The sequence below is a fragment of the Triticum aestivum genome, chromosome 1A (genome assembly GCF_018294505.1).
Source record: "Triticum aestivum cultivar Chinese Spring chromosome 1A, IWGSC CS RefSeq v2.1, whole genome shotgun sequence".
NCBI lineage: Eukaryota > Viridiplantae > Streptophyta > Magnoliopsida > Poales > Poaceae > Triticum > Triticum aestivum.
Genome location: NC_057794.1, coordinates 385,947,435 through 386,019,523, shown reverse-complemented (window position 1 = coordinate 386,019,523; position 72,089 = coordinate 385,947,435). Strand labels below are relative to the sequence as shown.

The window sequence follows — 72,089 nt, the reverse complement described above, 5'->3', positions numbered from 1 at the left end:
CCACTCTTGCCGCCCTAGTTTCCGTCATATCGGTGTTATGTTCCCGGATTTTGCGTTCCTTACGCGGTTGGGTGATAATGGGAACCCCTTGACAGTTCGCCTTGAATAAAACTCCTCCAGCAATGCCCAACCTTGGTTTTACCATTTTCCACCTAGCCTCTTTTTCCCTTGGGTTTCCGGAGCCCGAGGGTCATCTTATTTAAACCCCCCTGGACCAGTGCTCCTCTGAGTGTTGGTCCGACTGAGCTGCCTGCGGGGCCACCTCGGGGAAACTTGAGGGTTGGTTTTACTCGTAGCTAGTCTCATCTGAGTGTGCCCTAAGAACGAGATATGTGCAGCTCCTATCGAGATTTGTCGGCACATTCGGGCGGTGTTGCTGGACTTATTTTACCATTGTCGAAGTTGTCTTGCAGAACCGGGATACCGAGTCTGATCGGAATGTCTCGGGAGAAGGTTTATCCTTCATTGACCGTGAGAGCTTGTGATGGGCTAAGTTGGGACTCCCCTGCAGGGATTTGAACTTTCGAAAGCCGTGCCCGCGGTTATGGGCAGATGGGAATTTGTTAATGTCCGATTGTAGATAACATGAACCTTAACTTAATTAAAATGAATCAATTGCATGTGTAACCGTGATGGTCTCTTCATGGCGGAGTCCGGGAAGTGAACACGGTGTTGGAGTAATGTTTGTCGTAGGTTGTTCTATAGTTCTTCGTTCGTGCTTTGTCTCCTCTTCTCGCTCTCTTTTGTGAACAGGATAGCCACCATATATGCTAGTCGCTTGCTGCAGCTCCACATATTACCTTGCCTTACCTATAAGCTTAAATAGTCTTGATCGCGAGGGTGCGAGATTGCTGAGTACCCGTGACTCACAGATTACTTCCAAACCAGATGCAGGGCCCGATGACTCCGTTCCAGATGATGCGCTTGAGCTCAAGTGGGAGTTCGATGAAGACTCACGCCGTTATTATGTGTCTTTCCCTGATGATCAGTAGTGGTGCCCAGTTGGGGCGATCGGGACCGTGTCGCATGTTGGGGTTGATCTTTTATTTTGGTACGGTAGTCGAACCATGAGTGTATTGGATGATTGTAATGTTATTTATGTACTTTGTGTGACGTGGCGAGTGTAATCCAACTATGTATCTTTTCCCCTTTTATCTATTTACATGGGTTGTTGTGAAGATTACCTTACTTGTGACATTGCTTTCAATGCGGTTATGCCTCTAAGTCGTGCTTCAACACGTAGGAGATATAGCCGCATCGAGGGCGTTACACCCTAAGGAGAAGTGGTTTAAATATCATCCTCCCATAGAAGTAAAAGTATTTGCACCTATTAAAGTTGAAGAAAAGACTGTCACTTATAATGATCCTATTGTTCCTACTTCTTATGTTGAGAAACCACCTTTCCCTGTTAGAATAAAGGATCATGCTAAAGCTTTAACTATTGTTTGTAAAAGCAATATTAGAACTTATACACCTCCTGAGCAAGTTAAAGTAGAACCTAATATTGCTATTGTTAAAGATCTCTTGTCTGATAATATTGATGGGCATGTTATTCAGTTCGAAGGTGAAACTGCTAGAATTGCTAAGCCTTGTGCTAAAGATAAACATAGACCTGTGGTAGGCGTGCCTGTTATTTCTGTTAAAATAGGAGATCATTGTTATCATGGCTTATGTGATATGGGTGCTAGTGCTAGTGTTATACCGCATACTTTATATGAAGAAATTAAGAATGAAATTGCACCTGCTGAGTTAGAAGATATTGATGTCACAATTAAACTTGACAATAGAGATACTATTTCAGCAATGGGAATTGTTAGAGATGTTGAAGTCTTGTGTGGGAAAACTAAATATCCTGTTGATTTTCTTGTTCTTGGTTCCCCACAAGATAGTTTTTGTCCCATTATATTTGGTAGACCCTTCTTAAATACTGTCAATGCTACCATAGATTGCACAAAGAATGTTGTTACTGTTGGCTTGGATGATATGGTTCATGAGTTTAATTTCTCTAAATTTAGTAAACAACATCATGAGGAAGAATTACCTAGTAAGGATGAGATTATTGGTATTGCTTCTATTGCCGTACCTCCTAGTGATCCTTTAGAACACTATTTGCTAGACCATGAAAATGATATGTTCATGAATGAAAGAAGGGAAATAGATGAAGTATTCTTTAAACAGGAACCTATTCTGCATCACAATTTGCCTGTTGAAATTTTAGGGGATCCTCCTCCACCCAAGGGTGATCCCGTGTTGGAGCTTAAACATTTGCCTGATAATCTTAAATATGCTTATCTTGATAAAAAGAAGATATATCCTGTTATTATTAGCGCTAACCTTTCAGAGCATGAAGAAGAAAGATTATTGAAAACTCTGAAGAAGCATCGTGCTGCTATTGGATATACTCTTGATGATCTTAAGGGCATTAGTCCCACTCTATGTCAACATAAAATAAATTTGGAAGCAGATGCCAAACCAGTTCGTGATCCTCAACGACGTCTGAATCCTAAAATGAAAGAAGTGGTAAGAAAAGAAATACTCAAGCTTCTGGAGGCAGGTATAATTTATCCCGTTGCTGATAGTGAGTGGGTAAGTCATGTCCATTGTGTCCCTAAGAAGGGAGGTATTACTGTTGTTCCTAATGATAAAGATGAATTGATTCCACAAAGAATTATCACAGGTTATAGGATGGTAATTGATTTCCGCAAATTAAATAAAGCTACTAAGAAAGATCATTACCCCTTACCTTTTATTGATCAAATGCTAGAAAGATTATGCAAACATACACACTATTGCTTTCTAGATGGTTATTCTGGTTTCTCTCAAATACCTGTGTCGGCTAAAGATCAATCAAAGACTACTTTTACATGCCCTTTTGGTACTTTTGCTTATAGACGTATGCCTTTTGGTTTATGTAATGCACCTGCTACCTTTCAAAGATGCATGACGGCTATATTCTCTGACTTTTGTGAAAAGATTTGTGAGGTTTTCATGGACGACTTTTCCGTCTATGGTTCTTCTTTTGACGATTGCTTGAGCAATCTTGATCGAGTTTTGCAGAGATGTGAAGAAACTAATCTTGTCTTGAATTGGGAAAAGTGCCACTTTATGGTTAATGAAGGTATTGTCTTGGGGCATAAAGTTTCTGAAAGAGGTATTGAAGTTGATAAAGCCAAGGTTGATGCTATTGAAAAGATGCCATGTCCCAAGGACATCAAAGGTATAAGAAGTGTCCTTGGTCATGCCGGATTTCACAGGAGGTTCATTAAGGACTTCTCAAAAATTTCTTGGCCTCTGACTAATTTATTGCAAAAAGATATACCATTTGTCTTTGATGATAATTGTGTAGAAGCATTTGAAATACTTAAGAAAGCATTAGTCTCTGCACCTATTGTTCAGCCACCTGATTGGAATTTACCCTTTGAAATTATGTGTGATACTAGTGATTATGTTGTAGGTGCTGTTCTAGGGCAAAGAGTTGATAAGAAACTAAATGTATTTCATTATGCTAGTAAGACTCTAGACAATGCTCAAAGAAATTATGCTACTACTGAAAAAGAGCTTTTAGCAGTTGTATTTGCTTGTGATAAGTTCAGATCTTATATTGTTGATTCTAAAGTAACTATTCATACTGATCATGCTGCTATTAAATATCTTATGGAAAAGAAAGATGCTAAACCTAGACTTATTAGATGGGTTCTCTTGCTACAAGAATTTGATTTGAATATTGTTGATAGAAAGGGAGCTAAGAACCCTGTTGCAGACAACTTATCTAGGTTAGAAAATATTCTTGATGACCCACTACCTATTAATGATGACTTTCCTGATGAACAATTAAATGTTATAAGTACTTCTGATAGTACTCCATGGTATGCTGATTATGCTAATTACATTGTTGCTAAGTTTATACCACCTAGTTTCACATACTAGCAAAAGAAAAAGTTTTTCTATGACTTGAGACATTACTTTTGGGATGACCCACATCTTTATAAAGAAGGAGTAGATGGTGTTATTAGGCGTTGTGTACCTGAGCATGAACAGGAATAGATCCTATGCAAGTGTCATTCCGAGTCTTATGGAGGACACCACGCTGGAGATAGAACTGCACATAAGGTATTGCAATCTGGTTTTTATTGGCCTACTCTCTTCAAGGATGCCCGTAAGTTTGTCTTGTCCTATGATGAATGTCAAAGAATTGGTAATATTAGTAGACGTCAAGAAATGCCTATGAATTATTCACTTGTTATTGAACCGTTTGATGTTTGGGGCTTTGATTATATGGGACCTTTTCCTACCTCTAATGGATACACACATATTCTAGTTGCTATTGATTACGTTACTAAGTGGGTAGAAGCTATTCCAACTAGTAGTGCTGATCATAAGACTTCTATTAAAATGCTTAAGGAAGTTATTTTTCCAAGGTTTGGAGTCCCTAGATATTTAATGACTGATGGTGGTTCACACTTTATTCATGGTGCCTTCCGTAAAATCTTGCTAAATATGATGTTAATCATAGAATTGATCTCCTTATCATCCACAGTCTAGTGTTCAAGTAGAATTGAGCAATAGAGAGCTCAAATTAATTTTGCAAAAGACTATTAATAGGTCCAGAAAGAATTGGTCTAAGAAACTTGATGATGCATTATGGGCTTATAGAACTGCATACAAAAATCCTATGGGTATGTCTCTGTACAAAATGGTCTATGGAAAAGCATGTCACTTACCTCTAGAACTAGAACACATGGCATGACAAAAGTATACAAAAGCGTGAGTTTAATATAGGTGATTATGTATTGCTATACAACTCTCGTTTAAGATTTTTGGCAGGAAAACTTCCCTCTAAATGGGAAGGCCCCTACGTCATCGAGGAGGTCTACCGTTCCGGTGCCATAAAAATCAACAACTTCGAGGGCACAAATCCGAAGGTGGTAAATGGTCAAAGAATTAAACATTATATCTCAGGTAATCCCATAAATGTTGAAACCAATATTATTGAAACCATAACCCTGGAGGAATACATAAGGGACACTTTCCGGAACGTTTCAGACTCCGAAAAGGAATAGGTATGTGGTACGGTAAGTAAACCGACTCCAAAACAATTTTTAAGGCAATAATTCTCCGTTTTAGAATATTTAGAAAAATAGAAAAATAAGTAGCAGTCCGGGAAGGACACGAGGGCCCCACGAGGGTGGTGGGCGCGCCCCCCTACCTCGTGAGCACCTCGTGTGCCCTCCGAACTCCGTTTTCTTGCATGTTACATATTTTGGTCGGTAAAAATTCATTATATATTCTCCCGAAGGTTTTGACTCCCGTATCACGCAATTATCCTCTGTTTTCGTTTCGAGTTGTCCCGTTGCAGATTAAATTAACATGTCTTCCCAGGATTCGGAAGGAGAAAGCTATGTGGGTGATTGCTTAGCAAATCCCAAGGTCTATGGGGATGTGGAATACGACGGATGGACCACGGAGGAAGAAGAGGACTATGAACCCAAGGGGAAGGAGGAGACGAGCTCGGATGAAGATGAAGCACCATTACCGCAACCGGGGGACATGCACGTGGAGTTCAAAAAGTCAAGTCTCCCTGATAGGGTAAAGAAACCCAAGTTCGAGTTTATCCCTTTTAGTCTCTTTCAGGAAAATAAGCAGGACCTATGCAAAAAGATATTAACCCTGGAGTGGGAGATTGATGATCTGAAGGATCAAAATGTCGTCCTCAAGCGCAAATTAAAGGAGAAGCCTAAGCCATCAACTAAGCCAACATCACCACCACCTTCTTCACCGACAAAGGAGATATAATCACATGGGTATGGGCACTCCCCTTGGAAACTTCCAAGCTTGGGGGAGGTGCCCCAGTATCATATCACAATCACAACTCTTATTTTACCATTTTTCTTAGTTTGATTTTATTAGTAGTATCTTGATCTAGTAGAATAAAGTTTATGGCATGATCTAGTTTTGAGTTTTTCTTTATGATCTCTCTATGTAATCGAGTCCGTGAGCTATATATAATAAAGATTAGTGTTGAGTCAAGGGCTTGATTATTTTGCCATGATCTTGGGTGAATAAAAGAAAAGAGAAAATGAATAAAAAGAAACAAAGAGTTCATATTGATCTTATTGAGAGTAATGACTTCACATAGAAAGAGTATGATGATTAAAAGTTGTTGGGAGTTGGCAGACATAGCTTTGGTCATTGTTGCAATTAATAGGAAGTAATAAGGAAAGAGAGGTTTTCACATATAGATATATTATCATTGACATATTTTATGATTGGGAGCACTCATTAAAATATGACATGCTAAAGAGTTGATGTTGGACAAGGAAGACAACGTAATGAGTTATGTTTTTCTTATATCTGAGATAAAGTATGTTGTCATGGTTCCTCTAACTTGTTGAGCTTGCCTTTCCCCCTCATGCTAGCCAAATTCTCAGCACCAAGTAGAAATACTACTTGTGCTTCCAAATATCCCTAAACCAGTTTTGCCATGAGAGTCCACCATATCTACCTATGGATTGAGTAAGATCCTTCAAGTAAGTTGTCATCAGTGCAAAGCAATAAAAAATTGCTCTAAATATATATGATTGATTGGTGTGGGAGAAATAAGCTTTATACGATCTTGTGATGTGGAAGTAATAAAAGCGACGGACTGCATAATAAAGGTTCATATCACAAGTGGCAATATAAAGTGACGTTCTTTCGCATTGAGATTTTATATATCCAACCATAAAAGCGCATGGCAACCTCTGCTTCCCTCTACGAAGGGCCTATCCTTTATTATTATCTTCTACCTTATGCAAGAGTCACGGTGATCTTCACCTTTCCTTTTTCATTTTATCCTTTGGCAAGCTCAGTATGTTGGAAAGAACATGATATATATATATATATATAATTGGATGTAGGGGAGCATGAACAATTATTGTTGACATTATCCTTGAGGTAAAAGGTTGTGGGGCAGAACTATAAGCCCCTATCTTTCTCTATGTCCGATTAAAACTCTGTAACCACAAGTATTGCGTGAGTGTTAGCAATTATGGAGGACTAAATGATAGTTGAGTATGTGGACTTGCTTTTTAGCTCTCACATAGACTCTTTCCAATGTTATGATAAATTGCAATTGCTTCAATGACTGAGATTATAGTTTGTTGGAGCCCAATAAAGTTTATGGTTTATACTCTTGCATTGTGAATAGATCATCACTTGAACATAAGTAATCATATGACAAAATCTATATATGTTGCTGTTATAAGAATAATCATGATGCCTTCATGTCCATATTTTATTTTTATCGATGCCTCTACCTCTAAACATGAGGACATATTTATTGTTATCGGCTTTTCGCTTGAGGACAAGCGAGGTCTAAGCTTGGGGGAGTTGATACGTCCATTTTGCATCATGCTTTTATATCAATATTTATTGCATTATGGACTGTTATTTCACTTTATGTCACAATACTTATGGCTATTCTCTCTTATTTTACAAGGTTTACATAAAGAGGGAGAATGCCGGCAGCTGGAATTCTGGTCTGGATAGGAGCAAATATTAGAGACCTATTCTGCGCAACTCCAAAAGTCCCAAAACTCCACGGAACGTCTTAAAAGAAACAAAGAAAATTCCACGCCAAAGATGAAGGCCAGGGGGCCCACACCCTGCTCACGAGGGGCGGGGCGCCCCCCCCCCCTAGGGCGCGCCCCCTACCTCATGGGCCCCCTGGTGGCTCTCCGATGCCCATCTTCTCCTATATGAGGTCTTTCGATGAGAAAAAAATAAGAAGGAACTTTTTGGGACGAGACTCCGCCGCCACAAGGCGGAACCTTGGCGGATCCAATCTAGAGCTCCGGCAGAGCTGTTCTGCCGGGGATACTTCCCTCCCGGAGGGGGAAATCATCGCCATCGTCATCACCAACGCTCCTCTCATCGGGAGAGGGCAATCTCCATCAACATCTTCACCAGCACCATCTCATCTCCAAACCCTAGTTCATCTCTTGTATCCAATTCTTGTCTCAAAGTCCGGGATTGGTGCTAGTAGGTTGCTAGTAGTGTTGATTACTCCTTGTAGTTGATGCTAGTTGGTTTAGTTGGTGGAAGATCATATGTTCAGATCCTATATGCATATTATTACCCCTCTGATTATGAACATGAATATGCTTTGTGAGTAATTACGTTCGTTCCTAAGGACAAGGGAGCAGTCTTGCTATGAGTAGTCATGTGAATTTGGTATTCGTTTGATATTTTGATAAGATGTATGTTGTCTAGCCTCTAGTGGTGTTATGTGAATGTCGACTACATGACACTTCACCATTATTTGGGCCTAGAGGAAGGCATTGGGAAGTAATAAGTAGATGATGGGTTGCTAGAGTGACAGAAGCTTAAACCCTAGTTTATGCGTTGCTTCGCAAGGGGCTGATTTGGATCCACATGTTTCATGCTATGGTTAGGTTTACCTTAATACTTTTGTTGTACTTGCGGATGCTTGCAATAGAGGTTAATCATAAGTGGGATGCTTGTTCAAGTAAGAACATCACCCAAACACCGGTCCACCCACATATCAAATTATCAAAGTATCGAACGCGAATCATATGAACGTGATGAAAACTAGCTTGACAATATTCCCATGTGTCCTCGGGAGCGCTTTTCCTATTATAAGAGTTTGTTCTGGCTTGTCCTTTGCTACAAAAGGGTTGAGCCACCTTGCTACACTTTATTTACTTTTGTTACTTGTTGCTCGTTACAATTTATCATATCACAAAACTATCTGTTACCACTTATTTCAGTACTTGCAGAGATTACCTTGCTGAAAACCGCTTATCATTTCCTTCTGCTCCTCGTTGGGTTCGACACTCTTACTTATCAAAAGGACTAAGATAGATCCCCTATACTTGTGGGTCATTAGTCTCCAATAAGTTCTACAGCTGCAAAATGGAGGAGAATAGTTCTGTTAGTGAACATATACTCAGAATGTCTGGGTACCACAACCACTTGACTCAGGTGGGAGTTAATCTTCCTGATGATAGTGTCATTAACAGAGTTCTTCAATCACTGCCACCAAGCTATAAGAGCTTCATGATGAACTATAATATGCAAGGGATGGATAAGACTATTCCCGAGCTCTTCGCAATGCTAAAGGCTGCGGAGGTGGAAATCAAGAAGGAGCATCAAGTGTTGATGGTCAACAAGACCACTAGTTTCAAGAAAAAGGGTAAAGGGAAGAAGGGGAACTTCAAGAAGAACAGCAAGCCAGTTGCTGCTCAAGTGAAGAAACCCAAGTCTGGACCTAAGCCTGAAACTGAGTGCTTCTACTGCAAAGGAACTGGTCATTGGAAGCGGAACTGCCCCAAGTATTTGGTGGAGAAGAAGGATGGTAAAGCAAAAGGTATATTTGATATACATGTTATTGATGTGTACCTTACTAATGCTCGCAGTAGTGCCTAGGTATTTGATACTGGTTCTGTTGCTAATATTTGCAACTCGAAACAGGGGCTACGAATTAAGCGAAGATTGGCTAAGGACAAGGTGATGATGCGTGTGGGAAATGGTTCCAAAGTCGATGTGGTCGCCGTCGGCACGCTACCTCTACATCTACCTTCGGGGTTAGTTTTAGACCTAAATAATTTTTATTTGGTGCCAGCGTTGAGCATGAACATTATATCTGGATCTTGTTTGATGCAAGACGGTTATTCATTTAAATCAGAGAATAATGGTTGTTCTATTTATATGAGTAATATCTTTTATGGTCATGCACCCTTGATGAGTGGTCTATTTTTAATAAATCTTGATAGTAGTGATACACATGTTCATAGTATTGAAGCCAAAAGATGCAAAGTTGATAATGATAGTGCAACTTATTTGTGGCACTACCGTTTGGGTCATATTGGTGTAAAGCGCATTAAGAAACTCTATTCTGATGGACTCCTGGAATCACTTGATTATGAATCACTTGGTACTTGCGAACCATTCCTCGTGGGCAAGATGACTAAAACTTTGTTCTCCGGAATAATGGAGCGAGCAACAGATTTGTTGGAAATCATACATACTGATGTATGTGGTCCAATGAACATTGAGGCTCGCGGCGGATATCATTATTTTCTTACCTTCACAGATGATTTGAGTAGATATGGGTATATCTACTTAATGAAACATAAGTCTAGAACATTTGAAAAGTTCAAAGAATTTCAGAGTGAAATGGAAAATCATCGTAACAAGATAATCAAGTTTCTACGATCTGATCGTGGAGGTGAATATTTGAGTTATGAGTTTGGACTTCATTTGAAACAATGCGGAATAGTTTCGCAACTCACGCCACCTGGAACACCACAACGTAATGGTGTGTCTGAATGTCGTAACCGCACTTTACTAGATATGGTGTGATCTATGATGTCTCTCACTGATTTACCGCTATCGTTTTGGGGTTATGCTTTAGAGACGGCTGCATTCACGATTAATAGGGCACCATCAAAATCCGTTGAGATGACACCTTATGAACTGTGGTTTGGCAAGAAACATAAGTTGGTGTTTCTTAAAGTTTGGGTCTGCGATGCTTATGTGCAAAATCTTTAACCTGATAGGCTTTAACCAAATAGGAGAAATGTGTCTTCATAGGATACCCAAAAGAGACTGTTTGGTAGACCTTCTTTCACAGATCCAAAGGCAAGATATTCGTTGCTGAGAATGGATCCTTTCTAGAGAAGGAGTTTCTCTTGAAAGAAGTGTGTGGGAGGAAAGTAGAACTTGACGAGGTAATTGTACCTTCTCCCTTATTGGAAAGTAGTTCATCACTGAAATCAGTTCCAGTGATTCCTACACCAGTAAGTGAGGAAGCTAATGATGATGATCATGAAACTTCTAATCAAGTTTCTACCTAACCTCGTAGGTCAACCAGAATAAGATCTGCACCAGAGTGGTATGGTAATCCTGTTCTGGAGGTCATGTTACTTGACCATGACGAACCTACGAACTGTGAGGAAGCGATGATTAGCCCAGATTCCGCAAAATGGCTTGAGGCCATGAAATCTGAGATGGGATCCATGTATGAGAACAAAGTGTGGACTTTAGTTGACTTGCCCGTTGATCGGCAAGCCATAGAGAATAAATGGATCTTCAAGAAGAAGACTGACGCTGACGGTAATGTTACTGTCTACAAAGCTCGACTTGTTGCAAAAGGTTTTCGACAAGTTCAAGGAGTTGACTACGATGAGACCTTCTCACCCATACCCATGCTTAAGTCCGGGCGAATCATGTTAGCAATTGCCGCGTTTTATGATTATGAAATTTGGCAAATGGATGTCAAAACTACATTCCTTAATGGATATCTTAAAGAAGAGTTGTATATGATGCAACCAAAAGGTTTTGTCGATCCAAAAGGTGCTAACAAAGTGTGCAAGCAACAACAATCCATTTATGGACTGGTGCAAGCCTCTCAGAGTTGGAATATATGCTTTGATAGTGTGATCAAAGCATATGGTTTTATACAGACTTTTGGAGAAGCCTGTATTTACAAGAAAGTGAGTGGGAGCTCTGTAGCATTTCTGATATTATATGTGGATGACATATTGTTGATCGGAAATGATACTGAATTTCTAAATAGCATAAAAGGATACTTGAATAAGAATTTTTCATGAAAGACCTCGATGAAGTTGCTTATATATTGGGCATCAAGATCTATAGAGATAGATCAAGACGCTTAATTGGACTTTCACAAAGCACATACCTTGATAAAGTTTTGAAGAAGTTCAAAATGGATCAAGCAAAGAAAGGGTTCTTACCTGTGTTACAAGGTGTGAAGTTGAGTCAGACTCAATGCCCGACCACTGCAGAAGATAGAGAGAAAATGAAAGTCATTCCCTATGCTTCAGCCATAGGTTCTATCATGTATGCAATGTTGTGTACCAGACCTGATGTGTGCCTTGCTATTAGTTTAGCAGGGAGGTACCAAAGTAATCCACGAGTGGATCACTGGACAGCGGTCAAGAACATCCTGAAATACCTGAAAAGGACTAAGGATATGTTTCTCGTTTATGGATGTGACGAAGAGCTCGTCGTAAATAGTTACGTCGATGCAAGCTTTGACACTGATCCATATGACTCTAAGTCACAAACCGGATACGTATTTTTATTAAATGGTGGAGCTGTCAGTTGGTGCAGTTCCAAGCAGAGCATCGTGGCGGGATCTATGTGTGAAGCTGAGTACATAGCTGCTTTGGAAGTTGTAAATGAAGGAGTTCATATCCGATCTAGGTTTCATACCTAGTGCATCGGGTCCAATGAAAATCTTTTGTGACAATACTGGTGCAATTGCCTTGGCAAAGGAATCCAGATTTCACAAGAGAACCAAGCACATCAAGAGACGCTTCAATTCCATCTGCAATCAAGTCAAGGAGGGAGACATAGAGATTTGCAAGATACATACGGATCTGAATGTTGCAGACCCATTGACTAAGCCTCTCTCACGAGGAAATCATGATCAACACCAAGACTCCATAGGTGTTAGAATCATTACAATGTAATGTAGATTATTGACTCTAGTGCAAGTGGGAGACTGAAGGAAATATGCCCTAGAGGCAATAATAAAGTTGTTATATATATTTCCTTATATCATGATAAATGTTTATTATTCATGCTAGAATTGTATTAACTGGAAACTTAGTACATGTGTGAATACATAGACAAACAGAGTGTCACTAGTATGCATCTACTTGACTAGCTCGTTGAATCAATGATGGTTATGTTTCCTGACCATAGACAAGAGTTGTCACTTGATTAACGGGATCACATCATTAGAGAATGATGTGATTGACTTGACCCATCCGTTAGCTTAGCACGATGATCGTTTAGTTTGTTGATATTGCTTTCTCCATAACTTATACATGTTCCTATGACTATGAGAGCATGCAACTCCCGAATACCGGAGGAACACTTAGTGTGCTATCAAACATCACAACATAACTGGGTGACTATAAATATGCTCTACAAGTGTCTCCGATGGTGTTTGTTGAGTTGGCATAGATCAAGATTAGGATTTTCTGACTCCGAGTATCGGAGATGTATCTCTGGGCCCTCTCGGTAATGCACATCACTATAAGCCTTGCAAGCAATGTAACTAATGAGTTAGTTGTGGGATGGTGCATTATGGAACGAGTAAAGAGACTTGCCGGTAACGAGATTGAACTAGGTATTGAGATACCGACGATCGAATCTCGGGCAAGTAACATACCGATGACAAAGGGAACAACGTATGTTGTCGTGCGGTTTGACCGATAAAGATCTTCGTAGAATATGTAGGAACCAATATGAGCATCCAGGTTCCGTTATTGGTTATTGACCGGAGATGAGTCTCGGTCATGTCTACATAGTTCTCGAACCCGTAGGGTCCGCACGCTTAACGTTTGGTGACGATCGATATTATGAGTTTATGTGTTTTGATGTACCGAAGGTAGTTTGGAGTCCTGGATTTGATCACGGACATGACGCGGAGTCTCGAAATGGTATAGACATAAAGATCGATATATTGGAAGCCTATGTTTGGACATTGGAATGGTTCCGAATGAGTTCGGGCATTTTCTGAAGTACCGGGAGGTTACCGGAACCATATGGGCCTTATTGGGCCTTAGTGGAATAGAGGAGAGGAAGGGAAAAGGTGGGAGGCGCGCCCCCTAGCCCAATCCGAATTGGGTGGGGGCCGGCCCCCCTTTCCTTCCTTCTCTCGTCCCCTTCCTTCTCTCCTACTCCTACTACTTGGAAGGGGGGAATCCTACTCCCGGTGGGAGTAGGACTCCCCTAGGGCGCGCCATAGAGGGCCAACCCTCCTCCCTCCTCCACTCCTTTATATACAGGGGAGGGGGGACCCCATAGACACACAAGTTGATCATTGTCTTAACTATGTGCGGTGCTCCCCTCCACCATAATCCACCTCGGTCATACTATCGTAGTGCTTAGGCGAAGCCCTGCGCCGATAGCTTCATCATCACCGTCATCACGCCGTCGTGCTGAGGAAGCTCTCCCTCAACACTCAGCGGGATCGAGAGTTCATGGTACGTCACCGAGCTGAATGTGTGCAGATCGAGGAGGTGCCATACTTGTGGTACTAGGATCGGTCGGATCGTGAAGACGTACGACCACATCAACCGCGTTGTGATAACGCTTCCGCTTACAGTCTACGAGGGTACGCGGACAACACTCTTCCCTCTCGTTGCTATGCATCACCATGATAGATCTTGCGTGTGCGTAGGATTTTTTTTAAATTACTGTGTTTCCCAACAGCTTTCATCATAGCATCAACAATATGTTTAGTAAAAGCTTTATTTCGTTCATAAGCATGGGATGAATTTATCATGGATTGAAACAAAAAAATACAATCAATCAAAGAGCAAATATCATAATTAAAGTCTTTGTAATCCAAAAGAGTGGGCACATTACTAGCTAGAGTTTTGACCTCTTCAAACCCACTTTTATCAATTTTCTCAACAAGATTTTCACCCTCCGAATTATCGGGACGCCTTCTAGCTAAAGTTGACTCTTCTTCAGTCCCTTTTTCATCAATCTTAATGCTACCTCTTGAGCATGCGTTGGTTTTCCTTGAAGAGGAAAGGGTGATGCAGCAATGCAGCATAAGTATTTCCCTCAGTTTTTGAGAACCAAGGTATCAATCCAGTAGGAGACCACGCGCGAGTCACCTCGTACCTACACAAATAAATAAGAACCTCGCAACCAACTCCATAAAGGGGTTGTCAATCCCTTCACGACCACTTGCAAGAATGAGATCTGATAGAGATAGTAATAATAATAAGATAAATATTTTTGGTATTTTTATGATATAGATTGAAAGTAAAGATTGCAAAATAAAATAGATTGGAAACTTGTATGATGGAAAATAGACCCGGGGGCCATAGGTTTCACTAGTGGCTTCTCTCAAGATAGCATAAGTATTACGGTGGGTGAACAAATTACTGGCGAGCAATTGATAGAAAAGCAAATAATTATGAGAATATCTAGGTATGATCATGTATATAGGCATCACGTCCGTGACAAGTAGACCGACTCCTGCCTGCATCTACTACTATTACTCCACACATCGACCGCTTTCCAGCATGCATCTAGAGTATTAAGTTCGTAAGAACAAAGTAACGCCTTAAGCAAGATGACATGATGTAGAGGGATAAACTCATGCAATATGGTATAAACCCCATCCTTTTATCCTCGATGGCAACAATACAATACATGTCGTTTCCCTTTTTGTCACTGGGATCGAGCACCGCAAGATTGAACCCAAAGCTAAGCACTTCTCCCATTGCAAGAAAGATCAATCTAGTAGGCCAGACCAATCTAATAATTCAAAGAGACTTGCAAAGATAACCAATCATACATAAAAGAATTCAGAGAAGATTCAAATATTGTTCATAGATAGACTTGATCATAAACCCATAATTCATCGGATCTCGACAAACACACCGCAAAATAAGATTACATCGAATAGATCTCCAAGAGAATCGAGGAGAACTTTGTATTTGTATTGAGATCCAAAGAGATAGAAGAAGCCATCTAGCTAATAACTATGGACCCGAAGGTCTAAGGTAAACTACTCACACATCATCGAAGGGGCCATGGAGTTGATGTAGAGGCCCTCCGTGATCAATGCCCCCTCCGACGGAGCTCCGGAAAAGGCCCCAAGATGGGATCTCTTGGGTACAGAAGGTTGCAGTGGTGGAAATAGGGTTTTGTGGTGCTCGTGGATGTTTTCGGGGTATGTGAACATATATAGGAGGAAGAAGTAGGTCGGTTGAGCCACGAGGGGCCCACGAGGGGGGATGGCGCGCCCCCTGCCTCGTGGCCGCCTCGTTCGTTTCTTTACGTCCACTCCAAGTCCTCTGGATCACGTCTGTTCCAAAAATCACGCTCCCGAAGGTTTCATTCCGTTTGGACTCCGTTTGATATTCCTTTTCTGCGAAACACTAAAATAGGCAAAAAAATAGCAATTTGGGCTGGGCCTCCGGTTAATAGGTTAGTCCCAAAAATAATATAAAAGTGTAAAATAAGCCCATTAAACATCCAAAACAGAGTATATAATAGCATGGAACAATAAAAAAATTATAGATACGTTGGAGACGTATCAGCATCCCCAAGCTTAATTCTTGCTCGTCCTTGAGTAGGTAAATGATAAAAACAAAATTTTTGATGTGGAATGCTTTCTAGAATATTCTTCAATGTATTTTTCTCTATTGTGGCATGAATGTTCAGATCCGAAAGATTCAAGATAAAAGTTTATTGTTGACATAAAATAGTAATACTCCAAGTATGCTAATCAAGCAATTATGTCTTATCAAAATACCATAGCCAAATAAAACTTATCCCTAGAAAGTCATATAGTTTGTCCATGCTTCATTTTCATCACACAAAAGGCTCTCATCATGCACAACCCCGATGACAAGCCAAGCAATTGTTTCATACTTAGCCTTTTCAAACTCTTTCAACTTTTACACAATATATGAGCGCGAGCCATGGACATAGCACTATGGGTGGAATAGAATATGATGATTGAGGTTGTATGAGAAGACAAAAAGGGAGAAAGTCTCACATTGACGCGGCTAATCAATGGGCTATGGAGATGCCCACCGATTGATGTCAATGCAAGGAGTAGGGATTGCCATGCAACGGATGCACTAGAGCTATAAATATATGAAAGCTCATCAAAGAAACTAAGTGGGTGTGCATCCAACTCGCTTGCTCACGAAGACCTAGGGCATTTTGAGGAAGCCCATCATTGGAATATACAAGCCAAGTTCTATAATGTAAAATTCCCACTAGTATATGAAAGTGAGAACATAGGAGACTCTCTATCATAAAGATCATGGTGCTACTTTTGAAGCACAAGTGTGGAAAAAGGATAGTAACATTGTCCCTTCTCTCTTTTTCTCTCATTTTTTTAATTTATTTGGGACTTTTTTTGGCCTCTTTTCTCTTTTTTTCGTCCGGGGTCTCATCCCGACTTGTGGGGGAATCATAGTCTCCATCATCCTTTCCTCACTGGGACAATGCTCTAATAATGATAATCATCACACTTCTTTTTACTTACAACTCAAGAATTACAACTCGATACTTAGAATAAAATATGACTCTATGTGAATGCCTCCGGTGGTGTACTGGGATTGCGATGAATCAAGAGTGACATGTATGAAAAATTATGAACGGTGGCTTTGCCACAAATACGATGTCAACTACATGATCATGCAAAGAAATATGACAATGATGATGCGTGTCATAATAAATGGAACGGTGGAAATTTGCATGGCAATATATCTCGGAATGGCTATGGAAATGCCATAATAGGTAGGTATGGTGGCTGTTTTGAGGAAGATATAAGGAGGCTTATGTGTGATAGAGCGTATCATATCACGGGGTTTGGATGCACCGGCGAAGTTTGCACCAACTCTCAAGGTGAGAAAGGGCAATGCACGGTACCGAAGAGGCTAGCAATGATGGAAGGGTGAGAGTGCGTATAATCCATGGACTCAACATTAGTCATAAAGAACTCACATACTTATTGCAAAAATCTACAAGTCATCAAAACCAAGCACTACGCGCATGCTCCTAGGGGGATAGATTGGTAGGAAAAGACCATCGCTCGTCCCCGACCGCCACTCATAAGGAAAGCAATCAAAGAACACCCCATGCTTCAAATTTGTCACATAACGTTTACCATACGTGCATGCTACAGGACTTCCAACTTCAACACAAGTATTCATCAATTTCACAATTACTCAACTAGCACACCTCTAATATTACCACCTTTATATCTCAAAACCATCTATCAAGCATCCAACTTCTCTTAGCATTTGAAATTTATAACCAAAGTGAATTACCATGCTGTTCTAAAGGACTCTCAAAATGATATAAGTGAAGCATGAGAGATCAATTATTTCTATAAAATAGAACCACCGCCGTGCTCTAAAAGATATAAGCGAAGCACTAGAGCAAAAATTATCCAACTCAAAAGATATAAGTGAAGCACATAGAGTATTCTAATAAATTCCAATTCATGTGTGTCTCTCCCAAAAGGTGTGTACAACAAGGATGATTGTGGTAAACTAAAAAGCAAAGACTCAAATCATACAAGACGCTCCAAGCAAAACACATATCATGTGGCGAATAAAAATATAGCTCCAAGTAAAGTTACCGATGGACGAAGACGAAAGAGGGGATGCCTTCCGGGGCATCCCCAAGCTTAGGCTTTTGGTTGTCCTTGGATTTTACCTTGGGGTGCCTTGGGCATCCCCAAGCTTAGGCTCTTGCCACTCCTTGTTCCATAATCCATCAAATCTTTACCCAAAACTTGAAAACTTCACAACACAAAACTTAAAAGAAAATCTTCGTGAGCTCCGTTAGTAAAAGAAAACAAACCACCACTTCAAGGTACTGTAATGAACTCATTCTTTATTTATATTCGTGTTAAACCTACTGTATTCCAACTTTTATATGGTTCATAAACTCTATTACTAGCCATAGATTCATCAAAATAAGCAAACAACACATGAAAAACAGAATATGTCAAAAACAGAACAGTCTGTAGTGATCTGTAGGTTTCGTATACTTCTGGAACCCCAAAAATTCTAAAATAAATTTCTGGACGTGATGAATTTATCTATTAATCATCTGAAAAAATAATTAACTAAATATCACTCTCCAATAAAAAATGGCAGCAATTCTCGTGAACGCTAAAGTTTCTGTTTTTTACAGCAAGATCAAAAAGACTTTCCCCAAGTCTTCCCAATGGTTCTACTTGGCACAAACACTAATTAAACACAAAAAACACAACCAAAACAGAGGATAGATAAATTATTTATTACTAAATAGGAACAAAAATCAAGGAATAAAAATAAAATTGGGTTGCCTCCAAACAAGCGCTATGCTTAACGCCCCTAGCTAGGCAAAAGATTTCAATGATGCTCGCATGAAAGACAAGAATTGAAGCATAAAGAGAGCATCATAAAACACATGACAAACACATCTAAGTCTAACATACTTCCTATGCATAGGCATCTTATAGGCAAACAAATTATCAAGGTAAGCAAAAACTAGCATATGCAAGGAAGCGGAAAGAAACAATAGCAATCTCAACATAACGAGAGGTAATTTAGTAACATGAAAATTTCTACCACCATATTTTCCTCTCTCATAATAATTACATGTAGGATCGTAATCAAATTAAACAAAATAGCTATCACATAAAATATTTTCAACACGATCCACATGCATGCAAAGTTGACACTCTTCCAAAATAGTGGGATTAACACTAACTAAGGTCATGACCTCTCCAAACCCACTTTTATCAAAAACTTCATAAGATTGAATATTCTCAAAATATGTGGGATCTAAAGTTGACACTCTTCCAAACCCACTTTCAATAATATTGCAAACACTATTATCAATCTCATATTCGGTATGGGGCTTAAATAAATTTTCAAGATCAAAAGAAGAATCACCCTAATCATGATCATTGCAACAAATAGTAGTCATAGCAAAACTAGCATCCCCAAGCTTGAGGTTTTGTATATCATTGACACAATTTACATTAAGAGAATTTATAATAACATCATTGCAATAATGCTTTTCATCAAAGGAACTATCAAGTATGGGTGCAATAGCAACGATCTCATTTTTAACATAAGGAACTATAGCAAATTCATCTTCATAAATATTGGCATCATGGCCACAAGAATAGCAAGCATCATTTTCATCAAGGGATATTTCAATCAAATCATAGGAATCATAATTATCTATAGATTCATGCATATCATTATTTTCTTCCAAAGCAACGGCCGGCTTTTCAATAAATTCTTTGACATAGACATTATGAGCATAGTTTTCATAGCAATATTCAAGTATGTCAAAATTTTCAGATTCGTAGAGAGTAATATCATGCTTTTCAATCAAAGAAGCAACTTCATAAGCACCCTGAAAAGCAACAAATTCTTCAATTTGTTCGATATCGTAGTAACTATAAACACCCTTTGCATAAGAAGATAAGATTTCATATCATTAAACTCACATAGGTAGGGGCGGTGTTTTTAGGGTTCTTAGAGCAACAAGTAAAATCATAAATTTCACAAAGATTCCAAGCATAACACAACAATCTATTTATTTGATCCCATAAGAGTATCCCTTTTTAACACAAATGGTGATGCACAAAATGAGCGTGCTCATCTAAAGATTTCCCATCAACTAGGCTAGTTGGGGTTTTAGCACGAGCCCATAAGGATCGAAGATGATCCAAGTAGAACACTTTAAGTGAATCCATATCAATAGATTTTTAGCAAGAAAAGATGCAAGCAAATAGAAGGCACATGGAAACACAAACAAAGATACATACGGGAAGAAGGTGAATAAAAAGGAGAACGGAGAAGAGGCAAATAAAACGGCAAAGGTGAAGTGGGGGAGAGGAAAATGAGAGGCAAATGGCAAATAATGTAATGCGAAGGATAAGAGTTGTGATGGGTACTTGGTATGTCTTGACTTGGCGTAGATCTCCCCGGCAACAGCGCGAGAAATCCTTCTTGCTACCTCTTGAGCATGCGTTGGTTTTCCTTGAAGAGGAAAGGGTGATGCAGCAAAGCAGCGTAAGTATTTCCCTCAGTTTTTGAGAACCAAGGTATCAATCCAGTAGGAGACCACACACGAGTCACCTCGTACCTACACAAACAAATAAGAACCTCACAACCAACGCGATAAAGGGGTTGTCAATCCCTTCGCGACCACTTGCAAGAGTGAGATCTGATAGAGATAATAATAATAAGATAAATATTTTTGGTATTTTTATGATATAGATTGAAAGTAAAGATTGCAAAATAAAATAGATTGGAAACTTGTATGATGGAAAATAGACCCGGGGGCCATAGGTTTCACTAGTGGCTTCTCTCAAGATAGCATAAGTATTACGGTGGGTGAACAAATTACTGTCAAGCGATTGATAGAAAAGCAAATAATTATGAGAATATCTAGGTATGATCATGTATATAGGCATCACGTCCGTGACAAGTAGACCGACTCCTGCCTGCATCTACTACTATTACTCCACACATCGACAGCTGTCCAGCATGCATCTAGAGTATTAAGTTCATAAGAACAAAGTAACGCCTTAAGCAAGATGGCATGATGTAGAGGGATAAACTCATGCAATATGATATAAACCCCATATTTTTATCCTCGATGGCAACAATACAATATGTGTCGTTTCCCTATCTGTCACTGGGATCAAGCACCACAAGATTGAACCCAAAGCTAAGCACTTCTCCCATTGTAAGAAAGATCAATCTAGTAGGCCAAACCAAACTGATAATTCAAAGAGACTTGCAAAGATAACCAATCATACATAAAAGAATCCAGAGAAGATTCAAATATTGTTCATAGATAGACTTGATCATAAACCCACAATTCATCGGATCTTGACAAACACACCGCAAAAGAAGATTACATTGAATAGATCTCCAAGAGAATCGAGGAGAACTTTGTATTGATATCCAAAGAGAGAGAAGAAGCCATCTAGCTAATAACTATGGACCCGAAGGTCTAAGGTAAACTACTCACACATCATCGGAGGGGCCATGGAGTTGATGTAGAGGCCCTCCGTGATCAATGCCCCCTCCGGCGGAGCTCCAGAAAAGGCCCCAAGATGGGATCTCTTGGGTACAGAAGGTTGCGGCGGTGGAAATAGGGTTTCGTGGTGCTCATGGATGTTTTCGGGGTATGTGAACATATATAGGAGGAATAAGTAGGTCAGTTGAGCCACGAGGGGGGAGGACGCGCCTAGGGGGGTAGGAACGCCCCCTGCCTCGTGGCCGCCTCGTTCATTTCTTGATGTCCACTCCAAGTCCTCTGGATCACGTTTGTTCCAAAAATCACGCTCCCGAAGGTTTCATTCCGTTTGGATTCCGTTTGATATTCCTTTTCTGAGAAACACTGAAATAGGCAAAAAAACAACAATTTGGGTTGGGCCTCCGGTTAATAGGTTAGTCCCAAAAATAATATAAAAGTGTAAAATAAGCCCATTAAACATCCAAAATAGAGTATATATGTTGGGGAACATAGCATAAATTCAAAATTTTCCTACGTGTCACCAAGATCTATCTATGGAGTCATCTAGCAACGAGGGAGGAGTGGATCTACATACCCTTGTAGATCGCGCGCGGAAGCGTTCAAGAGAACGGGGTTGATGGAGTCGTACTCGTCATGATCCAAATCACCGATGATCCTAGCGCCGGACGGACGGCACCTCCGCATTCAACACACGTATGGAGCAGCGACGTCTCCTCCTTCTTGATCTAGCAAGGGGGAAGGAGAGGTTGATGGAGATCCAGCAGCACGACGGCGTGGTGGTGGAAGTAGCGGGATTCCAGCAGGGCTTCGCCAAGCGCTGCGGGAGGAGGGAGAGGGAGGCGCCAAGGCTTGTTTTGCTGCCCTCCCTTCCCCCACTATATATAGGGCCAAGGGAGAGGGGGGCGCAGCCTTGGCCCTTCCTCCAAGGAAGGGTGCGGCCAAGGGAGGAGTCCCTCCTCCCCAAGGCACCTCGGAGGTGCCTTCCCCTTTAGGACTCTTCCTTTCCCTCTTCTCTTGGCGCATGGGCCTCTTGGGGCTGGTGCCCTTGGCCCATATAGGCCAAGGCGCACCCCCTACAGCCCATGTGCCCCCCCGGGGCAGGTGGCCCCACCCGGTGGACCCCCGGGACCCTTCCGGTGGTCCCGGTACAATACCGGTGACCCCGAAACTTGTCCCGATGGCCGAAATAGCACTTCCTATATATAATTCTTTACCTCCGGACCATTCCGGAACTCCTCGTGACGTCCGGGATCTCATCCGGGACTCCGAACAACTTTCGGGTTACCGCATACTAATATCTCTATAACCCTAGCGTCACCGAACCTTAAGTGTGTAGACCCTACGGGTTCGGGAGACATGCAGACATGACCGAGATGACTCTCCGGTCAATAACCAACAGCGGGATCTGGATACCCATGTTGGCTCCCACATGTTCCACGATGATCTCATCGGATGAACCACGATGTCAAGGACTTAATCAATCCCGTATACAATTCCCTTTGTCTATCGGTACAATACTTGCCCGAGATTCGATCGTCGGTATCCCGATACCTTGTTCAATCTCGTTACCGGCAAGTCTCTTTACTCGTTCCGTAACACATCATCCCGCGATCAACTCCTTGATCACACTGTGCACATTATGATGATGTCCTACCGAGTGGGCCCAGAGATACCTCTCCATTTACACGAAGTGACAAATCCCAGTCTCGATTCGTACCAACCCAACAGACACTTTTGGAGATACATGTAGTGTACCTTTATAGCCACCTAGTTACGTTGTGACGTTTGGCACACCCAAAGCACTCCTACGGTATCCGGGAGTTGCACAATCTCATGGTCTAAGGAGATGATACTTGACATTAGAAAAGCTTTAGCATACGAACTACATGATCTTGTGCTAGGCTTAGGATTGGGTCTTCTCCATCACATCATTCTTCTAATGATGTGATCCCGTTATCAATGACATCCAATGTCCATGGTCAGGAAACCGTAACCATCTATTGATCAACGAGCTAGTCAACTAGAGGCTTACTAGGGACATGGTGTTGTCTATGTATCCACACATGTATCTGAGTTTCCTATCAATACAATTCTAGCATGGATAATAAACGATTATCATGAACAAGGAAATATAATAATAACAATTTATTATTGCCTCTAGGGCATATTTCCAACAGTCTCCCACTTGCACTAGAGTCAATAATCCAGTTCACATCGCTATGTGACTAACACTCAAGGTCACATCCCCATGTGACTAACACCCAAAGAGTTTACTAGAGTCAATAATCTAGTTCACATTACCATGTGATTAACACTCGATGAGTTTTGGGTTTGATCATGTTATGCTTGTGAGAGATGTTATAGTCAACGGGTCTGAATCTTTCAGATCCGTATGTACTTCGCAAATTTCTATGTCATCTTGTAGATGCAACTACTACGCTACATTTGGAGCTATTCCAAATAATTGTTCTACTATATGAATCCAGTTTACTACTCAGAATAATCTGGATTAGTGTCAAAGTTTGCATCGGCGTAACCCTTTACGACGAACTCTTTTACCACCTCCACAATCGAGAAAATTCCTTAGTCCACTAGTTACTAAGGATAACTTTGACCGCTGTCCTGTGATCCATTCTTAGATCACTCTTGTACCCCTTGACTGACTCATGGCAAGGCACATTTCAGGTGCGGTACACAGCATAGCATACTGTAGAGCCTATGTCTCAAGCATAGGGGACGACCTTCGTCCTTTCTCTCTATTCTGCCGTGGTCGAGCTTTAAGTCTTAACTTCATACCTTACAACTCAGGCAAGAACTCCTTCTTTGACTGATCCATCTTGAACACCTTCAAGATCATGTCAAGGTATGTGCTCATTTGAAAGTACCATTAAGCGTTTTGATCTATCCTTATAGATCTTGATGCTCAATGTTCAAGTAGCTTAATCCAGGCTTTCCATTGAAAAACACTTTCCAAATAACCCTATATGCTTTCCAGAAATTCTACGTCATTTCTGATTAACAACATGTCAACAACATATATTCATCAGAAATTCTATAGTGCTCCCACTCACTTCTTTGGAAATACAAGTTTCTCATAAACTTTGTATACACCCAAAATCTTTGATCATCTCATCAAAGCATACATTCCAACTCCGAGATGCTTACTCCAGTCCTTAGAAGGATTGCTGGAGCTTTGCATATTTATTAGCATCTTTCAGGATTGACAAAACCTTCCGATTGTATCACATACAACCTTTCCTCAAGAAAACCGTCGAGGAAACAATGTTTTGACATCCTATCTGCAAGATTTCATAAATAATGCAGTAATCGCTAATATAATTCCAACAGACTCTTAGCATCGCTATGAGTGAGAAAGTCTCATCATAGTCAACTCCTTGAACTTGTCGGAAAACATCTTAATGACAAGTCGAGCTTTCTTAATGGTGACATTTACCATCATCGTCCGTCTTCCTTTTAAAACCCATCTGTACCTAATAGCCTTACGACCATTGAGTAGTTCTTTCAAAGTCTACACTTTGTTTTCATACATGGATCCTCTCTCGGATTTTATGGCCTCGAGCCATTTATCGGAATCCGGGCCCACCATCGCTTCTCCATAGCTCGTAGGTTCATTGTTGTCTAGCAACATGACTTCCAAGACAGGATTACGTACCACTCTGAAGTAGTACGCATCCTTGTCATCCCACGAGGTTTGGTAGTGACTTGATCTGAAGGTTCATGATCACTATCATAAGCTTCCACTTCAATTGGTGTAGGTGCCACAGGAACAACTCCTGTGCCCTGTCACACACTAGTTGAAGAGACGGTTCAATAACCTCATCAAGTCTCCACCATCCTCCCACTCAATTCTTTCAAGAGAAACTTTTCCTCGAGAAAGGACCCGATTCCAGAAACAATCCCTTATTGCTTTCGGATCTAAGACAGGAGGTATACCCAACTGTTTTGGGTGTCCTATGAAGATGCATTTATCCGCTTTGGGTTCGAGCTTATCGGCCTGAAACTTTTTCACATAAGCGTCGCAGCCCCAAACTTTTAAGAAATGATAGCTTAGGTTTCCCTAAACCATAGTTCATATGGTGTCATCTCATCGGAATTACGTGGTGCCCCTTTTTAAAGTGAATGTGGTTGTCTCTAATGCCTAACCCATAAAGTATTGTGGTAATTTGATAAGAGACATCATGGTATGCATCATATCCAATAGGGTGCAGTTATGATGTTCGGACACACCATCACACTATGGTGTTCCAGGCTGTATTAGTTGTGAAACAATTTCCACAATGTCTTAATTTTGTGCCAAACTCGTAATTCAGATATGCATCTCTATGATCATATCATAGATATTTTATCCTCCTATCACGACGATCTTTCAACTTCACCCTGAAATTACTTGAACCTTTCAATAATTCAGACTCGTGATTCATTAAGTAAATATACTCAACATCTACTCAAATCATCTGTGAAGTAAGAACATAACGATATCCACTACATGCCTCAGCACTCATTGGATTGCACACATCAAAATGTATTACTTCCAACAAGTTGCTTTCTAGTTCCATTTTACTGAAAACGAGGCTTTCAGTCATCTTGCCCATGTGGTATGATTTGCATGTCTCAAGTGATTCAAAATCAAGTGAGTCCAAACGGTCCATTTGCATGGAGTTTCTTCATGCATATACACCAATAGACATGGTTCGCATGTCTCAAACCTTTCAAAACAAGTGAGCCCAAAGATCCAGCAACATGGAGCTTCTTCATGCGTTTTATACCGATATGACTTACGTGGCAGTGCCACAAGTAGGTGGTACTATCATTACTATCTTTTGGCATGAACATGTGTATCACTACGATCGAGATTCAATAAACCATTCATTTCAGGTGTAAGACCATTGAAGGTATTATTCAAATAAACAGAGTAACCATTATTCTCTTTAAATGAATAACCATATTGCGATAGACATAATCCAATCATGTCTATGCTCAACGCAAAAACCAATCTCGATGGTAGAGGGAGCGTACGATATTTGATCAACCTTGGAAATACTTCCAACACATATCGTCATCTCACCTTTAGCTAGTCTCCGTTTATTCCGTAGCTTTTATTTCGAGTTACTAACACTTAGCAACCGAACCGGTATCTAATACCCTGGTGCTACTAGGAGTACTAGTAAAGTACACATTAACACAATGTATATCCAATATACTTCTATCGACCTTGCCAGCCTTCTCATCTACCAAGTATCTAGGGTAATTCTGCTCCAGTGGCTGTTCCCTTTATTACAGAAGCACTTAGTCTCGGGTTTGGGTTCAACCTTGGGTTTCTTCACTAGAGCAACAGCTGATTTGCCGTTTCATGAAGCATCCCTTTTTGCCCTTGCCCTTCTTGAAACTAGTGGTTTCACCAACCATCAACAATTGATGCTCCTTCTTGATCTCTACTTTTGTGGTGTCAAACATCGCGAATATCTCAAGGATCATCATATATGTCCCTGATATATTATAGTTCATCACGAAGCTCAAGCAGCTTGGTGGTAATGACTTCGGAGAACCATCACTATTTCATCTGGAAGATCAACTCCCACTCGATTCAAGCGATTGTTGTACTCAGACAATCTGAGCACAAGTTCAACAATTGAGCTTTTCTCCCTTAGTTTGCAGGCTAAGAAAATCGTCGGAGGTCTTATACCTCTTGACGTGGGCACGAGCCTGAAATCCCAATTTCAGCCCTCGAAACATCTCATATGTTTCGCGACGTTTCAAAACGTCTTCGGTGCCTCAACTCTAAGCCGTTTAACTGAACTATCACGTAGTTATCAAAATGTGTATGTTAGATGTTCGCAACATCCATAGACAACGTTCGAGGTTCAGCACACTGAGCGGTGCATTAAGGACATAAGCCTTCTATGAAGCAATGAGGACAAACCTCAGTTTACGGACCTAGTCCGCATAATTACTACTATCAACTTTCAACTAAATTTTCTCTAGGAACATATCTAAACAGTAGAACTGAAGCGCGAGCTACGACATAATTTGCGAAGACCTTTTGACTATGTTCAGGATAATTAAGTTCATCTTATGAACTCCCACTCAGATAGACATCCCTCTAGTCATCTAAGTGATTACATGATCCGAGTCAACTAGGTCGTGTCCGACCATCACGTGAGACGGACTAGTCATCATCGGTGAACATCTTCATGTTGATCGTATCTACCATACGACTCATGCTCGACCTTTCGGTCTCTTGTGTTCCGAGGCCATGTCTGTACATGCTAGGCTCGTCAAGTCAACCTAAGTGTTTCTCGTGTGTAAATCTATCTTACACCCGTTGTATGTGAATGTTAGAATCTATCACACCCGATCATCATGTGGTGCTTCGAAACAACGAACTGTCGCAACGGTGCACAGTTAGGGGGAACACTTTCTTGAAATTTTAATGAGGGGTCATCTTATTTACTACTGTCGTTCTAAGCAAATAAGATGTATAAACATGATAAACATCACATGCAATCAAATAGTGACATGATATGGCCAATCATCATATTGCTCCTTTGATCTCCATCTTCGGGGCTCCATGATCATCATCGTCACCGGCATGACACCATGATCTCCATCATCATGATCTCCATCATCGTGTCTTCATGAAGTTGTCTCGTCAACTATTACTTCTACTACTATAGCTAACGGTTAGCAATAAAGTAAAGTAATTACATGACGTTTATGTTGACACGCGGGTCATAAATAAATTAAGACAACTCCTATGGCTCCTGCCGGTTGTCATACTCATCGACATGCAAGTCGTGATTCCTATTACAAGAACATGATCAATCTCATACATCACATATATCATTCATCACATCCTTTTGGCCATATCACATCACATAGCATACCCTGCAAAAACAAGTTAGACGTCCTCTAATTGTTGTTTGCATGTTTTACGTGGCTGCTATGGGTTTCTAGCAAGAACGTTTCTTACCTACGCAAAAACCACAACGTGATATGCCAATTGTTATTTACCCTTCATAAGGACCCTTTTCATCGAATCCGATCCGACTAAAGTGGGAGAGACAGACACCCGCTAGCCACCTTATGCAACTAGTGCATGTCAGTCGGTGGAACCAGTCTCACGTAAGAGTACGTGTAAGGTCGGTCCGGGCCGCTTCATCCCACAATGCCACCGAATCAAGATTGGACTAGTAACGGTAAGCATATTGAACAAAATCAACGCCCACAACTACTTTGTGTTCTACTCGTGCATAGAAACTACGCATACACCTAGCTCATGATGCCACTGTTGGGGAACGTAGCATAAATTCAAAATTTTCCTACGTGTCACCAAGATCTATCTATGGAGTCATCTAGCAACGAGGGAGGAGTGGATCTACATACCCTTGTAGATCGCGCGCGGAAGCGTTCAAGAGAACGGGGTTGATGGAGTCGTACTCGTCATGATCCAAATCACCGATGATCCTAGCGCCGAACGGACGGCACCTCCGCGTTCAACACACGTACGGAGCAGCGACGTCTCCTCCTTCTTGATCCAGAAAGGGGGAAGGAGAGGTTGATGGAGATCCAGCAGCACGACGGCGTGGTGGTGGAAGTAGCGGGATTCCAGCAGGGCTTCGCCAAGCGCTGCGGGAGGTGGGAGATGTGTCATGGGAGGGAGAGGGAGGCGCCAGGGCTTGTTTTGCTGCCCTCCCTTCCCCCACTATATATAGGACCAAGGGAGAGGGGGAGCAGCCTTGGCCCTTCCTCCAAGGAAGGGTGCAGCCAAGGGAGGAGTCCCTCCTCCCCAAGGCACCTCGGAGGTGCCTTCCCCTTTAGGACTCTTCCTTTCCCTCTTCTCTTGGCGCATGGGCCTCTTGGGGCTGGTGGCCTTGGCCCATATAGGCCAAGGCGCACCCCCTACAGCCCATGTGGCCCCCCGGGGCAGGTGGCCCCACCCGGTGGACCCCCAGGACCCTTCCGGTGGTCCCGGTACAATACCGGTGACCCCGAAACTTGTCCCGATGGCCGAAATAGCACTTCCTATATATAATTCTTTACCTCCGGACCATTCCGGAACTCCTCGTGACGTCCTGGATCTCATTCGGGACTCCGAACAACTTTCGGGTTACCGCATACTAATATCACTATAACCCTAGCGTCACCGAACCTTAAGTGTGTAGACCCTACGGGTTCGAGAGACATGCAGACATGACCGAGATGACTCTCTGGTCAATAACCAACAGCGGGATCTGGATACCCATGTTGGCTCCCACATGTTCCACGATGATCTCATCGGATGAACCACGATGTCAAGGACTTAATCAATCCTGTATACAATTCCCTTTGTCTATCGGTACGATACTTGCCCGAGATTCGATCGTCGGTATCCCGATACCTTGTTCAATCTCGTTACCGGCAAGTCTCTTTACTCGTTCCGTAACACATCATCCCGTGATCAACTCCTTGATAACACTGTGCACATTATGATGATGTCCTACCAAGCGGGCCCAGAGATACCTCTCCGTTTACACGGAGTGACAAATCCCAGTCTCGATTCGTGCCAACCCAACAGACACTTTCGGAGATACCTGTAGTGTACCTTTATAGCCACCCAGTTACGTTGTGACCTTTGGCACACCCAAAGCACTCCTACGGTATCCAGGAGTTGCACAATCTCATGGTCTAAGGAAATGATACTTGACATTAGAAAAGCTTTAGCATACGAACTACATGATCTTGTGCTAGGCTTAGGATTGGGTCTTGTCCATCACATCATTCTTCTAATGATGTGATCCCGTTATCAATGACATCCAATGTCCATGGTCAGGAAACCGTAACCATCTATTGATCAACGAGCTAGTCAACTAGAGGCTTACTAGGGACATGGTGTTGTCTATGTATCCACACATGTATGTGAGTTTCCTATCAATACAATTCTAGCATGGATAATAAACGATTATCATGAACAAGGAAATATAATAATAACCAATTTATTATTGCCTCTAGGGCATATTTCCAATAATATGATAGCATGGAACAATCAAAACTTATAGATACATTGGAGACGTATCACTTAACTTTACTTAACAAGGAATCAATAGAAGAAACACCAATCATTTTAAGATCTTCATCACTTTTGCGAAAATAATCACTAGAAAACGCTTTTTCTAAAAAAGTCTTTTAGCTCTAAGCATAGCAGTTTTTTTTACTTTCATCCATAGAAACATAAAGAGATTTAATTGATTCATCAACCTTATGCACAAAAAAATTCATCTTGAGATTTTCCACATGATGAGAAATTCTATCAACACTTCTAGACAAATCATCAATCTTAGTCAACTTTTTTCTATGGAAGTGTTGAAAGCTTTTTGCATGTTGATAAATTCTTTAATATTATTCTCAAGATCAGAGGTGTTCCTTTTATTATTATAAGATTGATTTCCATAGGAATTGCCATAATTATTAGAGGAATTACTAGGAAAAGGCCTATGATTAAAATTACCTCTATAAGCATTGTTGTTGAAATTGTTTCAAGAAATAAAACTATTTTTCTCAATCAAAGTAGACAAAGGCATATCATTAAAATCAATAGGAGCACTTCTACTAGCAACCAATTTCACAAAAGCATCAACTTTTTTACTCAAAGAAGAAATTTCTTCAACTGAATTAACCTTTTTACTAGTAGGAGCTCTTTCGGTATGCCATTGCGAATAATTTGCCATAATTTTATCAAGAAATCTGGTGGATTCAACCAAAGTAATTTCCATAAAAGTACCACCCGCGGCAGAATCTAAAAGATTACGAGAAAAAAATTCAATCCTGCATAAATTGTTTGTACGATCATCCAAAGATTTAACCCATGAGTTGGGCAATTCCTTAGCATCATTTTCATCCTTTCCCAAGATTGTGCAACATGCTCATGTTCAAGTTGCTTGAAATTCATGATCTAGGTTCTAAGGGAAATAATTTTTGCAGGTGGAAAATACTTAGTGATAAAAGCATCTTTGCACTTATTCCAAGAATCGATACTATTGCGAGGCAAAGAAGAGAACCAATTTTTTGCAGAATCACGCAAAGAAAACGGAAATAATTTCATCTTCACAACATCAATGTCCACATCTTTTTTCTTTTGCATATCGCATAGTTCCATGAAGGTATTAAGATGGGACGTGGCATCCTCATTAGGAGTACCAGAAAATTGATCTTTCGTAACAAGATTCAACAAAGCAGTATCAATATCACAAGACTCCGCACTAGTGGTGGGAGGAGGAATCAGAGTGCCGATAAAATCATTTTTGTTGGTATTTGAGAAATCACATAACTTGGTGTTCTCTTGAGTCATGATAACCACACAATAAGATTGCACTCAAAAACAGATCCGGCAAGAAAAATGACGAACGAAAAAAGAGGGGCGAATAAAACGGAAATTTTTTGTGAAGTGGGGGAGAGGAAAATGAGAGGCAAATGGCTAATAATGTAAATTGCAAGGAGATGAGATTTGTGATTAGGAACCTGGTATATGTTGAAGACCCTCCCCGGCAACGGCACCAGAAATGGTGCGTGGCCGGGAGACTATCTTGACTTGATCCTCCTCGGCAACGGTGCCAGAAATTCCTTTTGATGTCGCTTAAAGCTACGTTAGTATTTACACAAAGAGGAAGGGATGATGCAGCACAGCGGCGGCAGGTATTTCCCTCAGATATGAAACCAAGGTTATCGAACCAGTAGGAGAACCAAGCAACACAACGTAATCAGCACCTACACAAATAACAACTACTCGCAACCTGATGTCTAGTACACAACTTTATTCTTGTAGACTCGTGTTGGGCCTCCAAGCATAGAGTTTTATAGGACAGTAGCAATTTTCCCTCAAGTGGATGACCTAAGGTTTATCAATCCATGGAGGCGTAGGATGAAGATGGTCTCTCTCAAACGACCCTGCAATCAAATACAAGAAATCACTTGTGTCCCCAACACACCCAATACAGTGGCAATTTGTATAGGTGCACTAGTTCGGCGAAGAGATGGTGATAAAAGTGTACTACGGATGGTAGAAATATATTTTTATAATCTGAATAAATAAAAGCAGCAAGGTAGCAAATACTAAACGGGCACAAAAATGGTATTGCAATGCTTGAAAATGAGGCCTAGGGTCCGTACTTTCGCTAGTGCAATCTCTCAGCAATGCTAATATAATTGGATCATATAACCACCCCTCAAAGTGTGATGAAGAATCACTCCAAAGTTCCTATCTAGCGGAGAACATAAGAATAAATTGTTTGTAGGGTATGAAACCACCTCAAAGCTATTCTTTCCGTTCGATCTATTCAATAGTTCGTACTAAAATAACACAAAGCTATTATTTCTGTTCGATCTATCCTAGAGTTCGTACTAAAATAACACCAAATCAAATTCATATTCATAATACTCAATCCAACACAAAGAAATTCAAAGAGTGCCCCAAGATTTCTACTGGAGAAACAAAGACAAGAACATGCATCAACCCATATGCATAGATTACCCCAATGTCACCTCGGGAATCCGCGAGTTGAGTGCCAAAACATATATCAAGTGAATCAATATGATACCCCATTGTCACTATGAGTATTCAATTGCAAGACATATATCAAGTGTTCTCAGATCCATCAAAGTACTCAATCTGATAACAACGAAATCTCAAAGGGAAAAACTCAATTCATCACAACAAGATAGATAGGGGAAAACACCATATGATCCGACTATATTAACAAAGCCTGCGATACATCAAGATCGTGACATCTCAAGAACACGAGAGAGAGAGAGAGAGAGAGAGAGAGAGAGAGAGATTAAACACGTAGCTACTGGTACAAACCCTCAGCCCCAAGGGTGGACTACTCCTTCCTCATCGTGGTGGCCGCCGGGATGATGAAGATGGCCACCAAAGATGATTCCCCCCTCCGGCAGGGTGCCAGAAAGGGTCTAGATTGGCTTTCGGTGGCTACAGAGCCTTGCGGCGACGGAACTTCTGATCTAGGTTAAGCCCCGAGGGTTTTGGAATTTTGGGAATTTATAGGGTAAAGAGGAGGTGTGGGAGGCCACCGAGGTGGGCACAACCCACCTGGGCGCATCTGGGCCCCCCAGGCGCTTCTTTGGCCCACTTTTGGTCTTCTGGTCCATAAAAAACTCTCCCTCTCGGGGCACCCCCAGGCGCTTCTTTGGCCCACTTTTGGTCTTCTGGTCCATAAAAAATCCACAAAAAGTTTCGCGGTGTTTGGACTCCGTTTGATATTGATTTCCTGCGATGTAAAAAAACAAGCAAAACACAGCAACTGGCACTGGACACTAGGTCAATGGGTTAGTCCCAAAAAATGATATAAAATTGCTATAAGATGATTGTAAAACATCCAAGAATGATAAAATAACAACATGAACACTTCATAAATTATAGATACGTTGGAGACGTATCACAACCCGACATGTAAAAGGGGTTGTCAATCCCTTTCGGGTAGCGGGGCCCCAAGATGGGCAAACGGACATGAGAGACTTATAAATATTGATAGATCGAACGCCAAATAAAATAAATTGCATCAAGGTATTTTTGGGTTTTTGGTTTAATAGATCTGAAAATAAAAGCAAAGGAAAATAGATCGCAAAGGCAAATAATATGAGAAAGAGACCCAGGCGCCGTAGGTTTCACTAGTGGCTTCTCTCGAGAAAAATAGCAAATGGTGGGTGAACAAATTACTGTTGGGCAATTGATAGAACTTCAAATAATCATGACAATATCCAAGCAATGATCATTACTAGGCATCACGTCCAAGGTTAGTAGACCGACTCCTGCCTGCATCTACTACTATTACTCCACACATCGACCGCTATCCAGCATGCATCTAGTGTATTAAGTTCATGGAGAAACAGAGTAATGCAATAAGAACGATGACATGATGTAGACAAGATCTATCTATGTAGATATAGACCCCAACGTTTTATCCTTTGTAGCAACGATACATACGTGTCGGTTCCCCTTCTGTCACTGGGATCAAGCACCGTAAGATCGAACCCACTACAAAGCACCTCTTCCCATTGCAAGATAAATAGATCAAGTTGGCCAAACAAAACCCAAATATCATAGAAGAAATACAAGACTATAAGCAATCATGCATAAAAGAGATCAAAGAAACTCAAATACTTTCATGGATATAAAAAGATAGATCTGATCATAAACTCAAAGTTCATCCGATCCCAACAAACACACTGCAAAAGAGTTACATCATATGGATCTCCAAGAGACCATTGTATTGAGAATCAAGGGAGAGAGAGAGAGAGAGGAAGCCATCTAGCTACTAACACGGACCCAAAGGTCTACAAACAACTACTCACGCATCATCGGAGAGGCACCAATGGAGGTGGTGAACCCCATCCGAGATGGTGTCTAGATTGGATCTGGTGGTTCTGGACTCTGCGGCGGTTGGATCAATATTTCATCGACTCCCCTAGGGTTTTGGGAATATTGGGGTATTTATAGAGTAAAGAGGCGATTCGGGGGGCACCTGAGGTGGCACAACCCACCAGGGCACGCCTGGGCCTCCTGGCGCGCCCTGGTGGGTCGTGCTCTCCTCGGAGCACCCCTCCCCCCAGGCGCAGCAAGGGCCCATTATGTGTATTCTGGTCCATAAAAATCTCCATAAAGTTTCGTGGCATTTGGACTCCGTTTGTTATTGATTTTTTGTGATGTAAAAAACATGGAAAAAGTAGCAACTGGCACTTGGCACTATGCCAATAGGTTAGTACCAAAAAATGATATAAAATGACTACAAAATGATTATAAAACATCCAAGATTGATAATATAACAGCATGGAACAATAAAAAATTATAGATACGTTGGAGAAGTATCACATCGCTGCATAGAGGGGGAGAGAGTTGGTGTTGACAGTGTTGGGAACGTAGCATGGAATTTAAAAAAATTGCTACGATCACGCAAGATCTATCTAGGAGATGCATAGCAACGAGATGGGAAGAGTGTGTCCATGTACCCTCGTAGACCAAAAGCGGAAGCGTTAGCTTAACGCGGTTGATGTAGTCGAATGTCTTCGCGATCCAACCGATCAAGCACCGAACGTACGGCACCTCCGAGTTCTGCACACGTTCAGCTCGATGATTTCCCTCGAACTCTTGATCCAGCAAAGTGTCGATGGAGAGTTTCGTCCACATGACGGTCTAGTGACAGTGATGGTGATGTGATCCACGGAGGGCTTCGTCTAAGCACTACGACAATATGACCAGAGGAGTAAACTGTGGAGGGGGGCACCGCACACGGCTAAGAGAATAATTGATGTGCTTTGGGGTGCTCCCCTGCCCCCGTATATAAAGGAGGAGAGGGGAGGAGGCCGGCCCTAGGGGCGCACCAAGTGGGGGGAACCCACTAGGACTCCTAGTCCTATTCGCCCCCCCCCCCTTCCTTCTTTCGGAGGGGGAAAGGGGAAAGAAGACGGAGACGGAGAAGGAAAGGGGGGCTGCGCCCCCTCCCCTTGTCCAATTTGGACTGCCCATGGGGGGCCACCCCTTGTGGGCTGCCCTCTCTCTACCCTATGGCCCATGTTGGCCCATTACTTTCCCCGGGGGGTTCCGATAACCCCTCGGTACTCCGATAAATATCCGAAACAATTCCGGTGTCCGCATACAATCATCCAATATATCAATCTTTACCTCTCGACCATTTCGAGACTCCTCATCATGTCTGTGATCTCATCGGGGACTCTGAACAATCTTCGGTCACCAAAACCCATAATTCATAATACAAATCATCATCGAACGTTAAGCATGCGGTCCCTATGGGTTCGAGAACTATGTAGACATGACCGAGACACATCTCTAATCAATAACCAAGAGCGGAACATGGATGCTCATATTGGTTCCTACATATTCTACAAAGATCTTTATCGGTCAAACCGCAATGACAACATATGTTATTCCCTTTGTCATCGGTATGTTACTTGCCCGAGATTCGATCGTCGGTATCCTTATACCTAGTTCAATCTCGTTACTGGCAAGTCTCTTTACTCGTTCCGTAATGCATCATCATGTAACTAACTCATTAGTCACATAGCTTGCAAGGCTTATCATGATGTGCATTACCGAGAGGGCCCAGAGATACCTCTCCGATACTCGGAGTGACAAATCCTAATCTCCATCTATGCCAACCCAACAAACACCTTTGAAGACACCTGTAGAGCATCTTTATAATCACCCAGTTATGTTGTGACGTTTGATAGCACACATGGTGTTCCTCCGGTATTCAGGAGTTGCATAATCTCATAGTCAAAGGAATATGTATAAGTCATGAAGAAAGCAATAGCAATAAAACTTAACGATCATTATGCTAAGCTAACGGATGGGTCTTGTGCATCACATCATTCTCCTAATGATGTGATCCCATTCATCAAATGACAACACATGTCTATGGTCAGGAAACTTAACCATCTTTGATTAACGAGCTAGTCAAGTAGAGGCATACTAGGGACACTTTGTTTTGTCTATGTATTCACACATGTATCAAGTTTCCAGTTAATACAATTCTAGCATGAATAATAAACATTTATCATGATATAAGGAAATATAAATAACAACTTTATTATTGCCTCTAGGGCATATTTCCTTCAGTCTCCCACTTGCACTAGAGTCAATAATCTAGATTACATTGTAATGATTCTAACACCCATGGAGTCTTGGAGTTGATCATGTTTTGCTCGTGGAAGAGGCTTAGTCAACGGGTCTGCAGCATTCAGATCCATATGTATTTTGCAAATCTCTTTGTCTCCCTCCTTGACTTGATCGCGGATGGAGTTGAAGCGTCTCTTGATGTGTTTGGTTCTCTTATGAAATCTGGATTCCTTCGCTAAGGCAATTGCTCCAGTATTGTCACAAAAGATTTTCATTGGACCCGATGCACTAAGGTATTACACCTAGATTGGATATGAACTCCGTCATCCAGACTCCTTCATTTGCTGCTTCCAAAGCAGCTATGTATTCCGCTTCACACGTAGATCCCGCCACGATGCTTTGCTTGGAACTGCACCAATTGACAGCTCCACCATTCAATATAAATACGCATACGGTTTGCGACTTAGAGTCATCCAGATCAGTGTCAAAGCTAGCATCAACGTAACCATTTACGACAAGCTCTTTGTCACCTCCATAAACGAGAAACATATCCTTAGTCCTTTTAAGGTATTTCAGGATGTTCTTGACCATTGTCCAGTGATCCACTCCTGGATTACTTTGGTACCTCCCTGCTAAACTTATAGCAAGGCACACATCAGGTCTGGTACACAACATTGCATACATGATAGAACCTATGGCTGAGACATAGGAAATGACTTTCATTTTCTCTCGATCTTCTGTAGTGGTCGGGCATTGAGTCTGACTCAACTTCACACCTTGTAACACAGGCAAGAACCCTTTCTTTGACTGATCCATTTTGAACTTCTTCAAAACTTTATCAAGGTATGTGCTTTGTGAATGTCTAATTAAGCATCTTGATCTATCTCTATAGATCTTGATGCCTAATGTATAAGCAGCTTCACCGAGGTCTTTCATTGAAAAATTATTATTCAAGTATCCTTTTATGCTATCCAGAAATTCTATATCATTTCCAATCAACAATATGTCATCCACATATAATATTAGAAATGCTACAAAGCTCCCACTCACTTTCTTGTAAATACAGGCTTCTCCGAAAGTTTATATAAAACCATATGCTTTGATCACACTATCAAAGCGTATATTCCAACTCCGAGATGCTTGCACCAGTCCATAAATGGATCGCTGGAGCTTGCACACTTTGTTAGCACCTTTAGGATCGACAAAACCTTCTGGTTGCATCATATACAACTCTTCTTTAAGAAATCCATTAAGGAATGTAGGTTTGACGTCCATTTGCCTAATTTCATAATCATAAAATGCAGCAATTGCTAACATGATTCAGAGAGACTTAAGCATCGCTACGAGTGAGAAGGTCTCATCTTAGTCAACTCCTTGAACTTGTCGAAAACCTTTCACAACAAGTCAAGCTTTATAGATAGTAACATTACCATCAGCGCCAGTCTTCTTCTTGAAGATCCATTTATTCTCTATGGCTTGCCGATCATCGGGTAAGTCAACCAAAGTCCATACTTTGTTCTCATACATGGATCCCATATCAGATTTCATGGCATCAAGCCATTTCGTGGAATCTAGGCTCTTCATCGCTTCCTCATAGTTTGTAGGTTCGTCATGGTCTAGTAACATGACTTCCAGAACAGGATTACCATACCACTCTACTACAGAACGTACTCTGGTTGACCTACGAGGTTCGGTAGTAACTTGATCTGAAGTTTCATGATGATCATCATTAGCTTCCTCATTAATTGGTGCAGGCATCACTGGAACTGATTGCTATGATGATCTACTTTCCAATTCGAGAGAAGGTAGAATTACCTCATCAAGTTCTACTTTCCTCCCACTCACTTCTTTCGAGAGAAACCCCTTCTCTAGAAAGGATCCATTCTTAGCAACAAATATCTTGCCTTCGGATCTGTGATAGAAGGTGTACCCAACAATTTCTTTTGGGTATCCTATGAAGATACATTTCTCCGATTTGGGTTCGAGCTTATCAAGCTGAAGCTTTTTCACATAAGCATCACAACCCCAAACTTTAAGAAACGACAGCTTAGGTTTCTTGCCAAACCACAGTTCATATGGTGTCGTCTCAACGGATTTAGATGGTGCCTTATTTAATATGAATGCAGTTGTCTCTAATGCATAACCCCAAAACGATAGTGGTAAATCGGTAAGAGACATCATAGATCGCGCCGTATCTAATAAAGTATGGTTACGATGTTCGGACACACCATTACGTTGTGGTGTTCCAGGTGGCGTGAGTTGCGAAACTATTCCACATTGTTTTAAATGAAGACCAAACTCGTAACTCAAATATTTGCCTCCACGATCAGATTGTAGAAACTTTATTTTCTTGTTACGATGATTTTCCACTTCACTCTGAAATACTTTGAACTTTTCAAATGTTTCATACTTGTGTTTCATTAAGTATATATACCCATATCTACTCAAATCATCTATGAAGGTCAGAAAATAACGATACCCGTCGTGAGCCTCAATAATCATCGGACCGCATACATCTGTATGTATTATTTCCAATAAGTCAGAGGCTCGCTCCATTGTTCGTGAAAACGGAGTCTTGGTCATCTTGCCCATGAGGCATGGTTCGCAAGCATCAAGTGATTAATAATCAAGTGATTCCAAAAGCCCATCTGCATGGAGTTTCTTCGTGCGCTTTACACCAATATGACCTAAATGGCAGTGCCACAAATATGTTCAACAATCATGATTAACTTTGCATATTTTGGCATCAATATTATGAATATGTGTATCGCCGCGATCGAGATTCAACAAAAATAGACCACTCATCAAGGGTGCATGACCATAAAAGATATTAAATGAATAACCGTCTCACATCAAACAAGATCCAGATATAATGCTCATGCTCAACGTTGGCACCAAATAACAATTATTCAGGTCTAAAACTAATCCCGAAGGTAGATGTAGAGGTAGCGTGCCGACGGCGATCACATCGACCTTGGAACCATTTCTGACTCGCATCGTCACCTCGTCCTTAGACAATCTTCGTTTAATTTGTAGCCCCTGTTTCGAGTTGCAAATATGAGCAACAAAACCAGTATAAAATACCAAGGCGCTACTACGAGCATTAGTAAGGTACACATCAATAACATGTATATCAAATAAACCTTTCACTTTTCCATCCTTCTTATCCGCCAAATAATTGGGGCAGTTCCGCTTCCACTGACCAGTCCCTTTGTAGTAGAAGCACTCAGTTTCAGGCTTAGGTCTAGACTTGGGCTTCTTCCCGGGAGTAGCTACTTGGTTGCTATTCTTCTTGAAGTTCCCCTTCTTTCCTTTGCCCTTTTTCTTGAAACTAGTGGTCTTGTTAACCATCTACACTTGATGCTCCTTCTTGATTTCTACCTCCACGGCCTTGAGCATTGCGAAGAGCTCGGGAATCGTCTTGTTCATCCCTTGCATATTATAGTTCATCACGAAGCCTTTATAGCTTGGTGGAAGTGATTGAAGAACTCTGGCAATAACACTATCATTCGGAAGATTAACTCCCAACTAAGTCAAGTGGTTATGGTACTCAGACATTCTGAGTATGTGTTCACTGATAGAACAGTTCTCCTCCATCTTGCAGCTATAGAACTTGTTGGAGACTTCATATCTCTCAACTCAGGCATTTGCTTGAAATATCAACTCTCAACTCGGACATTCTGAGTTTGATAGCACACAAGGTGTTCCTCCAGTATTCGGGAGTTTCATAATCTCATAGTCAAAGGAATATGTATAAGTCATGAAGAAAGTAATAGCAATAAAACTTAATGATCATTATGCTAAGTTAAAGGATGGGTCTTGTCCATCACATCATTCTCCTAATGATGTGATCCCGTTCATCAAATGACAACACATGGTGAGGAAACTTAACCATCTTTGATTAACGAGCTAGTCAAGTAGAGGCATACTAGGAACACTTTGTTTTTTCTATGTATTCACACATGTATCAAGTCTCCGGTTAATATAATTCTAGCATGAATAATAAACATTTATCATGATATAAGGAAATATAAATAACAACTTTATTATTGCCTCTAGGGCATATTTCCTTCAGATGGTAGAAAGATTGTTGATGTAGATTGTTGTCTCGATCCTAGGCCCGGCGACACTCCGGCGCCACTGGGAGAGAGGGGGAGAGAGCCCCTTCTTCTTCTTCTTCCTTGGCCTCCCCCCTAGATGGGAGGAGAGTTCCCCTCTAGTCCATGGCCTCCATGGAGGCGGAGGGGCGGGAGCCCCTTCAAGATTGGATATTCCTCTTTGTTCTCTTCTGTTTCGCACTCCCCAGATCTGGCCCTTCACGGTTTTTTAAATTCCCTGAGATCCGTAACTCCAATTGCGCTGAAATTTTTACACGATTTTTTTCCATAAATTATCTTTCTTGTGCCAGAAGAAGGGCCCCAACCGACCTTCGAGGAGGGCACAAGATACCTGGGCGCGCCTGGCACCCCCAGGCATGTTGGAGATATGCCCTAGAGGCAATCATGTATGATGATATTTCCTATGTGTTTATGAATAAAGATAGTCCTTCGACATTATCAATTATGTGTATCAGCAAGTACGTGGCTTGTTTGTGGGACTATAAATTATATGTTGACTGTCCTAAAAGGTCCCTAGTCGAAAGGGCTATGTGGACGCGCAGCCAACTAGACTAGCATATGACACGGTCGATGGCTTGGTCTCACTAGCCATGGAGCATTGGATGCTAACCGGGTAGAAAGATCCCTCGTTAATATCAAGAAATTTTCCATTCCTGATGTTGCACCTTCGCACATCAAGTACGTCTAGTAGTGGGCTCATAAAATTGGGGTGCTGCTAGGTGTCCTTGAACTTAACGGTTCGTGTTGGACACGGACATGCACTGCATCAGGTTAACTTGACAAGGCTATCAAAACGGTTTTGGGCCTTGTGGAAAAGAAGGTTGGGGCCGGGGTATGAGATACCTTCCCGACCGACAGGAGTCGTATAGAGATACGATGAGCAAGGAGTTGCTTACCGGATAGGCATGTTGTCTAGCAGTGATGCTAAAGCTCACTAGTCGCTTGTGCTAGTCATATCCTGAATCACTGAGAGTTTGCAGAAGGATGCCAACTTCAGTGGGAGTATTTATATTTAAGGCTTGAATTACTCTACATAAACACATTGCTTAGTGATTGCATATTTTCTGTTGTAGATCAATGGCACCACCTGCTCAAACCAACTTTGCATTGAAATCAATTCTGGAAAAGGATAAACTGAATGGAACAAACTTTACCACCTGGGATAGAAATCTGAGAATTGTTCTCAAGCATGATAAAAAGGAATAAGTTCTAGAGGATCCACTTCTAGAAGAACCTGCCGATAATGCTAGTGCCACAGCTAAGAATGCCTACCAGAAACTCGCTGATGAATCAACGGAGATCAGTTGTCTGATGCTGGCTTGTATGGAGCCTAATTTGCAACAACATTTCGAAAATGTTGAGGCTTACGATATGATCGAGAGTCTCAAGAGCATGTTTCAGACACATGCTAGGACCAAAAGGTTCAACGTCTGGCGATCCTTGATGGATTGCAAGCTGAAGGAAGGTGATCCATTGAGCCCACATGTGATTAAGATGATCGGATATGTGCAAGCTTTGGATTGTTTGGGCTTCCCGCTCTTGGATGAGCTGGCTACTGATGCAGTTCTGAGTTCTCTTCCGCCCAGCTATGGGATGTTCATCTCGAACTATCATATGCATGGCATGGATAAGAAGCTCACTAAATTGCAGGGGATGCTCAAAGTGGCAGAGCAGGATATTAAGGAAGGCACACATCAAGTGTTGATGGTGCAGAAATTGGCTAAGTTCAAGAAGAGTTGGTCTAAGAAGAAGGCTAAGGCAAAGGGCATCGAGACGGTAACCTCCGCCAATGCGCCGAAGTCTGGATCGGACTCAAAGACCATTTGCTATCATTGTAAGGAAACTGGTCACTGGAAGAGGAACTGTAGCAAGTGGCTTGTAGAGCGTGGCAAGAAGGCCGGAAATGCTTCTTCAGGCAAAGGCACACTTGTTGCATATGTTATAGACATTTACCTTGCTGACATACCTAGCAGCTCTTGGGTATTTGATACCGGATCGGTTGTTCATATTTGCAACTCGATGCAGGGGCTAGTAAGAACTAGGCGTGTGGCACAAGGGGAGATTGACATCAGGGTCGACAACAAAGCAAGAGTTGCTGCGTTGGAAGTTGGCACGATGCAGTTCCAGCTTCCTTCTGGATTTATTATGGAATTGAATAATTGTTATTACATTCCTGCACTTAGTCGGAACATTATTTTTGCCTCATGCTTGATGAGTCAGGGTTATGAATTCAATTTAAAGGACAATGGTTGTTCGTTGTATTTGAATGGTATGTTCCACGGCTATGCACCCATTGTTGATGGGCTATTTACATTGAATCTAGAACATGAACAGATCTATAACGTGAATGTCAATAGGCATAAGCCCAATGAGATAAATTCGACATACTTCTAGCATTGCCGGCTTGGACACATTAGTGTGAAACGCATGAAGAAGCTCCATGATGATGGGCTCCTAACTTCGCGCGACTTTGAGTCGTTCGAGACATGCGAATCATGCTTGCTCGGCAAGATGACTAAGTCTCCTTTTGCAAAGAGTTGCGAGAGGGCGTCCGAGCTATTGGAACTTATACATAGTGATGTGTGTGGTCCAATGAGCACAACTGCCAGAGGTGGCTATCAGTACTTCGTGACTTTTACCGACGACTTGAGTAGATATGGATATATCTATTTGATGAGGCACAAGTCGGAAACTTTCGAAAAGTTCAAAGAGTTTCATAACGAGGTTGAAAATCAGCTCGGCAAGACTATAAAACTTCTACGATCAGATCGTGGAGGTGAGTACATGAGCCAGGAGTTTGATGATCATCTGAAAAGCCGAGGTATAGTACCTCACCTCACACCTCCGAGTACGCCACAGAGAAATGGCGTGTCAGAACGAAGGAATATGACCTTGTTGGACATGGTCCGGTCAATGATGAGCAAATCGGATTTACCCTTGTCATTCTAGGGATACGATCTAGAAACTACAACTTTCACACTTAACAGGGTACCATCAAAATCCATAGATAAGACACCACATGACATGTGGACCGGGAAGACTCCCAGTTTGTCTTTTCTAAAGATTTGGGGTTGTGAAGCATTTGTCAAGCGACTTATGTCAGACAAGCTTACACCCAAGTCGGATAAATGCATATTCGTGGGATATCCGAGGGAAACCTTGGGATATAGCTTCTACAACCGGGAAGAGAACAAAGTGTTTGTTGCTCGGAACGGGGTTTTCCTTGAGAAAGAGTTTCTCAGTCAGGAGGCCAGTGGGAGGATGGCCCGACTCGAAGAAATTCGAGTACCACTCGGGGATGGCTCGGCGGGTGATGAGATCATACCGGAGTCAGTCAGGGAACCCGTAGTGGAAGCGGCACCAGAACCACGGAGGTCGGAAAGATTGCGCAGAGTGCGTGATGTATTGTTGCTAGAAAGCAACGAGCCGACCACATATGCGGAAGCGATGGTGAGCCTGGATTCCGAGGCATGGCTGGAGGCCATGAGATCCGAGTTAAAGTCCATGGATGAAAATCAAGTCTGGGACTTGGTTGATCCGCCGCCTGGCGTAAAGGCCATTGACTGCAAATTGGTCTTTAAGAAGAAAACCGATGTGGATGGAAATGTTCAGATCCACAAAGCTTGGCTTGTCACTAAAGGTTATGGACAAGTTCAAGGAATTGACTACGACGAGACTTACTCGCCGGTAGTGAAGCTGAAGTCGGTGAGGATCGTACTAGCTATAGCTGCATATTTTGATTACGAGATATGGCAGATGGATGCCAAAACGGCTTTCCTTCACGGAAATTTAACCGAGCACGTGTATATGATACTGCCCGAGGGTTTTGTCGATTCAACTAGCACTAGTAAAGTATGCAAGCTCAAGAGATCCATTTATGGGTTGAGGCAGGCATCTCAGAGTTAGAACATTCATTTTGATGAGGTCGTCACTGGTCTCGGTTTCATTAAAAGCGATGAGGACGCTTGTTTATACAAGCAGTTAAGTGGGAGCTCGATTGTGTTTTTGATCTTGTATGTGGATGACATACTACTGATCAGAAATGATGTTTCGATGCTGAACTCGGTCAAGGAATCATTGAATGGCAAGTTCTCAATGAAGGACCTTGGTGAGGCAGTTTACATTTTAGGCATCAAGATCTATAGAGATAGATCGAGGAGGCTGCTCGGCTTGAGCCAAAGCACGTACATAGATAAAGTGTTGAAGCGGTTCAACATGAGTGAGGCCAAGAAAGGGTTCTTGCCTGTCTCATATGGTACAAGGCTAAGCGAGACTCAGAGTCCCTCGACATCTAATGAGCGAAGCAGGATGAGTCAGATTCCGTATGCGGCAATTGGATCCATCATGTATGCCATGATATGTACACGGCCTGATGTTGCTTTTGCAATAAGCCTATCAAGTAACTGGGCAGCGGTAAAGACAATTTTGAAGTACCTGAAAAGGACTAAAGAGATGTTCCTAGTTTATGAAGGTGAGGAAAAGCTCATCGTAAGGGGGTTACGTCAATGCTAGTTTCCAAACCAATAGAGATGATTGTCGATCACAGTCCGGATTCGTGTATGCCATGAACGGAGGAGCAGTGAGCTGGATGAGTTCCAAGCAAGATACGGTGGCCGATTCTACCATAGAATCCGAATACATTGCGGCTTGTGAAGCTGCAAAGGAAGGTGTTTGGATCTGGAACTTTCTGGATAATCTTGGTGTTTTCCCAGCCTCGGTAAAACCGTTGGACCTTTATTGTGATAATTCTGGTGCCATCGCACAAGCCAAGGAGCCAAGGGATCACCACAAGACCAGACACATAGATCGGAAATATTACCTGATACGAAAGATCGTAAAGAGTGGTGATGTGGAGTTATGCAAAATTCATATGGATGCAAATGTTGCAGATCCGTTGGCTAAGCCGCTTCCACAATCCAAGCATGAGGGGCACGTTAGAGCTATGGGCATTTGATGTCTATTTGATTGACTCTAGTGCAAGTGGGAGACTGTTGGAGATATGCCCTAGAGGTAATCATGTATGATGATATTTCCTATGTGTTTATGAATAAAGATAGTCCTTGGACATTATCAATGATGTGTATTAGCAAGTACGTGACTTGTTTGTGGGACTATACATTGTATGATGAATGTCCTAAAAGGTCCCTAGTCGAAAGGCCTATGTGGACGCGCAGCCGACTAGACTAGCATATGACATGGTCGATGGCTTGGTCTCACTAGCCATGGAGCATTGGATGCTAACCGGATAATATGGACTCGGAAGGATCTGGTCGGATTCGACATAGTCGGATCCGAGTTGAGATAAGGTCCGAGTCGGACAGACCCAACTATGAGACGCAGCGATATGTCATCTGTGAGTCTCTAGTATAACATACGTTCTATGTCCTAAGACCTGAGCTGGCGCATGTACTCGGGATGGTGACAGACTTGCTTTGGGCCAACCAAACGCTACTCCGTGACTGGGTAGTTACAAAGGTAGGTTTCGGGCTTGTCTAGACCCATGCTGCGAGACATGGTCGAGCAAGATGGGATTTGCCCCTCCGATCAGGAGAGATATACTGTGGGCCCCTTGTGTGATCCGACTAGGATAAGCATGGCCATGCGACAAGGATTATGAGATAATCTGGTTTGTGGTCGGCATCACTGGAACGAGAAAGAGGTCGGGCTAGCACAAGGATGACAGACTCGCCTTGAGTCCGACAACATATATTGTGTGGCAAAAGGAATGTAAGTATGATGTACATGTTCGCCTAACCAGCTTCATAGTCTGCTTGGTGTTCGGCATGCATTGCTAGGGGCCGCTACCAACCATGCAGTTCGGAGGTGATCCGAACTGCGACCAAGCCGGCTTGAACCTAAGGGGTCACGCGCTTAAGGGAAGGAACCTACAAGGTCGGATCCGGGGACACTGGTCGGATGTGATCCGAGCTGTATTCGGATTGTGGTCGAGTAGAGTTATGGCCTTTAGGGTCCGTGTGAGGCCCAAGTGTTGAGCCTACAATGTACGCCTATATAAAGTGGGGTGCGGCACACTCATGTGGTTGATCGCTTCAGAGCTGTCACTAGGGTTTGCATGTGTTGCAAATAGACACCTCTACTCGCCGTCGGTTGTGTGATCGGACCTAGCAGTCTGCCGCACGACGTTCCTCCTGCATGTGTGGATATCGTTAGAGGCGGTGCACCTGCGCCGCTCCGGCGAACTTGTACGTGGGATCCGGCGACCGGCCATTTGAGGGAGATCGGACAAGGAGGAGACGAGTCACGCGGATGCGCTGCCCCAGCTCTTCTTCCGCTGCACGGCACTGCGCATCTAGTGATAACGAACTATGATCCATCTCCCATAGCATGTTCTTGTTTGTTCTGCGCGTAGGAAATTTTTTAACTTGCAGTCAACGCACCCTACCGTAGATCCCAACAAGGTGCGCCCTAGTGAGTTGTGGGCACTGTGGGCCCCCGTTTGCGTTGATTCCACCTCCTAAAAATCACATATATTCCAAAATAATTCTTCGTAAATTTTTATCGCGTTTGGACTTTGTTTGATACGGATTTTCTACAAAACAAAAAACATGCAACAAATAGGAACTAGAACTGGGCACTGGATCAATAGGTTATTCCAATAAATCTTATAAATTGTTGCCAAAAATATGTAAAAGTTGTATAATATTGGCATGAAACAATCAAAAATTATAGATACAATATACGTATCACAAATCACCGCTTCCCTCTGCGAAGGGACCTTCTATTTACTTTTATGTTGTGTCATCACCTTCTAAAATAAGCGCCAGAACCTGAGAGCACTACTATCATGCTTATGCATTGTGTGTAGCTAATGTTGGGTGCATCATGACTGGATCTTTTCTACCATGAATTACAATGTTTAGTCGCCGCTTAAACTTTGGAGGTGCTCTACATTTATGTTCGCGGTCTCATAAAGGGCTAGCGAGATACCACTATTGTCATATTATATCATGATTGTTTTGATAAAAGTGTTGCTGTTTGAGATATCTTATTATTGCTCGCTAGTTGATTATGTCATTGATAGTCGACATGGTTAGTTATAATATTGGCTGAAAACATGTGTGATGTTTAAGCTTATTTATGCAAACAAGAGCAAAATAGTTCGTCAAAGTTTTTCTTTTTCACATTCAATTTGTCAACTGAATTGCTTGAGGACAAGCAAAGGTTTAAGCTTGGGGAGTTGATACGTCTCTGTCGTATCTACTTTTCCTAACGCTTTCCCTCTTGTTTTGGACTCTAATTTGCATGATTTGGATGAAACTAACCCGGACTGACGCTGTTTTCAGCAGAACTACCATGGTGTTGTTTTTGTGCAGAAATAAAAGTTCTCGGTATGGAATGAAACTTTGAAAGGATTTTCTTATATAGTAAAATAGAATTTATAGAGCCAAGAACCACCGGAGGGGGGCACTTGGGTGGGCACAACCCACCAGGGTGCGCTCCCCTCCTGGCGCGCCCAGGTGGGTTGTCCCCACCTGGTGGCCCTGTAGACCCTGAAACCAACGCTATAAAATCCTATTTTTCTAGGAAAAAATCAAGGAGAAAGAATTATCGCGTTCCACGACACGGAGCCGCCGCCGTCTCCTGTTCTTCATCGGGAGGCCATATCTGGAGTCCGTATGGGGCTCTAGAGAGGGGGATCTTCTATCTTCGTCATCACCAACCCTTCTCCATCGCCAATTCCATGATGCTCCCCACTGGGAGTGAGTAATTCCTTCATAGGCTCGCTGGTCGGTGAGGAGTTGGATGAGATTCATCATGTAATCGAGTTAGTTTTGTAATGGCTTGATACCTAGTATCCACTATGTTCTGAGATTGATGTTGCTATGACTTTGCCATGCTTAATGCTTGTCACTTTGGGCCCGGGTGCCATGATTTCAGATCTGAACTGTTTATGTTATCACCATTATACCCATGTTCTAGATCTGATCTTGCAAGTTATAGTCACCTACTACGTGTTATGATCCGGCAACCCCGGAGTGACAATAGTCGGGACACTTCTCGATGATGACCGTAGTTTGAGGAGTTCATGTATTCACCGTGTGTTAATGCTTTGTTCCGGTTCTCTATTAAAAGGAGGCCTTAATATCCCTTTGTTTCCAATAGGACACCTTTGCCACGGGAGGGTAGGACAAAAGATGTCATGCAAGTTCTTTCCATAAGCACGTATGACTATTTACGGAATACATGCCTACATTATATTTATGAACTGGAGCTAGTGCCATATCGCCCTAGGTTATGACTGTCACATGATGAATATCATCCGACAAATTACTGATCCAATGCCTACAATTTTCCTACATATTGATCTTGCTAAGTTACTACTGCTACTATTACTGTTGCACTTGCTACAAAACTACTGCTATCACTATTACCGTTACTATTGTTGTCGCTACTATTATCAAAACTATCATACTACTTTGCTACTGATAACTTTTCTGCAGATAATTAATCTCCAGGTGTGGTTGAATTGACAACTCAGCTGCTAATACTTGCAAGTATTCTTTGGCTCCCCTTGTGTCGAATCTATAAATTTGGGTTGAATACTCTACCCTTGAAAACTATTGCGGTCCCATATACTTGTGGGTTATCAAACGTCACATGCTTGAGTGTTGTATTGCAACATCTTCAATTCTTCCACAGTTGCTTCACGATCCGGTTCCTTACCATCCTCAAAGAATTCACCTGCAAGCCAACATGAACAACAGCCCAAATGGTGGGGTTATGACCAAGAATATACATTTTCATCTTATGTTTCTAACTAGTAAAGTTTGTACCATCGAAATATGAACCTCTATGGTGATAGTTATCCTCACTAGACGCCATACTCTCCTAGGTTGTGAAACCAATGCAATGGAGACCAAAGCTTTGGTACCATTTGTAGGATCGAAAGTATGTCTAGAGGGGGTGATTAGACTGCTTGACCATATAAAAACTTAACCCTTTCCCAATTTTAGTTGTAGGAAAGTTTTAGAAATTCTACCAAGTCAAGAACACCCTACACATGCAAGTCTAAGAGTTGAGCAGCGGAAGTAAAGACTTTACATATGATCGTAAAGGATGGATCCGAGAAATCAAACACAATGAAGACACGATGATTTTTGTCGTGGTTCCGATAGGTGGTGCTGTCGTATATCCATGTTGATGGAGACTTCAACCCACAGAGGGTAGTGGTTGTACGAGTCCAGGGAGGGCTCCACCCATGAAGGGTCCACGAAGAAGCAACCTTGTCTATTCCATCATGGCTTATGCCCACGAAGGACTGGCTTCACTCGGGTAGATCTTCACGAAGTAGGAAATCTCCTTGCCCTTACAAACTCCTTGGTTCAACTCCATAATCTCTTCTAGGCTCCCAAGTGACACCTAACCAATCTAGGAGACACCACTCTCCAAAAGGTAATAGGCGGTGTTGTTGATTGTTGATGATGGACTCCTTGCTCTTGTGCTTCAAATGATAGTCTCCTCGACACTCAATCACTCTCTCACAGATTTCGCTTTGGTAGGAGAGGGGAATGAATGGAAAGCAACTTGAAGAGGCTAGAAATCAAGATTCAAATGGTAAGATTGGAATGTCTTGATCTCAACACATGAGTAGGTGGTTCTCTCTTGGAAAATGAGTAGTGGAAGTGAAGTTTTGTTCTGATGCTCTCTTAGAGAGTAGGTGGCAGTGGAGGGGTATTTATATCCTTCACCCAAAATCCAACCCTCAACACTTTCTACTCATTTCGGTGACATCGACCGGAATTCTCGATGAGATTGACCTGTGCAAAAGTAATGAGCTTTTGGCTTTTTGATGGGACCGAAGTGTGAGTCTCGGACAGACCGAAAGTGTGGTGACCTAGATTGGATGCCGTTTTGGTAGTTCCGACCGTTTCAACTCGGTGACACCGATGTGAACGACTTCACTACATAAACTTGGTCACATCATCTCGGTGGGACCGATCGCAATTTTGGTTGCACCAAAATTCTAGGGTTTTGGCTTGGCAGTGTATGTGATCAACTCAGTGGAACCAAGATAGGCATTATCGATGGGACAGAGATGAATCTTTAGGGTTTTGGACAGATATGATGTGGAGAAATGTTTGAGGATTTTTGGAGCAATATCACGAAGCACTTAAGAAATTGAGTCATGATCAAAACCTCATCCCCTTTTAATAGTATTGGCTTTCCTGTGGACTTAATGTGATCTTGGATCACTTAACCAAAAATGTAGAGTCTTGAACCTTTGCCAATGTATATCCTTTGCATTTTGAGGGTCCACATTCTCATGTCCTTGCCATGCCAATAATTAATATTTTGTTTGAAATCTATTACCAATGAGCATTAGATCAATGATGTATATGTTATTATGAATTACTAAAACCACCCGGGGATTAGTTGCACTTTCACCCAACTTATGAAATATTGTCATATCACACCGCCAATATGTTGCCGGTACTTTTCCATAATGTGTTAATGTTTACTTGCGTCCTTAGATCATCTCCAACGCCGACTCTCAAATTGCCTGCAACTATCTGGACCGCGTGGCCCGGACGTGTTCTGCCATCCAACACGGTCTTGTATTAGTCTATAGGCCAGTTCGGACATGCTTTTCCCTGGAAACCGAAGACAAAGTGAGGGGAGGGGGATTTGCAGGCGTCTGGACCGCTGCCACGCCCGCTCCTGACTACCCAGGCCCATCGAAAACCCTCCTCCCTTGCCCGCGTACATTCCGCCGGACGGTAGCTGCCCGCATTCATGTTGCTGTAGAGCGGTCACTCTTGAATGACGCCGGCCCAGAGCGGACGCGGCCTTTCACTTGCGTCGGCATTAAAGCGGTGCGTCGTCTGAGAGCGCCGTCCGCTCCATGTCATGTTCAATGCCGGAGAGACGTTTATTGTACGGGATGGGACAGATATCTACCACGCCCCATTCAATGCCCGTTCGTTTGTATGCCACCATTAAGTAGGCTCGTTGGTCGAGGAACCAAGTACGGCGCCGCACATTGACGCACCCAGACACTCGGCCTCACTAGAATTCATTGTTTAAAGGCAGCCACACCCGACTAAACTCCACACCACAACACTTCTGCTCCACATCCTCCTCCATTGCATCGTATCCACCATGACCGCAAGCTCTAGCGTGATGCGGGAGAGCCTATCACCAACAGGCCAGGAGTCGGACTATGAGGCGATGGGGCGTGCCAAGCTCACAACCTAGCAAAAGGGCTCACCACAGTGCGTCATCTGCTTGGCACATAAGGAAAACTTCCTAAGGACCTCGGAGGATCCTAGTTGGATATAACCAACCCCAGGATCATTTAAACCCTAGTCTCCCCCTATATAAGGCAAGGATAAGGCATGTTAGGCATCTAATCTCATACCTAGTGATCCCTGCGACCTCACCATGCATTATACACCATATACTAGCTCTGATACAAGGTTGTTCGTCATCAGTACAATATATCATGAGTAGGGGGTTCCCTCATCGTGAGGGCTTGAACCTAGGTAAACTACCTTGTGTGAATCCCATATGGGCACCCTTCTATGTGTGAGCCCATCAAGATTACAACTAGAATTATGAACCGACATGAGGTGTCTACAAAGAGTTCGTCTACTCATAGTCATCTCAAATGGTTTGGTTGTTCCCTCATGGTCAAATACATCTTTAGTATTGATGCGACTTATATTGAAGAAACTAGGGATGACACCTTTTTAATGTTCCACTACCAATTTACAGGTTACAAAATTTACTTAAAGAGTAAAAATTACATGGTTCCTTGTTGCCCTAATCCGATAAAGATGGGTAAGAACCCGTTAAATCCTACTTTCATGTTTATAACACAACGACATAATTGGCTCGATGCTCCAGCACAGCCTCACCGCCTGCCCCTATCACATGTGGCCCACAACCTAGTCCGAGGATATCTATACCCCAAACCTCATCATGTCGAGGTCTATCCCAGCACCATATGGTGGTTCCACAATGTATCCCACTCTCTCCATTGAGCTGACCCATTAAGGAGGTTTATCCATTTTGTTTCATTATCTTTTCATCCTTTTCCATTCTTTTACTTTCACCTTTTAGTTTCATTTTCCATTATTATTTTAACATTTTTGTAGTCATCTTTCCTCCCTTGTTTTTGCACTTTCACTTTCATATATTAGGATTTTTGACGATTCAATACTTACAAATTAGCATCACGGAGTTCTTTTTCTTCAAAATATATGAGCAAATTTCATGAGGTGAGTAAAATATTTCCAAAAAAAGGCTTTTCATATAAAATGATAATGTCCATAGAAAGACACTTTTCAAGTTTTTTTCTAAGGTCAACTTTTAGAAGTTGCATGAATCATTTCTCTAAAAGGTGTGTACATGTTTTTAAAAGGAAATCAATGAGGGAGGCCGACAAATCGGGTTTTTAAATATAAGAAACCAAGCTCGTGTCCATGAGGACCTGGATGGCTCAGTTGTACATCCACTCCCTAATCAAGTGAGCTAGGATCACTTCTTCCGGTATGAACAATTTTATTTGACATAATTGAATACTTTTATATGAGTTGAGACATATTTCAATAGAAAAACTTACAATAGATTTGTTTTATGTGGTTAAACAATTCTTATAAGTTGTATAAACCTTTTATTTGACATGAACTTTTGTTAGAAATGGTGGAAAATATTTCAAATATATATTTATTTTAAAAGTTAGTATAAATCATTATTTGTTTGTTCTCTATTTTTTTTCAAAATACTAACAAACCGGCCCATTTGACTTCTCTAGCTCCCAGAGGCGGCAGGAGCTAGGTAAAGCCCAGTTATATCAGCACAGGTGGGGGCCTATTAAACTAAAATATCTGGCCCATATGTCAGCGCAGGCACGGAAGAGCCCGTGAGAAATCAAACCAGCAAAAAGCACACCCAGATCTCGTGCGCCTCCTCCTCATCCCCTTCCTTCCACTTGACAGGTCTCTCCACACCCGCGGCTGCAGTCCACACCCAAACCCTAGCCGTCGCGTCGGCAGCTTCCACCGCCATGGACGACCCCGCCGCCGCAGCCACCGCCTCCGCCACGGAGGTTGGTGCGCCCGCATCACCGCCCCCGCCGGCCGCCGAGGAGGCCGATCCCTCGGCGGAGGCGGAGGCCGTCCCGGAGGCGAAGAGGTGGCCCGGGTGGCCGGGGGACAACGTGTTCCGGATGGTTGTGCCCGTGCTGAAGGTCGGGAGCATCATCGGGCGGAAGGGCGAGCTCATCAAGCGTCTCGTGGAGGAGACCAAGGCCAGGGTCCGCGTCCTCGAGGGCCCTGTCGGCGCCACCGAGCGCATTGTGAGTACCCACAAACTTTAGCCAGCGTTTGCTCTTTCCTGCCAGGATTCCGTTATTGACTAGTTGGGGATTGAAATACCTGATGGTTAGATTGATTGGCACTTTGGAATTACAATTTTCTCTGTTCTACATGTCCAATTGGTGCTGCATGTTAGCAATGGTCGCTGGAATCCTGGTAAATAGGTTGGTGGTTAATGTGCTTTGACATAGCTCGTAGTGTCTGAGCCTACAGTGCTTCAAGTGCGATTTCGATTCGCTGATACATGAAATAGACATAAGGGGATGTGGGAGGCTGGAGGCATCGAACCAAATTGACATGCTTGGGTCATTTTTTGATTGCACGTCAATTTCATCTCATATACGACTGCCATTTATTGTGGTGAACCGTACATGTACTTGCCAGGGTGGTGTGTTATATCTTAGAGAAGGGGAGATGTGAAAAAAAAATTATAGCCACTGACATCTATACTACTATACAGTGTACCAGTTTTGAATGAGAGCTAGCCATCAATCCTAACAATTTATGTCCTAAATCCAAAGGTTGAAAGTAGTGGGATTCGCAGTGAACAGTGCATGGTTGTTGCACCCACCATGTTCTAGAATGTATGCTAATCCTTCTCAAGAGACGTGGCCCATACTGATTCCTCTTGGGCCAGCCATGTTGCAGCTTATGGTTGGCAGTGAGTTGAGCCCAAAAAAGTTGGTTTTGGGGGAGAAACATAAAGTAAAATTAAATTTCATTTTTTAATTCTTTTCTTTATTAACATTTTTTGCGGGATTCTTTGTTAACAAATTGTGGAGATTGCATATGTTAATTCCGATTTTCTTTATAATACAATTTATTTCTGCATCTATAAATCAAGATGTTTTTTGCTTCGAATCTATTAGCAAGTTTATGTTTTTTCCTACCAATAATCTCCCATAATGTTAAAATGTGCATTGCATGTGCATACATACTTGTATTTATAGGTGGCCCTCATAATATGTTCCTGAAAAGTCAGTCTTTTTTTTGCTCAGTGTTGTGCACAGAGAATTGTTTTGTATACCCATTCCATCTATCTATTACTCCATATTCCCACAAAATAGATTCCCTAAGTTTTGTCTTAGAAAGTTTGACCAAGTTTATAGAAACAATATCAAACATCTATAACCAAATAAATCTGCTAGGAATACATATTTCTTGATGAATATATTGATATTGATTTTGTATTGTAAATGTTAAATGTTTTCTATAATCTTGGTCAAATTTAAGAAAGCTTGACTTATGACAAAACTTAGGGGATCTATTTTGTGGGAAGGAGGGAGTATTGTGTGAATTGATTGCCGTTCTTTTGGTCGGATAAAGTTGAATAGCGAACTACTCCCTCCGTCCCATATTAATTGCCACTCAAACTGCTGGATACATCCGTTTGAGCGTCAATTAATATGGGACGGAGGGAGTATTTAACTATTTATGTACTTGATGGTGTAAATCATTTGTACTCCCTCCGTTCACTTTTGTAAGTCGTTTCAGACAACTCAAAATAGGCTGTTTTGCACATTGTCTGAAATGTCTTCAAGGTCTTATAAAAGTGAACAGAGGGAGTATTATATTCTTCTGTTAGTGGGTACGTTTTATTACTCTTGCATGCCTGATGATCTCCTTTGGATTCACTGAGTAAACCATGGCTCTTGGACATTCCAGGTTTTGGTGTCTGCAAAAGAAGATCTGGGCTTGGAGCTGCCTCCAGCTGTGGACGCTCTGATTAGAGTTTTTAAACGTGTCAATGGAATAACAGATGGAGCTGCTGAAGGTACCCAGACAGCTGCTGCACCTGGTGTATGTGCTGCCCGGTTGGTGGTTCCTGGAGCTCAAGCAATTAACCTCATTGGGAAGCAAGGTGCTTCAATTAAGGCAATCCAGGAGGGCACGGGTGCTACAATAAGGGTTATATCAGTAGGTAATATGTCCTTGGCTGATGTATTTATATTGATACACAAATGCTTTTGTACATCAGTTGATTGTCTTGCCGTTGGATTTCTGCTCTAGCATTTCTATTAGGTGTTCCATGTCCCTCCCAGCACAAAAAGAAATGTTTATCATACTCCCTCTAATCCATAATGTAGTGCATTTTTTTTGAAAAGTCAAACTTTGCAATCTGACCAGGTTTCTAGAGAAAACTATTTGTACCTACAGTACAAAATATATATAATATGAAAATATGTCTTATGATGTATCTAACGATATGTATTTGGGTTCATGATGTAGATACGTTTATCTAAAAACTTGATCAAAGTTCGCAATGAGGTTAATTTGAACTAAAACCATGACAAGAATTATGGAACAGAGGGAGTACATGTTAAGAATGGACTGTATTATAGGTCACGGAAGATATGGAAATTGGAATGAATTTAAACAAGGAAAGAACATCATTGCATAGAATGGTGAAAGTTCATATTTCTACACGTGTGAAGTGTGCACACATTATGCACTTTAAAAAGCATATGCTTATTTGTGATATTATTTAATAGCTTAATATCCATTATTTTTTCTGTTGTGTTGTGCGAAGCTATGCATAATATATACTATATGACTCATCGTGGGTATAAATTTGTGTAGATGAGCGAGATCGGCCTTTCTATGTAACTGACGATGAGAGGATAGTTGAGATACAGGGTGAAACAGAGAAAGTTCTAAAAGCACTGCAAGCAGTTTCTAATCATCTCCGGAAGTTTTTGGTTGACCATAGTGTACTTCCATTGTTTGAGAAGACTGTAAGCACATATATTTTAATGCATGCTATGCTTCGCCATATTGTTTCTAATACATATCATTTCCTATTCTTTAATCAGAATGCCCCAGTAAGTCAAGATCGCAGTGCTGAAACTTGGAATGATATGCCACATCATTCAATTGTTTCTACACAAGTAAATCAACAACCTGAAGTGCGTGATGAATATGTTCTTCCAATGAAAAGGGACCATTTGTATCTTGAACGGGAACCGCTGGTAGAACATAACATTCATCGCTCAGGTGTGTCATTATATGGGCGAGATCCTGCCTTGTCAGCATTACGACCTTCTGGAATGCATGGTGCTGGCCCTCTACTTACACAGGTATGTCTTTGCCTATGTTTCTGCATGTACTCTCTTTTCTTCCTATAATCTTCCTATAAGATATTTTGTTTAATAATAATCCGTGGGCTTTCTTTTTTTTAGTCAGAGTGTCCAACTTCCATTCATGTTCAGTGTGCATCACATCCATCAATCTATTCTTTTTAGGAAATAACACAATGAGTTGTTTGCAAATAGAGCCTAACGTTTGTTTACATTGAACTGTTGCTGATAAGAACAAATGACATGCAGATAACACAAACCATGCAAATCCCACTTACCTATGCAGAAGATATCATAGGAGTCAAAGGAGCAAACATTGCATACATACGGGCTAACAGTGGTGCTGTTGTCACAATTCAAGAGAGTTTGGGAAGCCCTGATGATATAACTGTTGAAATAAAGGGGACATCGTCCCAGGTACAATCTGCTCAACAGCTTATCCAGGTAATAGACATCGCACATTTTTTTTCTTGTTCAAAATGCCATCTTTTAGCAAGATCGAAACTCTCATATACTGTCCTCTTCATTCAGGACTCCCTGGCTACGCACAGAGAACCTGTGAGGAGCAGTTACCAAGGAGGATTAGATCCGTTATATAGGTCCAGCTACCCGTATGGCAGCTCGGCCTACCCGTCATCATCGCTGCCATCTTATTCTAACATGGACGGGAGTGGATATTCATCGTCAGGTCTTGGTGGTTACGGTTCCACTTACCGCTACTAAGATGGTTGCTGTTTGCCATCAAGCTTGCGGCCACCCTGTCTCCACTCCTGGGTCATCGTTGTGTATGTCAGCAATAGTTGCTCTGCTGGCTTCATGTTCCTCAGGGTGGTACTATTATAGTCGTATCGAATCGGGGTGTGTGATTTAGTGTCTACTTGATTTGTAGATGTTCTTATTTCGAGGAAGTCTGTTCTAGTCTTTTTGTGTGCTGACTGATTTGATGATAATCTGCCTGTGCCGAAAGGAATGTAATTCAACGTGTGTTCATCGGTGGGTGCAATGTTTTTCAGTAGCGCCACTTGGTGAAAAAGAGCAGTATAACAGCCTCGTCCTATGGCGACATTGTGGCTTGCTACAACAATAATCACTTCTTTTAAATTGCCCCCAGGATCGAATTGCACATTGCATGCCCTTAAATTACATTTAGTTTTGCTTGATTTTTTTTGTAAATCTAACTCCATTTCAAGACATAATTTCCATTATGGTTGGCCAAGACAAGGCTTTTTAACCAACAATTATTCTATCAATACGTAATTTATGTGACATAAATTTGATGTCACTAAGATTCACATCATATCTTATGTGGTATAATATGTTTGGTCAAAGCTTTGTCTCAACAAACATATTACACCGCATACCGGCATACGTACTATACATAAGATCAGTACGTACAAGTCTATACCTACTATTAAAGCAAGGTGATATTCTTGGTTTCGTCCCGCGATTAGATGATTTTTTTGAGTTTTTCTATCTGGCGAGGTGGTACTATTCACATGGAATTTTTGGTCGTCGTTTCGTGCGTTGAGAAAACATAGCCCAAAGGCCGTTACGCCTCAACAGGGTGGGCTTCAGCGTTCCTCTGATGGGCCTGCTCCTACCGCCTTACGAAAAAAGTGAAAAAATATATACGTTCCAATTATGAGTCGAACTCCCAACCTCTACTTCAGTCTACATAGGTGCTGGCCAGCCGACCTACCTTCAGCATTCGGTAAATCTGTGATTCGGTGTAATATATTAGTTCTACCTCGCTCTTTTAAATCAAATCCCACCACTTTATATACGCACGTGAGTTGTACTAAAATCAACCAGCCAAAGGTGATCCATTAAATCCAGCAAGCTAGCTCCAAGACAGACAAGCAAGCTCGTGATCAAGTGATGGCCGGCCTCCATTGCCAATGTGCACGTCCTGCAGGAGAGTGGCGGAGCTTGATCAATGTATATATAGCCACAAAATGCAAGGAATCAATGTCACATTGTGCGGGCTGTGGCGGCTGGCGACGACGGCGGCCAGCAGGCCGGAGTCCATGCAGTCGACGGCATCCATGAACACCCGTTAGTGCCAATGCACGACGATGACATGATGACCGGTGGTCTTGACCACTTTTGGCTGCTCCATTCTACTCCTAATTTAAACATGAACACATGACATCAATGGTCTTCGATACAACTTCTAATAAATTCTCTCTCTAAAAAAAGATACAACTTCTAATCATCTGGCACCCGCTGCTTCAATTAGTTTTCTCCTCCAACGGAATCTTTCTTATTTTCAATTTACCTATAAGTTCTTAATGTGCCATCATAAGCATTCGTTTATCCAAAAACCCAAATGTACCAATGTGCATTCTCTATAAAGAATTTTTACATATCTCTTTTCTTTGTGGTATATATTAAAGAAGCAGATATTTATTTATTTTAGATATTGTGTTATTGCATAGAAAAAATGAGCTATTATGCATAATTTGTTTTTCTGGATAATATGGTATTGTGGATTGTGCTTCTTCTACTAAAATGTTGTAGTTAAAACAAGTAATTTTCTAACAGTTTGCCCATAACAAAGCAGCCCTAGCGATGGAATTGAAAGCTTGTGGCTGTGTGAGCATCGAAGGCGGTGGGCATGGAAGCTTCTGGTAGAAGATTTGGAGCACTAGCAAGCAGCTAGCCCTTGATTCAGTTGTCAATGGCAATGGCAAGGGTGGTGTCTTCATGTCATTCTTGCTCGATTAGGAAGCCCGTGGTGTTCATAGCTTTAAATCGAAGTCCTCGGGTGCTAGGGGGCGGGAGATCAGCCAACAAACTCAACCAATGCATTTACTCTCTTCAGAAATGAATTTGCCACCTCTTGTCCATTAGAACTAATAATCCAAAATTAATGTTGTTTAGTCAAATTAATTTACTCGAAATCGTACCCCCGTCTCAAGCTCACGCCACGATCCTCAATTGATCCATCCATCCTTTTTTGTCAATGGCGATCATTCTTCCACGACATAGTTCCTCGACTCGGCCAACCTTGATTGATAAAAATCATTGTTTTCTCCCGTTGCAACGCACGGGCATTTGTGCCAGTATCTATTTTAAGAATGGTGGCAGTACGAACTTATCATGGATATGAGAGAGAATCAGTTTTTCGTTTCCCACAAGTTTTTTTTGCCCATTAACCTCAAAGATAGAAAAGAGGGACGCAGCTCCTCTGACGTACGGCGCACTCGCTGACGTGTGGACCCGGACCCACGCGTCAGTGGCCCAACGTCAGGTGGCCGTACGTCAAGGGATCCGGCTTCAGAAAAGAGAGCCATCAATGAGAGCCTTCTTTGAGAGCAGTTTTTGCTATATAGACATCGATCAAGTAGACGGCTGCAATTTGTTAGTATATCAAACATTGACTGCCGGTGCATATCTCGTCATATCTTCGCTGCAAGCGGTGGGTTTCTATGGAGGGGAGGAAATCGGAAACTGTAAGATAGACAAATCTATTAACTGAAAACACTTGCAACCTAAACAACCAACAGTCCAATTCATCCAAACACAACCATACAACATGCTCAAACATAACAATTATCAATTACCCCCTCCGTTACAAATACAAGTCTTTTAGAGATTTTAGTAAAGACTACATACAAATGTATGTAGACGTATTTTAGAGTGTAGATTTTTTCATTTTATTCTATATGTAGTCCATATTGGAACCTTTAAAAAGACTTATGTTTAGAAACGGAGGGAGTAGATCGTATGATTCTCACTTTAGATCATTGCTATTGGGTAATATGCAAACGAACGACAATATTGTCTCCAGTGACACCTTGCGGTCAATATCGGTGACAAACGGCATAACATCTCATTGGGGACTACAATCTTTGCGCTAAGTTCTCAGCAACCTGGCAACCTCCATGCTAAGGATGTGTTTGTTACCGTCGCCAAGGGCTCCCTGCATCCGCAACCCTAATGCCTACCTTAAGCAACTACCACCCTCCGTAGTCGCTTGGGCGCCAAGAGAACCATGTCACAAGTATCTTTCTATGATGATCTATTGAATACCCCTCTCGAGATTTTGCCTAGCGCGACAACACTAGAGAAAAGATTGATGGATGACCAATCCATTTTCTCCCACAACATCGTCGATGTTGGAAGCTTGGGGACGATGTCGATGTTAGGGAATAGGGGCAACCATCAGAGATGTGAGGATAACTATTATGATTTTTGTGCAGATGGATTGACATGGAGCTTGTTAGGGGTTGTTAGAGCAGATGAGGGTGGTACATCAAGAGGTCACTTGTTGGCGCACACGAGCAAAGGTGATGGTAGTGCGCAGATGGCTGGGCGTAACTCTTGCACACGATCACAAATTTTGCTTTAATAGTAAAAATAAACACCCCCCTAAAAAGTATAAATAAACTATAACCAATGCCCTTATAATAGTAAAGACGCGTAACACGTATCAAAGTATCTTTGTTATTTTTTTACTTATCGTCGTACTTTAATTACTCTCTTCATCCCGCAATATAATACGTTTTTGCAAGCTATATTATGGGACGGAGGGAGTATTTCATTTATTATTCGTATGAGGTGGCAGAGACTAGAGACTGTGTGAATATTTTTTTCCCATGTGCCCGCATCCTTTAATAATTTAGGAAAGACAACTGTCCAATTTCAAAGTTTCAGATAAACCTTAAAAGTTTCAGGCGTGAACATATATGGTACAAAAGTGAATTCGTGGTCAAATGTTGGGCACAAGCCGGAGCACAGTGGCTTAGGGCATCTCCACTAGTCGTCCCAAGAAGCCCTTCCCAGGCACTTTTTCACCGCCGGCGAGGAAAATTCCTCCCACTCGTCACCCCAAGGGCACAGATTTCGCCGGATTCGAGGAAAAATACTGCCGGCACGCGCGGGCGAAACCCAGCCCCCCGGGAGGCAGCTGGGGACGCCGGCGCTCTCATTTTGCATGCAAATGGCCCACTTTCAGTGTCCCAACACCCTCTCTCCTCTCTCTCTCCCTTTCTTTTCTGCAGGCCCCACCCACGTGCTCACACTCCTCCATCCCCCACCCACCGAAGCAGGCGCGCACGGGACGGGACGGGCGCGGCGAGCAGGGCGCCGGAGCTGGGGCACGGGCGAGGCGTCACGGCGGGCGGGCGCCGGAGCTCGCGGGGAGGGAGGGCGCCGGAGCAGGGAGGCGGGGAGCTCGCAGGGAGGGAGGCAGAGCAAGGAGGCGGAGAGCTCGCGGGGAGGGCACCGGGCGCGGAGGCCACGAAGATGCAGCCGCGGAGCCGGGGCGGTGCTGCAGCCGGAGGTACGCGGCCACCTCCCGCAGCACGGCGTGCTCGCCGCGGGCAGCCTCCTCCGCTCCCTCGTCCGCGCTGCCGACGGGTCGAGCTCCAGCCCCACGCGCGCGGGCGTGGTCTTCCTCCTCGTCGCCCGGCCAAAGCAGCGGCACGATCGTGGTCTTCCTCCTCGTCGCCCGGCCAGAGCAGCGCGGGGCAGGCCGTGGAGCAGAGCGAGGCCGGCCGGGAGGATGCGGCCGTCCGGGCCCGAGGCGGCGAAGAGCGCGGCCAGCTCAGCGAGTTTGAGGTCGGCGCGGAAGGTGTAGGAGAGCAGCGCGGGGCAGGCCGTGGAGCAGAGCGGGTCGGCGGTGTAGGAGAGCAACGCGAGGCGCATGGCTCAAGCATCGCGGGCTTGGACACGGCGTCGGGCGGCCCCGTGCAGACGACCGCGGCGAGGAGGAGCAGGAGGAGAAGGCGGGTCGGGGAACGCGCCGTCGCCGTCGCCGGCCAACCTGCCGAAGCCGTGGCCGCGCTTCATCGCCATCCGCTAGCCAGGGCGGTTCACGTGGTGATGGTGGCTGGGTACGGCAACAAGTGGATAAATATCCACCCCCAGGCTTAGTTTTTCGCCAGCTGAGATGCCCTTAGGGTTGTTCTGCCCACATCCTGGGACGTCCACTGATTGAGAGCGTGACCCATGTAACAGCCTCCTAGGAGGATTGTACTTTCCCCATCTTTTCAATGAAATGAGGCGCAAAGATCCTTTGCGTTTTCCCAAAAAAAAAGTGAATTCGTCATCGAGATCACTGGAGCCATGAAAAATATAGATTGAAACAAAAATGCAGCAAGGGAGGCCGCCTAATACTGGCGCTGCCGCTGACCGGAACCGTACAGGCATGAGAAATGCAATGCAAGCCCTCCATCACCAGGCACAAACTGTGCAGCAAAATAACATGAACGAGCAATGGAGCGTTTCATGGAGCTCCGTATGCAAATGTTGCGGCTCCATCTAAGAATTTGTGATAAATGTTAGCTTTTACGGCTGCCACTGTTGGCACAAAGTTTCAGCAAGTAAAGATTAAATTCAACTACAACAAAGGCCAGGATAAGATAAATGATCAAGTCAACCAAGGGCCAAGTGTGCATGCCACGTTGAGAACTCCAGCTGCTCCAAGGCAGGAGCTGCTTCGAACTTGTCTGCTACTTCAAAGGTCTACCAACAGGCAACAGGGAGGTGAGTTTCCACTTCTCTGGGATGCCGTTGGCCGTGAAGTTGATCAATATGTTTCACTAGCCCATCCTGCAGCCAAGACACACAGTACAATCAGTCATTGTAAACCATTTTATTGAACATAATGCAACATACTTGCATGCTCAAACTATACATCACAAGAGGAAAAAGAAATAACCTGTCAAAACTCAAACTACCATGCACACATTTAAAACTGACTAACAAGCACACAGGCATAACAACACTACTGTGAAACTTGCATTTTTCATAAAATCTCGGATGATTCATGAGATGGACCAAGAAAAAAAGGAACAAATAGAACAGATTCCTCCACAACTTCATTGCAGGACTAATTCAGTTCTCCTAAGAAGCATCTTGAGAGCAACAATAATCTTTACTGAATCAGCGAAGAGGTACTTCATAATCTAGATTGGCAGAATGTCCATAACACATTTCAAGTTGGATCATCCTCGAATATAATAACACCTGTTAACTATGGCACACAGGAACTTTAAGAAAAAAAAACTGTATTTACAACTAATAACTTCATAATGACACTGTATGGAGAACTAATATTAACTGCATAAGAGATGCTATTGATTGATTGCAAGATAGGGAGGTACATACTTTCTCTTTCTACCACCCATAACATTTCTCATCTCATTCTTTGGGTTGTTGGTGCCAGGAGTTCCTATAAACTGCATGGGGGGCATTGCAGAAGCACCAACAGCTGACATAGTTGGCAAAGACGATGGTGGTGCAGGAACAGGTGGAGGTGTCGGCACTGGTGCTGGTGCTGGTGCAGGCGCAGGAGTTGGTTCGGGAGGAAGACGTGGCAGGATGTGCTTCAGTCTATTGTTCCTGTAGTTTTTCCAGAAGAAATATTGCTGCCTATGAGCAACTTCCTGTCAAGAAATTTGCAGGTAAGAGTTAGTTGCATACAAATGATTCAATGTCCTACATAAATAAACAATTTTTTTCAAATACTAAGAAAAAATATTATGCGGATAAAACAGTGAACATTTAGAAGTGTGCATGAAGCTTAATACGCTTTCATAGCATTTGACTGCTTTAACTAATTCCTCAGGAAATAAACATATCCACTCAATATATTTGTAAGCGCATTCATAGCAACATTTTATCATTTCCAAGATCCTTTATGTCCACAACCAATCAACCGTAAAAGTAATAATCTCCAAATAGACAATTCCAAAGAAACGGTTTGAAAAGAAAGAAGAAGCTTGTAAACAGTAAAGGTTGAGAATGGTGCTCGAGTGCAATTCTAGCCAAATGGGGTTAAAGGTCACCTTGTTTGCTGGATGTGCCATTGCGTTTCGGAAATTTGCATTTTGGAGAAGCTCAAGAAAGAAAAGGCAGTGCGGATACCTGTACCATAACAGTACGACCATATTAGTTTGTCTGTGAGCAACCTATTTGCGCAAATCAAAAGTATAAGGTGACTCACATTATGTATTTGATGTACTCCGGACGCTGCCAATACTTGAGGTACTTGAGATACCCGATGAACGCCTCATCCTCAAAGTACCGGTTCTGCGCTAGATCTGCTTGAACAAAACAAATACTATAAACGCCATCTCCCAAGCAGAATCGTGTTTAATACTCATACAAAATATTGACCCCGAATACATCAGAAGTACAGGAAGCAACAAAGCATAAGCAATACATAATTCAATCTCTCTTGCCTTATCACATTATGCGGTCTTACCAAAACAAAATCATATCATGTGAATTTGTTACTCCAGAAGTCAGTCACTGACTAACACAATCAACAACAAGAAAAATTCTCTTTGATTAGCTAGTTACTCGCTCCCGCAGCAGGACTCAACCCACAAATAGGCCATGATGAAACTCAATTGCACTGTGGTACCCAATAAGCTAATCTCTAACCAACCAGTTTGAAACAGAGGCTGTGAGGAGAGTTACTGTACAGTTGATGTAGATGGGGTTGGCGAGGCACTGGATGAACTCCAGCTCCAGGAGGAACCGCTGCCTCCCGTCGTCAGGATCCTTGTACGGCGGCTGCTTCGCGCCCCTGCAACCCACACGACGCCCCGATCAGGGAGATATGTGAGCTTGCTTCCGCGTGACCTAAACACGGAGGTGAGAGAAGCGGGCAAACAAGGGAGGCGCCCACTGACGTCGTATGCGGTGGTGGTGGCGCGGGAGGCGTATCCTCCTCCATAGCATCCATGCTCCCCGCGGACCGCCAACAGCGCCGACGAGATGGGTAGGGCGACGGCGAGGACGACTGACCGGCGAGGAGACTGTTTTCCTAGGTTTTTTAGGGGGGCAGTATTCTTTTCTGAGGGGGCAACGGAGCGTACCTGAGATTTGCATATGGGCTTTTGGGGGCCTGTGGCGGACCTCTTCGACGGACCGTGCAGGGTCTTATTGGGCTGGACATCTGAAATTAATTTTGCGTTGGGGCTTTCATCCCCAAATGCTATTTGGCGCCTTGAGCGTAAGGCGCTATTTTTTTTAAACATGGGCGTGCCAAATCTCTATTCCTAATCTCTACTCCTAACTAGAAGAACACCAGTGCGTTGCGACGGAGCCACATTAAATTTAAGAGTTCAATATCAGTTATGTTAATATTACATTTAATATTCTTATACATAACAAATGACATTGATGACATTTTTTACCATCAAATTCTCACACACACACTCTCTCCCTCCCTCTTCCTCCCTCTCTCCCCCCTCTCCCTCTCTCTCTAACACACACACATCTATCTTATTGGGTACGGGATCATAATCCATCTATATCACACGCACACGTGCTAGTGCATAACAATACGGATTATGTGTATTATATTTGCCACCACAACTTATATTTTCCCGAGCCGCGTCGCTACAGAGCCGAGCTCCCGCCCGACCACCTCGCCGGCATTGAAGGGGAATGGATAAGGGTGACGCCCTGCCTCCCCTGCCCCATGGCCTCACTCCTCGACGCCCCCTCCCAGATCCACTTCTCCTCCTCGCTCGCTCAATCCCGTCGATCTGGACGAAGTCAAACGCCACGACCACCATGACCGACCCCGTCCACACAGCCACTGCTCTCCCTGCAGGCTAGGAGCTTGTCGAGGAGCTCTGAACTCCTCCGCTACTTTGTCTGCGCCAACGAGATCAAGTCCAGCACCCCTGCATCGACGCCGCTGCCGTCTTCCTCAACCTTCGGCCACCGTAACATTGCCGTTCGATCCGCGTCGCCCCGAGCTCCCCTGTCTTCCCCTAGGGCGCCATTGACACCGTCGTGATCTCCTCTTGCCTTTCCCCTATTTCCCCTCTCATTTGCTCTCGTTAGGTATTTCGCCGTGGCCGAGAACCGTCGTCCGCCATGTCCATTGCAAGGGTAGCCACCGAGCTCCTCGGATTGACCCCGTGGCACATGCCCGCTCCTAGCGCGCCCATGCCCGAGCCTGCTGCTCTTCTTCCGCGCCCGCTGGGCCACTCCCTCTTCATGCCCACGCATGTGCCACACCGCGTCGATCGCGCCCGCCACTGCCACTGCGCTCGCTGTAGCCACCGCACCACTGTGACCCGCGCGACGCACACCCTGGCCACGCACCACACTCTCGCTAGCTGCACTCGTCCCGTCTGCTGCCGCCTATCCCTTCGCTCGCCCCGCAGTCGCGCCCCTGCCTCGCGCCCCCTCCTGTCACGACCATCTTCTGTCGGCCGCCCCCTCAGCCACGCCGGCCGCTTGCCTCGCCTGCTACGTGCTGCTTCCTGCTGTTATGCGCTGCTCTACCGCTGGTACGCTGCTGCGCCATGTCCTCGACACCGCCGTGGACAAACATGTCGGAGGGATTGTTAATGGAGTACGAGGAGGAGGTGGCGGAGAAGGTGTGGAGAGGCAGGAGGTCTGGGGTGGCGTCAGCTGACTATGGTGGAGGTGTTTATGCGAGAAGGAGCCGGAGCGGAAAGAGATGTCACAATTGGAAAGAATCGCAAAAAAACATAACCTGTAGATCTCATTCCAAAAAAATGCTAATATCGATGAAGGGGTGATTTCCTTGTATAGGTGTAAAACATAGGAAATATTGGTAGTTATGAAGGAAATGTAAAAAATTAGGAAAGTTATAATTTTGAACTGATTTCTATGCAAATGAAGTTTTTATTGTTTGGTAACGTGATATCAGTACCTACCCGTTTGTGACGTGTCTGATTAGGAAAGTTTGCAAATGTTAAGAAACTATTTATTGGGAGGAAAGTTTGTGACGTGTCTATTATTTGTTTCTTAAAACAAATTTCACTAATGAGAAAAATCGATTGATTTAAATAAGTTAGTTTAAAATATATTATTTGTTTCCCGAAAATCTGTTATTTGTTTCCTAAGACAAATTAAACCAATAAAAAGAATCGATTGATTTGTATAATTTAAAAAAGTTAGATCCGTGATTTGTTATACATTAGGAAAGTTCTGGTTGTAATAAAGAGTGAAGAGAAAAATAAATCGATGGACCAGGGTGGGAGGGGGTGGTGGGAGGAGAGACGAAAAACCCCAGCGAAAATAAACTAGTGAAAATAAACCGTGGAGACTATTCATCAACTGCTCCATTTAAAATAGAGATGTCTGAGTTGATAGTCTCGCCTCACGGTTTATTTTCGCCTCCACATTCCACCACCCCTGATTTTTCGTCCTATCGATTTTTTCTATAGAAACCGATACCCCACACCGCACACAGAAAAGAACGAGAGCCTTCCCCACAGATTTTTATCTATCGCGGGCATCCCGCACCGGTTTTCTAGCACGCTAGCCTTCCCCACCGTTTTTTCTAATCAATAATTTCCTTCTACTAGTAAGCGTGCACGTGCAACGCATGTTTTATAGTCTATAATAAAACATTTTTAATCTTATTTCTTGTATGGCGAGTTCTTTCCCGAACCATTTAAGTGTGTGCCCATGAAGTGAATCCGAACACATGTCTTCACATGAAATTCACAGTCACATAAATGTATTATAATTAATTACAAAAATATTTAGAAAAAAAATAAGAAACAATATCTATTATTTGTTCTTTGATGATGATTCTCTCTTAAAGTTTCATGTATTGATGCAATCTGAATGCTTCGTTCCATGGCTGAGATATTGTTTAGAGCTTTATTCCCTTATTTCAAAACATGACCAAAATTTGCCTCCTCAGTTGAATATAATCCTACATATGCATTATACATCATTGTTATTTAAAAAGTACCATGCGCAACGTATATAGAAATGACTATGGTGTAAATAATCACCCTGTGTACTGGAAAATGTAGCCCACCATCACACCATGAATGCATGAAATTAGAAACCAAATAACCATGTAGTGAGCCGGAATGTCTCCAACAAATTAGACGCCGTGCTATGCTAATATATGCACAACAATATTAGAGCAATCAGCATCCATGTATTCATCATTCTTTAATTTGTTCCTTATTTGTCTCAAATTTAACCTAATAATATGCTAATGATTATAGCTTTTCCCCCATTCACTTATGTGAAATCATAGTTATGTCAATTTTAATAACACAAGAGTATATTAGCTAGAGCTCAAAATGATCTGAAAAAATGTGGCTTACTACAACAAAGGGACATCATCAAGCATGTTGGTGCACAAGATGGTGAAAGAAGAAACGATTGCCAAGTTAAGCTCAAGTTTTGATGTAGGTAAATTCTTAGGGAGTCTATCCAGAATCATATAATCTGTGGGATCAGTACCGATTTCTTACATTATCATCATTCAGTTTCGAGTCCACTAAATGACAACTAATTTTGTTCTGAAATATGTCATATGATTATAATAAATTAGAGTCAGAATTCAAATAGTAATACAACATAGAATAAATATAATGTTAAGATATTATAAAACCTTCAGGCCAACTTCAACGCTAGACCCCATCCTGTCCGTCCGCATCTTTTGAGGACAAACGGACACATGCAACGTCCCAACATGCGCAAGCATCCCCATTTTTTGTCCCGGACGCGTTCGTTCTACTCCATTCGCAGACTGGGCACGGTCAGGGCTCTACAGGCGCGGGACGTGGCCGGAGCAAGGCGAGGAGGTTGCGGGCGGGCCGGTGCTCTGGCGAGGCGCGACAGGGCGACGGCGTGCGCTGCGGGCGGCAGGGTGGCGCAGCTGCGGGCTCTGCGGGGCACAACAACGGTGCTTCTGCGGACGGCGCGACATGGCCACTGGCGACGACGGTGCGACTACGAGCGGCGAGGCGCGGCTCCGTGTGCTACATGAGTTGTGGGCCCAAGCTGTCTGTTTGGAATGCGTCCTGCGTTGGGTGCCTGGTCGGCGCAAACACAAATTCGGACGAACATGACCTTATTGCCATCTCAAACGGACAAAATTCAGACAAAACGGATGTCCGTTTGAGGTTGTGCGTTGGAGTTGGCCTCGAGATCAACCATTGATATATGACCGAACCAGATTTGTAAACACTTGCCATAAAAAAAAAAAGAAATCGGACAACCGGAGCAAACACTCAACTCCCTCACTACACAGGTGGATAAGCTCCTCTCTCCCTCACAGAACATGTCCGCCCCTCTTCCACTACATCCCCATTGGCGACGAGACAAACACCCACCCCTGCCTGGTCCATGGCGGCCGCCCTTCCCCTGCCGCTGATCTATGTCCCCTCCCCCACCCCCCTGCCGCTGCGCCGGTCCATGGCGGTCTCTTCACGCAGCCCGGATCTGCCGCCTACGGCTTCCACCTCGCTTCCCTTTTCCCCATCGCTCTCCAGCCCCGCGACGAACGCGTTCGCGGCCACCAGCCTAGTCTGCAGCCACGGCTCCGCTCCAGCCGCCATGGATGAGTTTTGCCTCCAACGGGTCGTCGGCACCGACCACCGGGCAGCCTTGGAGGGATCCGGCAGAGGCTCCCCACCTCTACTACGGCTGGAGGAGGCCATCGATGCCCCCTACTTCACGCCGTCCCAGCAACAACGAGCGCCGCCGCGTCCGTTCATGGGTACCCCCTGCTCAGCGTACTTTGTAGACGGTGAGGAATCCGAGATCCCCATTAGGATATGTATATGTGACTGCTTTTTGTCTAAATCTTGCGTGAACTGAACATAGTTGTGTGCATACTGAACTTTGACTGAAATAATTGCTTGAGAGAATTAGCTATCATCAAATTGTCTACTTTGTTAAATTTAATGTGTTTGTTCAAAGTCTGCTATTGTAGGTTGACATGATGGATGAGTAGTCTGCTGATGATATCATCTACTCTCATTTGGTTGAGAGCGGCCAAGCTGCGGGACGTCGAGACTACAACTGGTATGTCAGTTAATAAGTCTAATTCTATTATGCATTTTACCAATGAAGAGATTGTTCATAATGCAAACCAAATAGGAGTGTCTCTTGGTAACGATGATCTAGAGATCTCTAAATCGGTTAATGAGATGCTAGACTTGGAAGCTGAACGTGCGTTAGAATTGATTCGTAACATAGCTGCAGTAAAACCGATGAATGAGTCGGAGATTGACAAGCTAGGGGTTAGGGTTCTTGATAGCTTGTGTGCTGATCTTGATCCTGCGGTCCAGGTGACGGAGGAGGAGGATGAGTATACCTCTCCGGTAACCACAAACCTAGAGGTGGTGCCTGTGGCCGTAGAGCCTCTTTCCGAGCGTGTTGAATCTATTGATGGTGGGGTTAAGCCTAAGAGGACCTGGAAACGTAAGGTTTATCTGGTGTCGGCTGTGCGTAGAAGTGCTAGGATCCGTACCTCCAAAAAATTTCATGATGAATTATGAAAGGCATTTTTTGGAACAGCAGAGGTCTTAAAGACTTGGCTAAAAGACGTTTTCTAGCAGAAGCTTCTATTGAACAT

General features: G+C 42.8%; 3 protein-coding genes across 3 annotated transcripts in view; 2 read left to right on the top strand and 1 right to left on the bottom strand.

Annotated features, from left to right (window-relative positions):
• Positions 1-54,271: 54,271 nt before the first annotated feature.
• On the top strand, positions 54,272-58,744 carry LOC123052249 (RNA-binding KH domain-containing protein PEPPER). The gene is made up of 6 exons (XM_044475375.1): positions 54,272-54,658; positions 56,343-56,598; positions 57,258-57,412; positions 57,491-57,754; positions 58,004-58,198; positions 58,286-58,744. The coding sequence occupies exons 1-6, from the start codon at positions 54,368-54,370 to the stop codon at positions 58,475-58,477; spliced, it is 1,353 nt and encodes a 450-aa protein (XP_044331310.1). The 5' UTR covers positions 54,272-54,367; the 3' UTR covers positions 58,478-58,744.
• A 5,172-nt stretch (positions 58,745-63,916) lies between these two features.
• On the bottom strand, positions 63,917-66,591 carry LOC123135909 (mediator of RNA polymerase II transcription subunit 31). The gene is made up of 6 exons (XM_044555176.1): positions 66,403-66,591; positions 66,193-66,296; positions 65,709-65,805; positions 65,551-65,629; positions 64,871-65,148; positions 63,917-64,312 (listed from the first exon to the last, which is right to left on the bottom strand). Exons 1-6 carry the CDS (start codon positions 66,453-66,455, stop codon positions 64,303-64,305), a joined length of 621 nt encoding a protein of 206 aa, XP_044411111.1. The 5' UTR covers positions 66,456-66,591; the 3' UTR covers positions 63,917-64,302.
• Positions 66,592-70,715: 4,124 nt separating this feature from the next.
• Positions 70,716-72,089, top strand: part of LOC123052238 (uncharacterized) — a 6,945-nt gene continuing 5,571 nt past the window's right edge. Inside the window, exon 1 of the mRNA XM_044475366.1 lies at positions 70,716-71,258. Coding sequence (XP_044331301.1) covers positions 70,856-71,258 — 403 coding nt within the window. The 5' untranslated portion in view covers positions 70,716-70,855. The remainder of the gene's footprint in view (positions 71,259-72,089) is intronic.

Coding starts and splice junctions, on each gene's coding strand:
- LOC123052249 (XM_044475375.1), top strand. CDS start 54,368: ATGGACGACCCCGCCGCCGCAGCCACCGCCTCCGCCACGGAGGTTGGT. Junction 57,755..58,003: donor CTGGCCCTCTACTTACACAG/GTATGTCTTTGC, acceptor AATGACATGCAG/ATAACACAAACCATGCAAAT. Junction 58,199..58,285: donor CTGCTCAACAGCTTATCCAG/GTAATAGACATC, acceptor CTCTTCATTCAG/GACTCCCTGGCTACGCACAG.
- LOC123135909 (XM_044555176.1), bottom strand. CDS start 66,455: ATGGATGCTATGGAGGAGGATACGCCTCCCGCGCCACCACCACCGCAT. Junction 65,806..66,192: donor CAACCCCATCTACATCAACT/GTACAGTAACTC, acceptor TTGTTCAAGCAG/ATCTAGCGCAGAACCGGTAC. Junction 65,149..65,550: donor TGGCACATCCAGCAAACAAG/GTGACCTTTAAC, acceptor ATTTCTTGACAG/GAAGTTGCTCATAGGCAGCA.